General features: G+C 38.7%; 1 protein-coding gene across 1 annotated transcript; it reads right to left on the bottom strand.

Moving 5' to 3' along the window:
• Nucleotides 1-1,855: 1,855 nt before the first annotated feature.
• lpar1 (lysophosphatidic acid receptor 1) lies at nt 1,856-44,109 on the bottom strand. Its single transcript, XM_040053263.1, has 3 exons — nt 43,638-44,109; nt 19,311-20,066; nt 1,856-6,943 (listed from the first exon to the last, which is right to left on the bottom strand). Exons 2-3 carry the CDS (start codon nt 20,047-20,049, stop codon nt 6,621-6,623), a joined length of 1,062 nt encoding a protein of 353 aa, XP_039909197.1. The 5' UTR covers nt 20,050-20,066; nt 43,638-44,109; the 3' UTR covers nt 1,856-6,620.
• Between the last annotated feature and the right edge of the window lie 27,980 nt (nt 44,110-72,089).

Consider the following 72,089-nt stretch of genomic DNA (forward strand, 5'->3'; position numbering starts at 1 on the left):
TACAATACAGAGAGAATCGTACAATGGTATGTTAGTATGTTTTACTTCCGAATACATAATCATTACTCATTCTTTGTATTTTTATTTTTTAATCCTAATCACCTAGTCATCCTTAAACAGTTTTGTTAGTGAATTGAAATGTTTGTTTTATAAAATGCTAAACAGTCATTTGTGTCATTTGTGTGTGTGTATAACCACATCAAAAAAAACAGAAGCAAAGCATTTTGTTGCTCTTCTTTGGTGTGCTGTCCAAGGATGCAGATTAAAATTATTTCACAGGCAACTCTATCAGCCATAAAAATGCCTCTGCAAAAGATATGTACTCGTTAAACAACACTGGCACTTAATCCTGCAGGTTTATCTATTCTGTCAAAGGTCAACACTTTCAGGATGGTTTGGAACTCTTGAACAAGTATTCACAGGTCAAAGTTCACTGAAGTTGAAATCTATACAAAAGAGCCATGTGAATGTACTTCCTAATTTCCTTCCTATTTTCCTCCAAGAGTGAATCCATGATTGTGGTGTTTTGTTTCTTATCTGCAGCCGTTGCAGTCATTTCCTTGTCCTGTCTCCATCTTCTTTGTTTTGTTAGTGTTTTTGTTTTCAGTGTGCTGCAAAGCCATCAGCTGATCCTTACTGGGAGATAACACTTATTCACAGTAAATTAGTAAAATAGAATTATTTTTGTGGCCTCATGAAAAACAGATCTTCACGTCTGGCAGTCATATGTTATTATAGCTAAGAATCACTTCCTGTTTTGTCAAAACTCTGTGTTAGTGTAACAGAGGAAGCTGGTATTTTCTAAATGTTCTGGATGTGAGCTGTTCAGCAGATTTTTAATGTCTTGTTGACTTTTCCATCTTTCATAAATGTAGCTGGCAACATGATGCTCAACTCTATTCATTAAAGTCATTATCCAAACAGGCAGTAGGACATTTGACTAATGGGACTAATTTTTCACTCAGCAAACCATGGGAGGAACTATGGAAAGTGTCTATATTGACTTTGTGACTAAGATGTTACATCCCCCCTCACTCAACAACTGTACAGAGAACTTCCTGCGTGGCCACACTGGCCCTGATTGGCCTTTTCGGGCAGCAACAGGACGTGAACAGACGTATATCAGTCAACTGGAGGCTACCACTCCAAAGCTGTGGAACAATAAACATAACAGAGCAAATGCACTCTCACACACAGACACACACACAGAAGGGGAGACAATGTTGTTTTCCATGGAAACATCTCTTTGTTGTTGCAAGGACTGCTGCATACTTTATGTCACACATGACACAGACCCTGACCACTCTTACAGTGTAAGTAAACATACAGAAACACCATATTAGTGGTTCAGCTCCAGTTGTCTCTGCTTTGCACCTGTAACCACATGCACATGGTGCATTAATTGTGCTACACTGAAGATGCAAATTTGACCTCTTTTCCACCAACGCTGCACCAGTGCTGGTACAATGCTAGTTCTTTAATGATGTCTTTCTTTCAGAAGTTGTGGCAAATCATGCTGAACAGAATCTGTGGGCTACATCTGGTTAGTTTCTCATATATCATATCTTCTAGCCACTGAGGCAAATTGTTTTTTGGTGGAAAACACACAGAGATGGTTCTAGACTGGGAATTGGCATTGTGTCAATCGAATATTTTGTCACAAATTAAATAAATTGTTTTCCATATATTCACCAGATAATGACTAACTTTTGTATTCCAAAGTAATCAGCCTACAGACACCAAAGGCCAGTATAGACTAGACAGAGCATAAAGTAGTCATAAGAGTTTAATGGTAGTTCTACATCGTTATAACATTATTAAAAATGAGAAAACCTGTTCCATTTATCAATCAATCTATCAATCAGTCAATCGAATCTTTATTTTGAAAATATGAGTAATGATTGTAAATACATATAACAAAAATAAACATGAAATCACTGAAAGCCATCCTATTAATGAGGAAATAAAGAAAAGCAAAAGTAAAATGTTACCCCAAAAATATCTTGTTCAAAAAGCAGAAGGAGGAAGCATATGCTTATCAGTCCCTTCCCCTATTCAGCTCGTCCCAAATATATCTTTGATGATTATACAACCTAATGTATACGCATATGCTATAAATAAATGTGCCTGTCTAATACACATTTTACATTCCAAAATCATCTAAGATGACTTCAAGTTATGGCATCACATGTGTCTAATGAATTGTTGTCAATACTGCGGGTGGGTGGGCCTTCTTTCCTGTTTCACTGACAAAAGTTCAGCGTAAACCAACCCCAAACTGTCTGCCGAATATGAGCCAAGTCCAGAAACACTGCCTCAGGAGACTGTGTAAGGTTTGGGAACTTATTCATTCAGCATTTTCTCACTATGTAAAACAGTCGCACACAGACAGCATTGAGAAGAAATGTGTTCCTCCTCCAACAATAAATACACAGTCGCACAAAAATTTCTGGTAACAGTTAAGGCTGCCCAAATTATGTTAGCAGGCTCATTTTCCACAAACTATTTAATGGCCTGGGGAAAAAATGACAACAACAACAACAACAACAACAATAAAAGCCTGTGTCTTTCTGTGTTCCCCATTCTGTTTGGACAAAAGCACAAATATTGGCATGAAATCAAACAGAACAACCATGACAGAGTATTTGTTTTGTTTGTGTGTTTTTTACAGGTCCTTCATTTCATATAGATAACTTTCACACACTTCCACCTGGAGTCAGACTGATGTTTTTATTGTATCAACACCATGACTGTGGTTGGACATTTATTAATATTGGACTCTAAAGTACAGATAATATGGAAATCACATTGATTTTTTTCACCATTACTTAAAAATATAAAACATGTGGTGCATGTTTTGTTTGTTTCTTTGCTTGGAAACCTTCAACATCATTTTAATGTTATGTTTCACTTTGGAAAAACAAAATGTTCAGATCTACAGCTTTGTTATTTGTTTTGTTTTTTATTAAACACATCAGTTTTTTTGGTATTACAGAATGTTTCTGAACTGCATCACACAGTGTTTGTGTCAAGCAGCATCAGTTGAAGGCCACAGCAAACACAGCACACATCATTCAGACAAAATAAGAAGCAATCAGGGTAAAATGGCCATGACGTTATAATCTAAGGAGATAAAAGTCATCACACCATTTTGTGGGCAGTTTCAGGAGGCCTGTTGTTGACATCTGTAGCTCTCTCTCCCCCTCTCTCTCTCCATACATATAACTAAACACTGGCATAAAAGAGGGCAGGCATTGTATCCATACTGATACTTGCATTTCTACATTAGCTAACAACTTTTAATTTGGTAGGTTGTTAGCCACAAGCTGTGTTAGCTGCATGCTTTGACTTGACCTCTAGATGCCACTAAATCCTACACTGTCCTTCTGAAACATATGCAGGACTGATGTATTAGCAAGCTTGAAAAGTAACATAACACTGCTCATTTTTTTTTACTCTTCTCACTACTGCAGTGTTGTACAAGTGCATACAGACAGCACAGATGGGTGTGGTTGCGGCTAAACACTTCTGGGTATGATTGGACATGGTCTAAGCTTAAAACGTCCAACCAGAAGAGGGCGAATCACTGCTTTTCTGCTGTTAATTGACTTTTTATGGACAGGAACTGAAAAGCACTGCACTCATAGATATTTAATTTTGCATCACAAACAAGTTAATGTTGCTGTAATAGTGTTTATGGGAAGGTCATTATTTACACAGCAAAATCTCCAGTGTTAAATTAACACTCAGAGGTGTGGACCCATATAGACACTCTCTAGTGTTAATTTAACACTGGAGATTTTGCTGTGTAGGATCACAATACAAATGGCATTTAAAAAAAACATACAAACAACCCTACAGTACATCTGGACAGAGTATAACACAGTGAGATTTACAGACACAAAACATGTTTCCCTTTGGTGATTAACTTTGCATAATATATTTTATATATACATATTGTACACACGTACTTACAAAGGTACACAAAGACTGACACACTAGTAAACAAAGACACTGAATGTTTAGTTGGTTTGATATAATAACCTAAATTAATACTTAAAAGAAATGTTACAGTGAATTTCAAATATGGAGTGTTGGGTCCAGAGCCATATATTGACAAAATCTGGTCAAGATTTTTATGACATTAAAGTGTGAAAGCTGGACAAATTTAATACAACAAGTTTGCTATGGGGGATTGGTTCCTTAGAATATTTCTCTCATTTTGTCTCAAGTAGAAGTACTGCTAGAGATTAAAATAAGCACTGGCACAGGAAGGAAATGACTAATAAAAGTGATGACTAAGGTGCCCTAGGGCACAGTGCTTTATCTCACACATGCATCAAAAATGTATGCAAGTGTTGCAGAATGATGGTGAAATTTTATTTTTGTCTGTATATCACAACATAAATTGCTTGATTAATAGGCCAAACATCTGGGCAAAGATACCTGGTGACTTAATGTTAGCTCTGCAGCTGAAATTCCTGAAAAACATCTGGTTTCCTGGAAAACGTTTGACTGTACTTTTGGCAGTGATTCTCACTTTGCTGTCGGTTTTTGGGAGGTTTGTCTATGTATTTTGGCCAAAATGTGTTTTGATTTAAAACATTCAGTTTGCAATTTTTAACAATGTGCATCATAGCATTGCCATGCTGGATTTCAGCTGGCACAAAATTGCAAGTTAATGAGAGCACTTGTGGAAATATTACACCATTCGAACTGCACTGGCTCATAAGTGAGTCAGTTATAAAGGCACCCTAAGGCGGGAAGATAAGAATAGACTTTAATTTTTCATTGCTGTCATAAAAATCAAAATAAGCTACCAATAATACTTTAAATGTAAGCGTCAACTTTCTCTCTGACAGAGACACAAAATAAAACATGTTTTGGTTGGATATCTGCTTACTTCATATCACTGATACCTGTGTTACAGCAAGTAAAAATCTATGCTGGTCATTCAGATTTTGTTAAACAACTGCAGCATTTGCTAAGGCTTAATGCATTTCTGTGTCTGTGGGGTTTTAGTTCAAGAATTCTCTAAACAATTAATTCAAATTCTTTATTTTTTTTTTTTTAAAAAATGTGTATTTTCTAATGGAGGTGAAAAACACAAAAACTAAACTAAACTCAAGAGCACTGCTTTTGGCTAACTTTCACTGTGTACCACTGACAAATTACAAACTGCCTTAAAAGTGTACACCTTTGAAGAATTTGACACAACAAACTGCACAGTTTGCTGCTAATCAAGGTTATGTTGTGAGTCATTAGCCATCCCAACAGCATAGTCATAGCATTGTTGTGCCTAGAGCCCTGCCTGACACAGTGGCTAGCATGGCTACACCAGAAGTGAGGTAGGTAAATGCTCACGTATCATCGTTAGTTCATGAAAGCTGGTAAAAATAGAGTGGGAGAAGGGTTTTGAGTCAAAAGTTTTGATTTTCTTTTTTAATTTTAAGTTGTTCTGTTAAATAACCCATTCTCAAGGTACCACAAAGCAATTTGGTACTAACTCAGGCGATACTTTCACATTCACTTCCACAATTCCCCCTTTTCCCTCCCGAGGTCAGCATCAGGGGACCAAGGAAAACACTGAGAGGCAGTCTGCTCAGCACATTTGGTGTCATAATATGAAGTCTCTGAAAGTGCACCAAACATGACTCTCATCCTGCCTTCACATAACTGTCCTCCTCTTACTCTTTTCCCTGGAACAGCCTGCCTTTAAATCCTTAGAGGGAGTAAACAATCCAGGATTTGTAGCAAACACTGGATCCTTACTTTATTTAAACTGAATGGAAGAAAAAACCTGATTTAATGGATTCACAAGAGCGTGTTCATAAAAGAGGATAGGTAGAATAGAATGGAAAAAACAAACAAATCTGGTTGTACTTTGTAACTTACTTGTTGCTAAACAATAGATGACAATTCTACAGCAGAAAATGATAATGTTTGAGGTTATTAAAATACTGTGTTGAATTCATGGATGAAACAGTGTCACAGGGTTTTGGTAGATTGCAAAACATGGAAAACAAGTGAATATAGGCAGGATTTCACTTTGGATGACATCTTTTGAAATATATATAACATTGGTAACAATATCCTGCATTGAGCCTACACCACATCCATTTAAAGTTAAAGCTTCTGCCCGACAAACGGAGATGAAAATCAAAAACACTATGTTGTAAATCTGGGATCAGGTGAGTCAGCAACTAACAATAACATAAATGTAGGGTGTTAAGTTTGATACTTTTCATAATGATGGGGCTCTAGACGAGTAATAGTACAAACCTACCAGGCATAAAGTTAGGAAGATTGGATAAAGAGGATGGACTATACTGGCAATACTCTACTTCACAGATTTTAAATAGTTCATATCATCTTTACCTGTGACAACACATTTAACACAAATGGAAATTAACAAACAAAATAATAACAGCCTATCAGAGTTCTCTTCAGCTCTGTCTTCAGACAGCCTGAGTCTTTTCAGCTTTCATTCTAGTTGCCATATTCTTCTTGACATACACTCATTTACCTTCTCTCAGTCTGTATCTCCTGTAGAGAATAATCCCTTCAAGATGGATTCATATCCAAGACACTGGGCTTTTTCTTTTTTCTTTCCTTTTTTTTTATACCACCGAATGTTCATTGTGGTGGTGATGGTGGTGCATGGTGCTGCCAGTCAGCACCGTGTGATTGATGGAAGATGCAGATCGGTCAGATCCCTCTGCTGCCGTCCCATTCACATTCTCCTGCCTCTGGCAGCACAAGATCTGCCTGAAGGTTGCGCTCATCTCCTTGTCACGGTAGGAGTAGATGATGGGATTCATGGCAGAGTTGAACTCGGCGAGTAGCAGGAAGAACTTTTCGTAGGTCAAGACATTGCAGCTAGCGCAGAAAACATCAAGGAGGAGGATGACCAAACCAGGGGTCCAGCAAATGATGAACGCACCTAAAAAAACACAAACTGTACATATTAGTTGAGGTAATTGACACGCCCATCAGAAAACCGTAGCCTACTCCATCCTTTCATACACTGCGCTACATAAATGATAACTGGACTGGTACTGTTCTTAATTAATAATGCTTTTCTACTCAATCAGAGTATTCAAAGCACTCTTTTTTATATAAGCCTCATTCATTCATTAACACACATTCATATAAGTCCTTTCTTTCTCTTTCACTTTTACACTAAAATTCAAGCACTCACACTTTGATGCATCAGTGGATACTGGGGGTTCAGTATTTTGCCCAAGGGTACTTTGACATAAAGGTTGGGGGAGCTAGGGATTGAACCACCCACTAACTCCGGAGTAACAGCCACCTCATAATGGAATATAAACCTTAAAAGTAATCCACATCATAACTGTTTCTATTTTAAAATTGTCATAAGTATAATACTTACATACTTGGAGCTAACGTGTAATTTTGTGATATGTATGAAAGAAACCTTTTTGCCTTAGACTGAACAATTCAATACTATTTATTTTATTTACTCGTCTCTTCACATGAATCAAGCTGACTTCTTCCATTTTCTGGAAGTGGGCCACGTCAACTGAGTGTTTAGTTCCACAGATGATGACACTAAGATTCATCATATGATGACACCATGAATTTACAAAGTAATTTGTGTTTGTTTTAGGATTTTAAAATTGTAGCACATAGCAGTTTTTGATCTAAGTATGCAAGATTCATGTAAGTAACGGTCATGACTCATGAGCAACATTTGGGAACTGATTACTTGGTTTGGGCTTTTGCTAACTTACACTTGAATAATAATGAGTCAGTACAGGCAACTTGGAAATGGGTCCTTTTGGTGCTACGTTAGAATTCATCCTACCACCTCTCATAATTCTAACAAAACACTATCAATCCACTAACAATGCAACATCCTGTGTTTGAATCAGATAGATATTTCCTTTTCCAATCACAGGGCCAGGGACCCCATTAAATTTGACGCATTGATTGCTTTTAGACCACCACTGAGGTCATCACACATCTATTTCTGCTGTTATGGTGGCGATATCAACTACATTATTTCCAAGAGTTATAGGTGTTGCCACTTATGCAAACCCTAATCATTAGTGCTGGTATAGCAGAAGAAGCTTTTGTCACAAAGTCCTGTTTTGTTTTTTTTATACTGTCGTAACATCTCCCTCAGGGCTTCTATACTGATATCAATACAATGGTGGTAAAAACCAGCGCAGTCACACATTAGTTTCCCTCTACAAACTGGCAGCAGCAGTGGCTGAGCATGGAAGGTTACAAAAACTGAGAGGTGCGCAACCCTATGACACTGTTTATGTCGTACAGTGCCATTCGCGAAGTATAATAGTCCTCTAACACAGAAAATCTCTCTCACAAGCAAATGAGGCCCCAGCTCACTAGGAGGTTTGAACCAGATACCTCCTCAATGTGAGGCAACAGTGGTAGACACTGCACTATGGCGTTGTTTTAGTGCCTCTCTATAATGAGCACACGTAACCCTCACTGATAGCCTTCCTGTCCTTTTTCTCAAATGTTTTTTGTATATCTGTTGAAACAAATAACAATCACTCTACAACCACATTAGCATCACTTATGAAGCACACCACCATTAGTCAAGAAAACAAAGTACCAATATCTCTTTATGACCAAATGTAAGTAAAGAAAGGTTAATAAGGTCAAAAACCTCATTAAAAATTGATGAAAAATAACTTAGATTTAAGTGATTTGAATGACTGTGATAAATATTAAATATAAATAATAAATCAGCTATGCACTTTGTTCATTAAAGTGGACTCTTCCCCGAGTAGATGAAATATGTTAGCGCAGTGGAAAGGGTCACTGACATTACTCATGCATGTCAAGTGCTGCGAATTCAGTCATCAGACAATATTTGTCCTAACTATACGACAACTATAGGACTTTCCACTTGGTAAAACGAAGAGTCTTGATGAGAAATGAGCAGAGTTGACAGAGAGAGAGCGAGCGAGAGCAAAAGCGAGAGAGTATTGACAGGAAGGTCTGTTATCTGTTAGTGTTGTGCAGGCGGCAGCTGCAGCGGAGCTTGACCTCACTTCCTAACTATGCAAGCGGACTCTCCAGAGTTGGATAAATTTCTCAAGCAGTTCATTGCCCAGCAGAGAAACTATTTCAACTATTTGTCTCTCAGTGAAACATCTTACTCGGAGCAGGACCAGACTCAGCACAAAAAATGCTCAGAGGAAGCATTTAGAATTTCCAGTCTGAAAAACAAGAGAAAAAAAACCTTGACTCTAACATTATGACTGCGACTGTATTTTCTGTTTTTACTGTCTTACTGTGTCAGTGTTGATGTAAACATTTATTAGGCATCCAATCTATCTTAACCACAATCCACAATATGTTATTGTCGTAGTAGGGCAAAATCCATCAAAATAATAAATGAAAAAAATCTGATCACGTCCAGTGAAAAATATATAATAAAACACTATATGTGCATATATGTAAAGGAAATTTGTTTTATTTCCACTCAAAATGAAAAAGGAATGCCGTTTTGTGATTTTATGGCCTTCGAGGTTAACCCTCAAATTCTTTAATTTCCTCCCTGAATCCTAGAGTATATAATTACCTTCATTACTTATATTTATTGCAGAATTTCCTCTTTACCCCAAAAGAATATAGCTGGTTTACCATAGCCACAGTGTACAGTGTTACTACCATGCCAGGTTTACAAAGGGTAAACCAGAGTTTTGTTTATGGAAGCAACATGTGATTCTTTTTTCTTCTTTTTTTTTTTTTTGCCCTGTCACTACTTAAAAATGCCACATGGAGGGAAAAGAGGCCGGAGAATGGAAAGTCACTGGAAGAAGGTAAATAAACCCAGCTCTGAAGCAGGCCTGGAAAGTGTATGGAAACGTAGGAAAACTACTTTGGCACACTCATTGTCTTATAAAAATAAGTAAGTACATAGAAATGTGTTAAGATGTGTGTGGCTATTGCAATGACAAACTACTATTGCAACAGTTTCATAAATGACACATTTTCCTATTAGTTTGTTAATGGCTCATGTGTCACTAGAATGCAGTAAATAAACCTTTAAAGGAATCGTTTTGCTGTCAAACCTGATAAAGAGCTTTAGGGGAGACATTTTTAGTTTGTGGAATGATTCTCAAGATTTACGTAACTCAAAGCAATTGTTAGAAACAGCAGCGCACAATGGATTAACTGTGCCATTGCTCATGAACAACATATTAAAAATGTATTGCTTTGAGCGGGTTTATAAAGACCGATCTGCAATTTTACTTGTTCAACTGACTCTCAACACTAATATCTAATTAGCCAATCAAATGTCTTAAGGCATTTAGACATACAGACATGGTCAAGAGAACTAGCTAAACTTCAAACTGAGAAAGAAAGGTGATTTAAGAGAATTTGAACATGACATGGTTGCGGCCAGATGGGCCTGCACTCCCATAAATACAGTTTCTGAAATACTGGCCTGGTCTGAGTATTTATGAAATTGCTGCTCTACTGGGACTTTCCCACACAACCATCTTCAGGGTTTATAGGGAATGGTCTGAAAAAGAGAAAATACCCATGGAGTGTCAGTTCTCTGGGCAAAAATATTTCACTGATGGCAGAGGTCAGAAGAGAATGGCCAGACTGCTTCGAGCAAAATAATCACATATTAGAACCCAGGTATGCAGAAGAGCACCTCAGGATGCAAAACATGGCGAACTTAGAAGCCTGTCAACTAAGACGAGGAAACTGATGCTACAATTCACACACATTCACCAAAATTGAACACCAAAGGATTGGAAGAATGTTGCCTGGTCCAATGAGTATTGTTGAGGTTTAAATTTATCATCTCAAATGTTTATATGCTGATTACATTGCTTTATATAAGAAAGGCCTAACTCTGAGTACACTCTGTGCCAAAAGTCCTGACAGGAAACTGCATGCTTTTGCAGCTAGAATCAAGTGAAAGTGAAACCAATTAGGCTGTTCGATGCACACTAGAGAGCAAGTATATAAATACCTAGGCTTCCGTTTGTGCTTCAGACCTTGGGGTGTGTGTTGTGTGCAAAGGTCTCCATATCCAGGATATGTTAATTAAAGATCATTTTTAAAGTAAAAAGACTACTTTGAGCCTTGTCCTTTTGGCCGTAAAGAATCCGAAAGAACCGAATTTAATAGTATCAATTTCTGAAGGCATTTGGACAGTGAGGTCAGAATGTGGAGTAAACAACATCCATCTATGCGTAATGTCAACACTTCAGGCTGATGCTGGTGATATTATAATGTGGAGACTGTTTTCTTGGCACATTTTGGACCCAGTAGGACCAAATGGACATTATCTAAGCACCACAGCCTACCTCAGTATTCTTGCTGACCTTATCTATGCATTTGTGACCACAATATACAAATCTCCTGATGCCTGCTTCCAGCAAGATAACACACCATGTCACCAATCTCTCACTATCTCAAACTGGTTTCTTAAACATGACAGTTCGAATGGGCTCCACTATCACCAGACCCCAATCCAAAGGAGCACCATTTGGATGTGGTGGAATGGGAGATATGCTTCATGGATGTGAAGCTGACAAATAAGCAGCAACTGTGTGATGCTGTCACATGAATGTAGAACAAAATCTCTGAGGAATGCTTCAGTCGTCTTGTTGAATCTATGCCACCAATTAATTCGGTACTAAGGGGAAAAGGGAATCCACCCTCGTACGTCCTAGGTGAGCCTAATAAAGTACAGAGTTATGTATGAGAGGTTGTCTCTATACACTCTCTAACTATGCAGTTTCTCAGATTATCATTTAGTTACTTAAAAGAAATTTTGCATGATGCATTTGTATAAATGTTTACTTAGGACTATCCTATCCTATAGTATGAACTGCTAATATTAATATGTATTGCTTTATCCAAGTGTATGATACAGCAACAGTTTTTTAACCACCACCATGCTCTCTTTCTTATCTTAAGACTTTTCTTAATGCTCACATGGCAATGTAATGGCATGAATGGTAAGTATGGTACATGTTTTTTACTTTTCCATTATTTTCCACAACTTTTATCCTCTGTTTTTTTTCCTTACAGAAATAATCTTTTATTAGAAAAAGAACATGGGTCTATTGCCTAGGTAACGAATAGGTGGACCACAGATGCATTTCTTTATGCACCCATACCTATACTACATATTTATCACACGATTTCTATTTTACTCTGTGCAACCTTTGTCGTATTTATCAGAATCAGAATCAGAATCAGAAAGGGTTTTATTGCCAAATGTTGAGCAGGTTTACAACATTAGGAAATTGCTGCGGTGCTTCAGTGCAAACATGCTGTCATAAATTGCGCTTAAATAGACATGAAAAAATAAAAGTAAGAATAAGAATTAAAAGTGCTACGTAGAAAGATATATACATGAGTGCAGGTGGTGATCAGTGCCAAAACATGGAATGATGCAGTGAACACAGCGTAGGGTCATGTGTTAGTGGTGGGAACAGTCGTACGTTTATTGTTCATGTGTCTAACAGCAGAGGGGAAGAAACTGTTCTTATGGCGAGAGGTTCTGGTGTGAATGGACCGGAGCCTCCTGCCTGAGGGGAGCAGGTCAAACAGACTGTGTCCAGGGTAGGGTTATTTTAATCCTGATAGATAGAAGAAAAGGGGAAACTCAAACTACACTTTTTCATGTTTTTTTTTCTTTAAATAAGCCCTTTATTTAAAGACAACTTCTTGAAAAGCTATTTTTAAATTTTGAATGTAAACCTTGCTTGCTTTACTTGCAAAAAGAACATTTTATTATGAAAGTACCGTCCAGTTCATTGAAAATAAATAGGAAACACTAGTTCAACAATGGTGAATTGTAATTTCTTTCTTTTGCTTCACAGCCAGTTGTTGCCTGTTTACAGACAAGTGTTAGGCTATTTGTAAATATACTGCATTGAATTATAATCTATAAGGAACTTTAGCATATTGTGGACGTTTGTTTGAGGAAACTTTCTCTATCCAGACCTCCTTAAATTCTAATTAAGTATCCTTGGTCTATGGGAACAAAAATAAGGAAATAATAGAGGCCAGATTATGGCAGTGAACCCTGCACTCCCACAAAGACACATGCACGCAAAACACACATGCAGAACTGAGGGTAGATAAACACTCACATGTGCAGACACAAACACATGCAAACACTCACTTACTTAATTATACATGGCACAAAGACAGATGGGTTAAATATTTTGATGATGTTGAGAAAGCACTCACAAAACTTTATTCCGTCCTTGAATCTGTTGCCTCACACCAAACACTGTAATCATTATTATGTGATGACATTTAGGGGGCTTTGGTGTCATAGCACGTTATCTCTCTAAACATATTAGTAAGTGTGCGTCTGGTTCTTAATCTAGCATTTTATTTCAGCAACACTTTTGCTCTAAAAACTGGTCAGGTTTCTATTATTTTTCATTATTATGATGCTGGTCTTAGTCACACAATGAACAACCAAAGAACTGTAAAAATATAACATCTGTGATTATCTGTCTTCTTTTTCCCCCTCATTCTCCAACAGGCAGTAGGCTGCCTCTCTCTGAGTAAAGCTGGCAGGATGTTCTTGTTAATATGGAGTGCTTTTACCCTACTGTCACCAAGATTCATTCATGTTGTTTGTTTTTCTAATGCTATGCTTATTTGGGAAAGACTGGCGAGACTAATACGACTACATTAGCCAATCAGACAACTGTTAGGCTGGCTAGGTGAAAGTGAGTAAAGTGTTGGTTGATTTTTCAGTTACTTCGATTTCTTTACAATGGTCATAATGACTAAATTAGAAAAGAAGATGGCTACATTGTTAGATGTTAAAAGTGTTTACTTTTCAAGTGAGCACTTATGGGCTGATATTTTTTTACAGTAAGCCTGAAACACGCATACTTAAAACAAACTCTACCGCTAACGCCGCCCCTGCTACTTTTCTTTTCTTTTTTTTGTTCAAAAGCTAAACTCATAAGTACTCACAAGCTAGGAAGACTAAGCTAACACTAGAAAACAAAAGTTTTTGTGCAAACATTACAATTGAATGTTTGCATTACAATTTTATGTCTATGCTAGTTATCCAATATTCAACACCCAGTAAAATATTACATTCAAGAAACAGCTTCCTATTCTTCTGTCTTACATTTTCATTACTCAGTTATTTTGGAAGGCTCATTATGCCAGCTTAGGTTTCCACTAATGTGAATTCTCTGTGGCTCTTAAAAACACCCCAAATTGAATTATTGCTTTCATCTTCTGGGAGTCTCACTCATTTTCCTACCATTAATCTATTTGTATCTTTTTTATTGCTCTCCTCAGTTTCTTTTCCTTTTTTAAAATCTATTGTTTTTCAAAAATCTCTCTATGAATTTTAAAATCTTGAGTTTATCCTTCCTTTGTGTCTTGGTTTTTTGGGATTTGTTTTCATTGCACGTCTCTTTCTGATCGTGGTCATGTTTTCCTTTCTGCAACCTGTATTCTTGTCAGCCATCCCCTGCTTCATCTTTTACTTGTATCTCACATTCTGTCTCAACTGTCTCTCTAACCCAATCATTATCTGTGGTCATGACCATGATCCCTATATATATTTCTAAAAGGGCCCATTAGTTTCCCGTTTGTCCACAGAAGGATTTCTTTTCCCATTCCCCTCTTACCCACATCAGTGCTTCCACACAGAAGATTAGATTAAAGTTCACATTCAATAGCTGAGAGTCCACAGCACAGAGTCCACAAAGATGCTTGTGGTGTACACAGTGATGGAGTCTTGTAGTGGTTTCACAGTGAGCTAATGGTTAGAGAAACCAGCTTTTTACCGGAAACACAGTGAGTTCTTTGAAATAATGGCGTTTATCTGTTTATCTGCAGAGATGTTTGCTTGGCAGCAGTGACTCATGTGTATGCACTGAGACTTTTTTTAAAATCTGTTATTTTTTAATAAACTTGGAATAAAAAAGAAAATCAAACATCAACATCAAAAGGTCTACTTAGGTTCTCTCAGCTGCTTGATAAGAAGGCAACTGGGCTTATTTTGATTTGTGAAGATGGTTAGCCTCTCGTCATTTAGTTCTAAAACAACTGATGTACCTTTTAACCTTGTAACTGAAGATGCAGACACCCTAACAAATGCAGCATGAAAATCTTTTTCAAATTTTGTGGGATCAGATGTTTTTTGGAGACATATTGTAACTTGTATTATAGAAACACATACAGAAGACAACAGACATCAAGGCGGGAATGAAACGAAGGTCCCGGTTTGAAATGAGCAGCAGGTTTTGTGTTTAAGATGTATATGTTTTAACAAAAAAGGAAATAAATAAAAAATAATTTGAAAGAATAAGAAAACTATATTATTTTGAACACAATCTAAAAGCAATTTATAACACCTTGTATATTTGACTGTTTAACTCTAAGTCAAGTCTGTCATATTGGATATATGAGTTTTTGTGAGTTTCTGAGACTTCTAAATACTCGGTGTGACTTTTTTTTTACCAGAAAAAGTCCAAATAAAATCTACAATTCACTTTTGAGGAATGCACTGAAAAAGAAAATGCCTTATGTAGCAAATATTATACAAATTTAAAGGGCCTCAAATGTAAAAGGGTTAAGCAGTGTTTAAAGTTTGCCTGAAAGTAACAACCCATGCTGCTGAAATCACATTTGTAAGGCATAGATCCTGCCATAGGGAGCGATTACAAAGACTGTATTGTCTACAATTATTTCTTGCATTAAGTGATGTACACAGATGCACACAAACTCAAACACACAGAAAACAGGTGACACTGTGAGATGCATGCCAGTTGTGTTTCCATGCTGACAGTAGATTGGAGTGTTTGGCTTGCGGTTTTTACAGATTGGTTCTGCTCAGCCAGAAAATACACCAGCATTATAGCAGAAAATTACAGAAACGTCTGTGTATGAGTAGGGCACATTTGTTAGTGTGTAATCATTCATTTCTGTCCTTCCTTTGAAATCTAGATACTGAAATAAGTCTTCGGGGTAAATACTGACTGCTTATACACTGTAATTTGGAGACAAGTACCAGTCTGTGATATGGCATCTGCATTTGTTTGGGCATGGTATTGCTTGGCACTCCATGCTGTCTGACGATGTGACCTCATACAACACCATAAGCTTTAAGATAATCAAATCATTCACAGAACACTCCAGCATTTGCCAACAACTGACACACACACACACACACACACACACACACACACACACACACACACACACACACACACATGCACTACTGATGCACTACAGTTTTTCATGATGAGTGCCAGTTCACTGAATTTGGTTGTTTTGTAAGTGTAAACACTTGGTACTTGTCTAACTGGGAAAAAGACAATCTGATTGCAAATCAAAAAAAGTAATCACAGAGAAAAACGGGTTGCATCATTTGTTTAGAACTTCTTATGTGGGCTTTTTTCTAATGCTGTTCAATCAAACTGATAATGGAAGTTTGTTTATTTTAATCTACAGTAACTGGTACTGAGACTCTTTTCTTAGACTTTCACTTATCCGGATAGCATGAGGGGGAGGTGGGTTGCAAAGAGGTTTGGAAATGTAGAGCAATTATATGCACTGTGAAATAGCTTAGAGAGTTTTCCCTTATGGTAGATTCCCATTTGGATGCATGGAAGTATATTGGCTGCGCTAGATGATGTCAGCTGGTATTTGTTAGGATTGCTCCTGAGCTTCACTTCTTGCTCAGCCTAAACATATTGCTGATTTGAGATTTTTGTGTGGTACTAAATTTTGAAGAATTGGGCTTTAAAAATTGGTTGCTGCGACTAAAAACAACTGGAATTTTACATGTTCTTTCCTGGAGATGGAAAAATCCTTTATAGTCATTTTTTTTGGCACATACTGATATCCGTATCAGCGGAAGCTAAAAAACAAATTTGTTTTTATTTGTTTTTTTGTTTAATGAAAAGTAAGAGAAGTCCAAAGGCTTTCAGTGCATGTACAATGAAACAGGCAAGCAATACAAGGGAGAGACTTAGTTTGGGGCATGGAATTGAGTGTTCTTGATAGTGCTTCAAAATGACCTCATTTAGACTAAACCAAAACAGATCACACCCTCACTCAAAAGACTTACTTTCTCAGTAACATGTCGGCTTGAGTAGAGAAGAACAAATGTGGCTTGTTCTAAAAATTTTAAAACAATATTTCAAATCAATGCTATTGATTTACTGATTAAACTGAAAAGAAACTGTAAAAACATAAAGCTATTTTTCTATTTTTGGTAAAGAACAGTCATCTCTAGTCCGAAATACATGAAGCTAAATGACTGTAACTTTGTTTCTTAATGTTAATTCCTGAATCCTAATGCTTACTATTGTTATATGATTATAAAACCTGTGTTTTCTACCTAGATTTATAGAGTGAATCTTTTGCAAATAGCTATGCAACCTTGCATTAACATCATTAAAGTTCATATGAAGTCAGTTATTAGAATGTTCTTACATCCACTTGGCTTTTCATTTTTTCCTGTATTCCTGAATAGAAAAAAGCAGCTGTAGGATAGTTGTAACGACACCAGAGAATTGACATTTTTTATTTATCCATTAGACAATAGATAAAGACAGCAATAATGCTGGTTTCTATTGTTAAAAAAAAGTTTTTTATTTTTTTTAGTTGTATATTCACTACTGATATTTTACTGCAAAAAATGTGCTTACGCATGTAATATAATTTATAGCAATGGAAGAATCAGACAAAGCAGATTAAGGGTTTTTTGTTTTGTTTTGACTTTTTTTTTTTTTAGTCCTACTTCCTCCTAGAAAAATCACATTATCTGCAAATGAAAACTATGATAGTTAGATTTAATTCATACCATGGTATATAGCTTCCACCCTATGGCCATTAGGAAACATACACCAAAGCTGGCAGATTAATTTCAGAACTGTTTACCTCATACGTTACCAAAGAGGTAAAGAAATAAACAAAACATCTCTACACAGCAGATGTTCATTCTCTGCCTCTTTAGCCCACTATAGGCTCCAGATCATAGTCTCCTGTCCACTACTTTGAGTTAGGTTTGGAGTAAAGACAACAACAGGATGAGATAGCAGAGCACATAGGAGAGAGATCACTTGCAATCCTGTGGTATGTTTTGTCTAGGATGCAACACATCCTGCTTCCAGGCACTAAGAAGCCTTTTCCCCCACAATTTTTAACATACTATAAACATAACTGAGCTGGTCTGCTAATTTGTTCTAGTTTTAAATGAAAAAAGAAGAAGAAGAAGGAGTAGAGTCTGATTATTACAGAGTCCTGCAAAGTGTGAAACATATCTCTGCTTAATGCTCGAACATAAAACTGTCAAGACTGCACACGCAGCTTGGGTGATAGGTTAAACAGGCCGAGTTTCATCTGCAGCGTATAAACAAACACCAAAAAAGTTGACCACACTGCAACACTACAGTAAAAAAAACCCAAAATCTGCTGCTGTTCATTGCAACTGTGTTTTTAGTTTTAGTTTGGAAAGCTGGACTGAGGCCAGCTGTATCTGTGAGAACTGTAATCTGTTTTTTTTATGCACAGCCTATATACCTCAGACATCCGTTAGTGTTCTTTATAGGTGAAAATGAAAGTACAGCTGGAGAGTAATTGAGGGTATTTCACAATTCTTACCAAGAAAACAGGACATGCTAGCACTAGATTTCTAAATTTCTTCAGAACTATAAAAGATGGGATGTGGGATTAATCTAAATTCCTCATTTTCTGTTGGTAGTACAGATGCTGTTGTTTACAGACTACCAGAAAAGTTCTTTTGTTTTGTGCACAATTGTAGTGAAGTGTAAAGCCTTAAAGGCACTTGCATGGACATGGGCCTTGGTACTTGGTATATGCATCTTCTAAAAGAGACATAATTTACTATACTTTAAATCAACAAAACCACATTATTCAAACCACTATGTTTATATATTTTTGCTTGCATATATTTAATTATTTTCATACTCATTTGGCTATTTGCAATCATAAATTTAAAGGTGACTTCATAACTAAAAATCTGAGCATTTTAATAATGATCATGGGGAGCACCACTGACCAATATGATTTACTATATATGAGGTCTGCAGTAGTGCTAGGAGGACATTGTGCTTGGATTCAGTGTTGAATGTAACAGCCTCATAGTTAAACTGATTAACACATGCATCGTTTTGCTGCTGCTGGCGACTTCAAATGTTGGGTCATTGCTACAAAGACAAATACATATATAGGCAGTGGCATCCTGCTAGAAAGTCTAGGTTAGTGACTATCAAGAGATCAACAGCTACAGTACATAGACTGAAAGTGAATGCTCTTACCCAACACAATGACCACAGTCTTCAGAAGAGACATCATGGTATCTCGGTTGCGTCGTGGTCCAGAGCTGTGCCGTGACATCCTCATGGTTCTCTGCCTCACATACACAAAGATGTGGGCATATAGTGTCACCATGACAACAAAAGTCACAAGATTAAACACTGCCCAGAAGACCAAGTAAGAGTTGCTGTAGAGAGGTGCCATGTTGGAGCAAGACTTAATGCTACAGATACAGTTCCAACCTACGCTGGGTATCGCCCCCATGACTATGGACATAGTCCAGATAATGACAATCACAACCACCACGCGCCGGTTGCTCATGCGTGTGTGTAACTGCATGCGGAACACAGTGATGTGGCGTTCAATGGCGATGGCAAGCAGGTTGGCTACAGATGCAGTAAGGCTGGTGTCAATCAAGCCCTGACGCAGCAGCCATGTCGAAACAGTCAGACGCTTTGTGTTTGGTCCCGTGTTGAACATCAAGTAGAAGTACGCCAATCCAGCAAAGAAGTCAGCAGCTGCCAGGTTGGCCATCAGGTAGTAAATGGGGAAGTGGAATCTCCTGTTGACGTAGATGGCGATCATTACCAGAAGGTTGGCGAGCATGATGAAAATGCACACAGTGATGCCAAGGCCCATCACCAACCGGCTGTAGGTGTCCCAGTCGTTAGCAAGAGGCTTGTCGCTGCGGTTGTAGAAAAAGGTGATGCTCTCATTATAGTAGCATTGTTCCTCATCCATGGTTGTAGTGGTGTTTACTAAAATGAGAAAAGACATGGAATACATAAAATTTTCATAGAACACAGTCTTTTGATGTATATTTGAATACCGTAGATTTAATTTCAAAAGGGAGGTTTATTTTTCAGATCCATGGAACTGAGACAACATGCACCACCTCAAATCAAAATCTGCATTATGAAGTCAGTGCTGTTTAACTTTTTTATTGTTTCCTTTACTTGATCACCTCGTGTAAATCACACCTGTGATGTTAAATCATCACAGAAGGAGCATTAAACTAAACAAAGAAACACTTCCACTAAATGTTCAAAAGCATATGTGAGTATTTCAGCTTATCTGATTATCTGATTGCAGTGCTGTGTGAGTGAAACGTGAATCCTTTTCTCAGATTTTATCTTGACAGGCTGATACTTACAGAGGTTTTGCTAGAAATTGTTACAAAACAGTAGATGCAGTGTGATCAAAACGCCTTTGTGTGCTTTAAATGTGAGAATCTGGGCCTATTCATTACAATTTTGATGTGAAGCAATCTAGTATACTAATCTATATCATAAGCATGCTCCATGTTAGTTGTCATCTATAGCAGTCACTATTATCTCATAGAAAACATACACTGTCCAATATACAACCATGTGTAAAATGAAGCCTGTGTTGCCTACAAGTCACAGAAGTTTACAAGTTTACAGAAACATTACACAAAGGTGCTGCGTTTTTTGTGCCTGCAGGCTTGCCTTTTTTTTCATCTGGTTGAGGTTTACTAGTATTTATGCTTAAAAGATGCATGAGGAGGAGACTGAGTGAATGTGTGTGTGAATGGGTGGATGACTGAATGTAGTGCAAAGCGCTTTGGGGTCCTTAGGGACTAAGTATAGCACTATACAAATACAGGCCATTTACCATTTTACCAATTACTGAGAAAATAAGTAGAAACAACAGCATCATCTCTCTCTCTTTCTCTCTCTCTCGCACACGCACACACACACACACACACACACACACACACACACACACACACACACACACACACACACACAAACACTACTCACATGAGTATATGTGTTTGTAATAAAGCTCACACGGATGCTGGCTAGTGTCTCTCATGCACCTAAGACCGGAAACAGGACCTCAGGGCATGAGTAGTCTGTTTGTGTGTGTGTCCTAGAGATACAGACACAAGGAGTACTGGAGAAAAATGAGGGGACAATGACTGAAAGAACAAGTATTGGAAGTTTTGGGTCAAAGGCCGGTGTTTTCTTTTTTGTCTTTCTTTTAAATTTTCTTTTCTTTATCTTCTTCTGTAATCATCCAAATTATCTGAAACCCTTCATGAAAGTGCAAACATGAAGAAGCTCCCCCCCTCCTTAGCTAACTTGCAATTTTGGGAGAAAAAAAATTATTACAACCTTCACCTCTAAAATAGTCACATGAACAATCAAAAATCATCCTGGGAAATGAAGCAATGTTGAAAGCATTGAAAACTTAAGCTTGCCAAAGCTATTTGTTCAAATTCTGCAACTCAACTTGGTAATTTGCTTTTCTGAATGTTATATAATGGAGAGCGAAAACGTTCAGGTCTCACGAATAATTTTCTCAAGACTGTGCAATTGTTCCATAGTGACTCATGCGTTAAAGTATAAGTTTGGTATAAACAGCAGAATGACGGCAGCAAAATGAGCAGTGTGTGATATACCTACATTGCTTAGTTGTGTATTAGACGTTGCAGTGCACCAATGGCAACTTAAAGCTGTTTGCTTAAAGTTGAAACCAGTTAAAGAAAATGCTTTTCTGGATATTTAGATTTCATTTTATTTATTTATCTTTATTTTCTTAAAGACCAATAAAGAACTCCAGCTGCAGCCATATTTGCCTGAAGCACCAGTAAAATGTTATTTTGTTTACTAAAATAGCAGTGGTACATTGTATTAGCAGTATTGGATTATAGCTAGTACTGGACTGTTCCAGGCCTACGGGATGTATCTGCTTCTTAATTTCCAAACACTAACCAGACAGCGTTGGAAAGTAGGGCCTCCTTTTTCAGACATGCTTATTTACCAATGTTTTGTTTTGCTTTTTTAAATGGTTTTGTCTATGTGTAAGCAACGATCATTCCCTGTGTTAATACAGCTCATTTAATACACTCGTGGAGAGACTTATGAAACTCTTTGGCAACTGATTAACTATGGAACCCTTGGACCTTGGTTCACAACTGTTTTCACTACATTAACCACCAATATGTAAACTCACTAGGTCCTTTGAGATTGTCTTCCACTGTTATGCTGATGATCTACAATTATTTACACCAATTTCTGGAGGAAATTGATATGCCTGTTAATTTTGGTGAAAAGATGGTTTTAAATCTTAACTATTACTGAACTAAAACATGGATGGACAGAAAGCATTTATTTATTTATTGTTTAAGAAAACCCTTTTTGTTCATTCAAATAGCTTTCTTTCACCTGAGAAGTTTTGCTAAAATCAGACGTATTTTGTCGTTCAAATATCATGAGGTTCTATTTTATGCCTTTGTGGCATCTAGTTTGGATTATTGTATTGTTTTACTATTAGGATACCCAAAGAAGAGGTATGTTAGAGGTCTGAACGTGGTTTAGAATGCAGCAGCTTGCATTCTTACTGGTTCATCTAAATATGATCATTATACTTCTGCGCTTTGCCTCTCTTAATTGGCTTCCTATTTATGCAAGAGCAGACTTTATATCTGCATAACATTCTTCTTGAAAGTCGAAAAAGCCAGAAAAAACAGGATTTGTTTTGCCCCTTAGCAAGGTAGAGCCATTCATTCATGATTACTATAGTGCAGTGCTTGTTTGCTGCAGCGCAGTCATGGACAGAGCCTGGTCAGTGCACTACATATGGCTTATTTAGGGAGTTCCAAATACACAACAATGACAGTATAGATTACAAGTTTTCCAGTTTTACTACTCTTTACATTCACTGCTGCCAGCTTGGATTAAGTTGTAGTTAGCTCTGTTAGCTCTGGTCTGTGCTTTCTAAAGGACTATGATGGAAAGCACTCTTTAAATAAATATATTGTCTCCTCCTTGTCTGAGCTCGCCACAATATTATTTTTAATAAAGAGGGTTTTTTAATTAACCTGCATAGTTCTTCCATACAAAAATTAAAATATAAAAATTTTAAAATAAATAATATAAGGAAATCATTCAAAGACCAACATTTTAAAAGGACTGACAACAGAAGATGACTTGCAGAGGTATATAGTATACTGAGTCCAGCGAGCAAATCATTTTCAGTGTAGTAATGTGCAGTGTCCAGCCCTGTAAGGAAACTGCATTGTTTATGTTTTTTTAAACCAGGATTCATTTAACCCTCTGGGGTCCACGGATGTGCCAGGGCATCAAAATCACATGACCAATTTAAGACGACACAGCAACAAGATGCAGTCTCCAGCTTGGGTCGAAAGTGCAGACTTCAAACTATATACCAGTTTTTAAATTATGTTGATAGGCCATGTAAAACCGGAGTTATGATTAAAAAAAAAAAAATACACGCAACGTTATTTTCTGAGTGTTTGCTTTTTTGGGGGGGACTGGCACAAATAATTTCTGTGGCATCTTATTTGATGCAGCACACCTGATTGTTCTGTAAATAGTTTTAAATGGTTATATAAAAAACACCTGAGGCATTTGCTGCTTTTTTAGGTAAATAGTACCATATAACTTTGTTGTTTGCAAAACTTGTGCATAATTTTTTAAAAATGTACAATTTGCATTTCAAGTTTTGAAAATGATTCGTTAAACATATTTGTGGTTCTTACAGTAAGATATATAACTTTTTTCTACTCTGAAGTTTTTTGTCTGAATTTAGATCAATTGTGCTAATACACTATGTCAAAATGAAACCATAACTCCAAATTCAGATATGTGAGGTTGTGCTGAAAAGAATGATACAAAACAAGGCAAGATAAACAGTTTTAAAAGGTGAAATGTAGAGGTCAAATCAAAAGTAGTCAAAAACGGCCAATTTTACCCTGGACCCCAGAGGGTTAAATAGAAAGCTGTATGGCCTCATTGCAAAAGAGTGTTATTAGGACATGTGACAATAAAGAAAACATCTGTTTTTGAAGCAAACTGCTAAATTTGCAATACTCCCCCCTTTCCTGTTTGTAATGGGTGTGTTATTTCCTTTTGGTGTCTGTGGAAGTTTTTTGGGTTTTTTTCTTAAAGAAGTGACAGTATCATTCCTGCATCTAATTATTAAGATTTTAATCATTGCTCATGTAAGGCAGTCAGTCAGCAATAAGAAGAGGCATTATGAGGAACAACTAAATGACAGCAACAACACTCATTTAAAAGAAAGTCACAGGGATCGAGTCTCCATTTACAATGACCACAGCGGATGCCCATGTCGTCGTCTGCAGTTTATGGCCATTAAATGTCTGGAGGGAGCAATCAACAGGGCATTAGATGCCTGAGACAAGTCATTATCAAAAGAAAGTGGAGGAAGTGTCAGTGACCTCTCACTTTCATCAGACCTTCGGAGCCTGTGGAAGGAGATCCTGTCATTGTGTATGTATCTGCATACAACAGTTGATAGCTGAATATTGTACAAGACTGTGTAAGAAAAAGGACATAGAATGAGGGGAATTTCGTTTTTTGTTCCTGAACAACACAAAGAACAGTGCAGTGACTTATTTTTCAAGAATTTAAATGTGTTTGAGAGGAAGAGAGGAACGTTTGGGAAGTGTGTAGAAGAGAACAAAATGCTCACTGTGCCCAAGTGTGTGTCGACACACTCTTCATGCTTGTTAGTAATGTGTGATAAAGTCTGGCTGTGCGGAGTGAGAGACTCAGTGTGTGTTTTGTGTGTGTAAGTGTCTAACAGGCTATGAAAGGACCACCCTGGAATCCATAGATGTGAGGTCATTACTCAAGGATCAACAGCAAGGCTACATCCGTATATTGTCAATGTACGCCTAACTGACACATGCATAGGGGCTAGTGTTGTTCTTCACCATTACTTATTCACGCTACAACAAAGTGCTAAATTGACAATAAATGATGCAGCCTTGCAGGGTGAGATAATTTTTCACCTTTGAAAAATTGAGCTACTAATGCTCAATCACAAAACTACACGGTTCCTAGAATATGCATTCAGTACCACATACAATGGATGCTATAGCTTGAAATGAGGTAAACAAAGGACCATAGATTTTTTTTATTACTATTAAAAGATTTATGGAAATCTTCAACACTTTGCTTTAGGTTAGCTGTAATAGAAACGGGCTCATGGCATTTAAATCTGTTAACACACTTTATGGTATTAGTAGAAAAGCACTGAATCAGGACTGCTATGTCAGCATGTGCTACATAGTAAATTGTTTATCCAGCCCATTCTCATTGCAAGGACATTAAATCTGTCATTTTCTCCAAATTACACACAGGGCGTCTTTTCACACGAGTGGCTGTGGACCAGGTTTAGGTAATAGTCACGCAGATCTGTTACATCTGTCAGATACACTAGGCAAATGCCATATTTCAATGTGTTGACTTAATGCTGTGAGCTCAAACCACAATCTTTTACTAAATCTAAGTAGCTTTTAGTGTCTGAAGTGAAAAAAGTGAGTTCAAATCAAACAAATCAGCAAGTGAAAACCAAGCAAAACAAAGTTCAAAAAGTCAAAGCTTCCATACAGGAATCAAACCAGTTTCCTGGCAGACACATCAAGCGCTCGGCCTCTGCTTTTGCTTTTGAACTACACTATGCATGAGGACTATAAAGAAGTAATTCTTGGGTGTTGATTTTCTTTAACAGTTTGTGCTAACACGGCTCTTTTCTGTCAAGATAAAAGAGAAGATTTTGTCAATTTAGCGATTTTTCTACTGGCCTTTTATATTTACATTTGCAGGAAAATGTAAATTAAATGAAGGTTGTTATCAGGTTGTTACCATTGTTACCAAAAAAAATACATAAAGTCATTTGCACTTTGCACTTCATGTTTAGATGCAATCCTCCATATCTGAGCTCCTCAATACTTGTTATTTTAGTGTCTAGTCTAGCTTGTTGCAAACAGCTGGCTGTGTCAAATTCTTTCCTTTGACTTTAATAAAAAACTTCACATAGCACGCACAGAAAAAAGCGTCCACTTACAAAATTCTAAGTTTAATAACAGCAGACTGGTCAGGATCTGATTCTAAATATTGCTGATTTGTGCTGTCTTCACCTGTGACACACAGATTTGAGATTTATACAGCAGAATAATAATGCAGTCCTAATGCTAAACTCCATCTGAGCTGCATCATCTGAAGAACTTACTCATTTTCTAAAGTAAGAATTTTTTCTTGTATCAGAAAATGGAAATTTTACATGTCCTCTTCAACCACACCTGGTTCACTCTGATATTTTCTGAGAGAAATACTTGCCTGAAACCTATGCATATATCAGCTTGTCAAATAACAAATATGCAAAAATCATCTTGTTTCTCATCCTTTTACTACCCATTTGTTTGTGTTATACTTGGTTTATTGCGCTGATCATTATTGAACTGAAGTGGCTGCGAGTTCATAGATGAGCATATTATGATTGGATTATCTGAAGAGCTATCCACTGTAAGTTGAGTTCTTATGCATCACTGCCTCATGCTCATCAGCTGAGCAAATTTGATACTTTGTTTTGTTGTTGGTTTTTTTTTTTTTTTTTTTTTTTGCTTTGTTGTTGTTGTTTTTAATTGGCTCCAAAACAAATGTTGCTTGTGAATGTATTTTGCACTTTTTTAACCACTGTTCTGACAAGTGCCGAGATAAACCAACTTCAGTCACTGCCAGACAAGAAGTCCACTAAACACTTAACAGTAGAGTCTGTTCCCACTCTATGGAAAATGCATCATCCAGCCTTCTGGCTGCTGTTATTGAAATGCACCCCTGAGAGAAATACCTTTAAGAAAATCACCCTCAGATATGATGTTATTCTTACAAAGAACAAGAATTTAGTCTGTTTTAACTAATATTTATTTAGACACACGTTGAGACCAATCACTGATCTGGGATTCCATGCTAAACAACATATAGCCCTCATGGAACTCATGAAAGAGAAGAAAAATTTTATGTATCATACATTGTTTAACCCATAGTGATCTATAACTCACATGTGCATTAAAGGCTGTATATGAAGTATTGTAGTCTACAAATTGTCTCTTTCTTGAATGAGTCTCATTGATGTAGCATTTCACCGGGAAACTTTTCTTTTTATGGAAAAAATGATACATCTTCTAGCTTTGGAGTTCAGACAGAAATATGACCATTTGAAGCTTGTTTATATGTGAGGTCACACACTGAAAAAAAAAAAGCTAATATTCCAAACACGATCCCTGCAGTTTGTCAGTGTTGTACTCCAGAGTGAGCTCCTGGCTCTGAGGTTTTTAACTTTGAGAAAAAGAATTATTTTCATAAAAAGTCACGAAACATGTAAGAATGATTACAGAGAAGCATAAATTATCAGAAAGAAAAGGAAGTCATTTAGTGCACAGCTGGGGTGAAATCATGATTAAAAAAAAATGTCTAACTATTTTTGGTACATAAAATGAATCCTGTGGAGCATTTTTCAAATTGTACTTTGATGTGAATGATTTATGAGACAGGAAACATATGAAAGTGATAAAAAAAAAAAAAAAAGTCTTCTTTGAAAGCTTGCAAGGGGTTCATGAGCTAAGGCTCTTCTCTATTTGTTTATTTAATGCACACCTCACAGTAGTAAGTGAACACCTTCCCTCTTTTCCAGTTTCTAACATTAACAATGTCAGCTATTAAAATATTATATATACTTGCAATATAAAGAGACTTCACTTAGTCTGAGTGAGTTGCTGTTGACCCTTACTTTGCACCTACTCTACTGCTAAGCTAACTAGCTGTTTTCCACAGAGTTTGTAGGTTGCATTTTATAAACTACTGTTACGTTCCCCCCGAAGGGGTCTAGGCATGCGAGTGAGGGGGCCAGTAACAAATGAGTCCAGAAACAGAATGAAAAGGAAAACAGACAGAGTTGTTCTGTATTAATATAGTTTTTATTACAAATGATATAGGTTTATTACAAATGACATTAACTTAAAGAGCCGGCAACACCGTTTTACCAATAATGCCAAAGAAACAAAGGAAACACTCGCAGCAACAAAAGACAAGAAGACTACTAAACAAAAAAGGGAGGCACTTCCCACACTTCCTACCCTACTCCTCACCACGGGGAGACACTCTCAGGGCCCACAAGCCCATCTACTCACTAGTCAGAAAGAGGCTGTCTGTCCAAAACCTAGCACAAAAACCGTGTAGAGCCACAGAGGGAAAAAACCACCCTGCTCACAGCTCATCCCCAGTTTAAATAGCCTCAGAGGTGATTGCTGACTGGAGTCAGGTGGCAAACGAGGCTAATCAAAAGCAGCTGTGTCCTGGGGAGAGAGGAGAGTGAGAGAGACAGGGGGGTAGGAGTGGCAAGAGAGGAGGAGGCGGGGAGAGCGGGCAAACACTCCACCCACACACTCCCACAGCCTCACAGGATGTAACATTCCCCCCCTCCCTTACATTAAAGCTCTACCAAAACAACAACAACACCTTATCGCGAGCTGCGTGAGAGTGCATCAGCCACTATATTGTCAGTACCTTTCTTGTGTATGATCACCAGATTATAATCCTGGGCCAGGAGTGCCCAGCGCATCAGTCGCTGGTTGTGGTTGTACATCCGGTTCAGAAAAACGAGGGGATTGTGATCTGTGAAGACTGTCACCGGGGAAGTGCTGGAGCCCACATACACTTCGAAATGCTGCAGAGCTAGAAGCAGAGCTAAGGCTTCCTTCTCTATGGTAGAGTAGTTCAGCTGATGGTGTTTGAACTTCGCAGAGAAATAACAGACCGGATGGCGCACACACCCTCCTCATCATCCTGCAGTAGAACTGCTCCGGCTCCGGTGGCACTGGCATCGACCTCTAGCATAAAGGGTCGAGAGAAGTTAGGAGCCGCCAACACAGGGGTGCTACACAGGAGAGATTTTGCCGACTCAAAGGCATGCTGGCACTCAACTGACCATTCAAAAGGCACCTTTGGGCTACACAGTTTGGTTAGCGGAGTCACGACCACAGAAAAGTTCTTACAGAAACACCGGTAATATCCGGTCATACCTAGGAACCGCCTTAGTTCCCGTCTGGTGGTTGGACTCTGGTAGTCCAGGATTGCAGCAATCTTCGCCTCCACTAGGCGGACCTGTCCAAACCCCACCTGCTTACCTAGGTAAGTGACGGTTGCCTTACCAAACTCACACTTAGCAAGATTGAGGGTCAACGAGGCCTCGGCTAGCCGCTGAAACACTGTCCTCAGAAGGGACATATGATCTGCCCACGTGTCTGTGTATAGCACTACATCATCTAGATACACATTGCACTGGGGCACATCTCCCAACACCAACTGCATCAGACGTTGAAAGGTAGCTGGGGCATTTTTCATGCCAAAGGCCATTACTGTGTATTGCATGAAGTGGTCAGGGGTGACAAATGTAGAAATATCTGAAGCTCTGGAAGTGAGAGGCACCTGCCAGTAGCCTTTAAGGAGATCAAGTTTGGTGATGAATTTGGCAGGGCCGATGCTGTTGATGCAGTCTTCCATACGAGGAAGCGGAAAAGAGTCAGAGACCGTTACAGCGTTTACCTTCCGATAATCTGTGCAGAAACGGGGTGTGCCATCAGACTTAGGCATTAGTAGACATGGGGAGCTCCAGGGGCTACAACTAGGTTGTGCCAAGCCGTTTTCTACTAAGTACTCAACTTCCTTTTTCATCACCTCACTTTTGGCGATGGGGCAACGGTATGCATGCTGCTTGATTGGGGCTGCGTCCCCAACATCAATGTCATGCTCACAAACGTTGGTACGCGAGGGTACGTCACTAAAGAGAGATGGGTAGGAGTGCAACAAGTCAAGTACATCTTTACACTGGGACGGAGGAAGGTGAGACAGGTTGGCCTCAGCCTTAGCTAAAAAAAAAACAGAATTTGACAACCTGCCCACATTGCTGTCCCTCAGAAAGGGTACCCAGATCATCATCACCCTTAACTTCTACACTTGGCAGGGTAACAGGGACTGAACCAGGGACAGCTGTCCCAGCAGTGTCTGATGATTCTGTCATGCTGGTGTCTCTGGTATGGTATGGTTTCAACATGTTAACATGGCATAGGCGAGTCTTCCTTCTGCGTTCTGGGGTGTTGAGAATATAGTTTGTGTCAGACACTTTTTTCACTATCGCATAGGGGCCTGAGAAACGAGCCATGAGGGCAGAAGTAGGCACGGGCAACAACACAAGAACTTTGTCCCCAGGCTGGAACTGTCTTTCCACTGCTTTTTGATCAAATCATTTTTTCATGTTTGCCTGGGATACACAGAGAGCCTCTTTTGCTAACAAAGTAGCCCGTTGCCACCTGTCCTTGCATGTTTTTACAAACTCCACCACATTAGTTTTAGGCACACAACCGCTGAGAAAACTCTCCTTCAGCACCTTTAGTGGACCCCGCACATCATGTCCAAACACCAGGGTAGCTGGGCTGAACCCCAAAGACTCCTGCTTCGCATCACGTATAGCGAACAATATAAAAGGGACCCCTTCATCCCAGCTTTTTCCTGTGTCATGGCAATATTTACTCAACATTGCTTTGAGAGTTTGATGCCACCGCTCAAGTGCACCTTGTGACTCTCGGTGATAAGCACTAGACACAGAATGAGAAACTTCAAAGGACTGTAAAGTCCGTTTAAAATCCCTGGACATGAAATTGGTATCCTGATCTGTCTGCACAGTTTTCGGGAGGCCAAAGGTGGTAAAGAATTTGACTAGTGCTTTGGTAATGCTTGCTGTAGTGATTCTCCGCAGCGGAATTGCCTCGGGGAATCGAGTGGACACACACATTATGGTTAACAAGAACTGATTCCCTGCCCGCGTCTTTGGTAAGGGGCCAACACAGTCTACCAGGATATGCTCAAATGGTTCACCGACAGCAGGGATAGGACGTAGAGGGGCAGGGGGCACCGCCTGGTTCGGTTTACCCACAAGCTGGCAAGTGTGACAGGTGTTACAAAACTGCACTACATCTGCTTTCATTACCGGCCAAAAGAAATGCTGCAGTATACGGTCATACGTTTTAGTGACACCCAAATGACCTGACCATGCATGATCATGTGCTAACTGTAGCACATGCCGCTGCAGACTTGTTGGAACCACCATCTGCCGCACTGCGCTCTAGTCTTCTCCAGGCCTTGGGGTCCACTTGCGCATCAATAAACCTTCCCAAACGAAAAATGTCTGCTTCTTGCTCCCCTCACCACCCTTATCCTGAGCTGCAGCGGTAAAACACTTAACTAATGAAGGGTCTTCTTTCTGAGCCTTCACAAGTGCTTCCCAGGTGAGCGGAAAAGGAGCTCCAGACTCAGGAGCTGGCTCAACCACACTTTGAGCCGACTCTAAGGCTCCATTATCTCCCTCATCAGTACAGGGCATCACATCCTTCTCTAGAATAGATCCAATCACTGATTCTGACAAATCAACCCCCCCACCTTGTTGCTGGGCACGTGAACGAGTCAGAACGCTCACCGTGAACACATCCGGGTGCTGCTGGCTGAGGGCATCTAACACAGGCTCCATAACAGGATTGATGGTCACCTCAGGGGTAGGATAAACTTTCCCACCCGCGATATCATTTCCCATTATAAAATCCACCCCATTAATTGGGAAAGAAGGCCGCACACCCACTGAGAAGGAACCACTCACCAGCTCACTCTGTACCCAAATACGATGGAGGGGAGCAGGCACAAAACTCATCCCAACACCTCTTACGATGATGCTAGAGTCACAGTCAGACTTCTCATTAAATTCAAGCACACTAGCTAGTATGAGGGACTGAACCACCAGTATCACGCAGAATGGTCACTTCACGCTTATCCTCGGTCTTACCAGAAAGCGAAACTGTCCCCTTAAAAATGAAGGGCTTAAAACACTCATCCGGGGTCTCAGGGGAGGGGGGCCTACTGACAGGAGGCATGGTTTTAATCAGCCCGACCCCTTTTGGTTTACGTGAAGTAGAGACTGTTTCAGTTTATAAGCTTCACAATCTGCGATCAAGTGGCCAGACTTAAAACAGAAAAAACACTTTCGGTCTGCCTTGGGACGAAACCCAAGTACCTCACTCTTTGGGTGCGGTGCAACTGGCACCTTGCTAGCCTTCACTGGGGCATCGCGCCGGTCATACCTACTGACACTGGTTTTATGGACGAGCGCGAACTCATCAGCCAGCGTCGCAGCCTGCTGCAGCGAGGAAGCCTTCTGTTCATTAATATATACTGCAATGCGCTCAGCAATGCAGTTCTTAAATTCCTCTATGAGCATTAGTTCCCGGATCGAAGCCAGGTCAGTGGCTTTGCAGGCACACCACCGATCGAAAAGAACACCTTTTCCCCCTGGCGAAATCAAGATAAGACTGACCCTGTCCCCTTTTCAACCCCCGGAAACGCTGCCTATAGGCTTCTGGGACCAGCTCATAAGCCAGCAGGATAGCAATTTTCAGCTTGTCATAGTCCAAGCTGTCCTCAGCTGACAATGAGGAACAAACTTCTTGAGCCTTACCTGCCAGCTTACATTGGAGCAAAATGGCCCACGAATCCCGTGGCCAGTGCAAGGCCGTGGCTATTCGTTCAAACGACTCGAAGTAGCTGTCGACCTCAGTGTCACGGAACACCGGAACCAGACGACTATTTTTCCCTACATCAAACGGTGTGTCTGCCTGACGAATGGAGGCAGTCGGAGGAAGAGAAGCCTGCCGGAGTTCCAGCTGTCGCAACTTAACAGCTGTCTCCGCCTCCACCTTTTTCAATTCGACCTCCCTGGCTCTGGCAAGCTCTGCGTCTAAACGCCTAAGCTCCAACTCCTTCTTTAGCTGGAACTCCCTCTCACGATCCTCCTTTTCCAACTGGAGACGAGCCAGGCGTACACGGAGCTTAGCATCCTGCTTCGAGCCTACACTTGATTCAATGGAGAGAGGTTCGAAGCGAGGCAATGTCATGGCTTTGTCCTCAGGCAGCCCCTGAGCAACAGGTGTAGACACCAATGGACCTACAGCTTGAGCTGGCACCTGCGGAACAGGCTGAGATGCTACACCATGCTCAAGTGGACTGGCAGACACTGGCAAGGCCACTATCCCTTTCTCCACCAAGCCAGACACGAGCAGCTTTCAGCTCAGCCTTACGCAGAGCTGTGGAGACAGAAATGCTATAAAATGATGCCACCTCATGCAAATCCCTCTTCCTACAGGCGCCCAGTTGGACAAGCGAGGAGTTTTCCTTAAACACGGCAATATCAAAGGTAGCCATTAAATCTAAAACAAAAACTACCTGAGGCTAACAATAACGACAAAGAAGCACCACCTCCAAAACTCAGGTGGGAAATGTGTGGCCGCAGGTTAACCAATAAATAAAAATACCACCGACCCTCTCCCCAGACCTACCTACTAAAATTTCAGCCTAGTTAGCTTCTGGAGTGTACCAAGCTCGAGGCAACTTTAAAGGCTAAGCATCAAGTGCACAAAGCACCGACAAGCCTACCCCCGACAGGGAACTAATCCCCACCCGGGATTACTCCGAAAATAATAAAGGCAAATTAAAAAATGAGTGCCTGAAGGAGGAGCTTACGCTCAGCTAGACACTCCCCTTTGCTAACTGGAGAGAGAGCACAGCAGATACCATACAACTAAACAGGCCACCGGCAAACAACTCACTAAAACTCAATTGCTGTTCCTTCCATTCAGATCCCGGACGAGCCCCCACATTGTTACGCTCCCCCCGAAGGGGTCTAGGCATGCAAGTGAGGGGACCAGTAACAAATGAGTCCAGAAAGAGAATGAAAAGGAAAACAGACAGAGTTGTTCTGTATTAATATAGTTTTATTACAAATGATATAGGTTTATTACAAATGACATTAACTTAAAGAGCCGGCAACGCCGTTTTACCAATAATGCCAAAGAAACAAAGGAAACACTCGCAGCAACAAAAGACAAGACTACTAAACAAAAAAGGGAGGCACTTCCCACACTTCCTACCCTACTCCTCACCACGGGGAGACACTCTCAGGGCCCACAAGCCCATCTACTCACTAGTCAGAAAGCGGCTGTCGCTCCAAAACCTAGCTCCAAAACCTAGCTCCAAAACCTAGCTCCAAAACCTAGCTCCAAAACCTAGCTCCAAAACCTAGCTCCAAAACCTAGCTCCAAAACCTAGCTCCAAAACCGTGTAGAGCCACAGAGGGAAAAAATCACCCTGCTCACAGCTCATCCCCAGTTTAAATAGCCTCAGAGGTGATTGCTGACTGGAGTCAGGTGGCAAACGAGGCTAATCAAAAGCAGCTGTGTCCTGGGGAGAGAGGAGAGTGAGAGAGACAGAGGGGGTAGGAGTGGCAAGAGAGGAGGAGGCGGGGAGAGCGGGCAAACACCCCACCCACACACTCCCACAGCCTCACAGGATGTAACAACTACATATTGATCAAAAATGACTAAAATGGAGGAATTTTATTTCATACTATGTATCATGGTATATGGCATGAATCACTATGCAAGGCTACCCATATGTTTGGAAATGTACTTCAAATGGGTTCAAAAAGTATTTTTTTTCTACATTTCAATGCATTTTAGATTATCTATAGGAAATATTTGGTTGCAGCTTGATTATTGGGAATTTTAAATGTGTGTTTAATCCATGTTCAACTCAAACATGAAACTGAAACCAAAAAGTCTCATAACTTCCCACGGTTCTTCCATCCCTCACCTCCAAATCTCTTTCCTTTTCTCTTTCCACCTCTGTGTCCCCCTCTCCTATTTGCCCTTGTGCTCATCTTCTGCAATCTTTTTCTTCTCAGATTTCCTCTCCTGTTGCCTGCTTCTTTTCCTCCAGCTCCCTCCTCCCATCTTTGCCAACTCTCCACACAATGTGACCATTGTTTCCATCTCTCCCACCCCAGAAAGCAGAGACGCTGGGCTTCTACAAGCTAGCATGCACACAAACACTCAGCCACATAGGCTTTCATTCTCTAACTTTATCTTTATCATTACAAACCACACACACACGCACACACTTGCACATACACTCAAACAGTTGCTGCGTACCGACAGAACTCGGAACAAGGATTGGATTGAGAGCCTGTGTTGAGTCATGAGTGACTGCAGGCGTGACCGGCTGATTCACAGCTCATCAGACGATGATACCCTTCGAACCACTTCCATCACAGCACACATGGCCCCAAATGGTCATTATACTGGAATAGAATAGAATAGAATAGAATAGAATAGAATAGAATAGAATAGAATACTACACCTTTGTAGGACTATTAGTGTAATCAAGCACCACAATTGCATAAATAAACAAGAATGCAATTCAGTAGTGAAATACATAACCAACATTGTTGGCTTGCTTTAATTGTTGCTTTGTTTATCTCAAAAAGAGCTCTCTGGTAGTGATATGAATGCATTTAGAAAATGTAGGAGCTTCAAACATACACAATATTCTTTAGTGACAAAAACCACACTAAACAGTGATAGGCTAAATAAATCGAGTATACTATACATAATATTGAACAGAATTTTCTACCAAAACATTATGGCAGTAAAATAAATAAACAAATAGTGCATTTTAAAAGATGAAAAATCATATTTCAGGCATTTCAAGGAGCAGCGTTTCATCACACCACCAACAGAAGCACATTGGGAACGGTTACTCCTGGATGCACTGACAAAATAATGTTTCATTTCACAAGGAGAAGGAGTTAACTTCTAAATTACATAGAGAGAGGCGGCTCGGTTTCACAGTGGCTTTCGGTTTTTCCAAAGCCACTGACAGCAATTTGTTATTTCTAAATAATGGGCAGAATCATAAATAACATATAAAAGCTGTTTTAATTTGGCTATAAATTCTCACAGGGATCATAGCTTTGGAAAGTCTAGTGACAACCAAAATCCAACTCATTAGTTATTATCTATGTGGTGGCATATAATGCAGCTTTTCATTTTGGAACTGTCATGTAACTCAGATTATTAGCTTTAAGATCTTTCTCATCTGTCCCACATGTTTAGGTAGAGCAAATCTTTATGCTAGAAGGCATAAAAAGGGGAATCTGCTATTAAAAATCCTCCTTCTTACAGTGGTTTAAGATATATTTTTAAAAAGAAACTGTGAAAGAAAGAAAAAGATGCTTAAAATAGATGAATAATTGATGGACGGTTGTATGAATGCATTTAAAACAGTCTAAGAACCATTTATAACAAGTGGTTTTATTATAATAACTGAAGTATTTAACAATGACTGGATTACATTTTTTTTTACCTAAACAGTCACTACCATATGTATCAGTTTGTTTTTATTTTTGTTTTGTTTTTTTCTGGATTTTATTAACGGGCATGTTCTCTAATGAAATTGCACTATTAGAGCCAGATTCCACAAATTACATCACCGGAGCTCAGATGCAATATGGGATTGCGTCAGTGTGGTCTGCAGAGATTTCAGGGTTTGACTCAAAAGTGTTCTTCAAATTCATCACTTTAATGACCTGGCCTGTCAAAACCATTAATGCACTGCACTGAATAAAAACAAATGTGTGCATGTGGTCATAATTTGAAATGATAATTAATTTGTGTATATATCTAGACTTACATATGCATAAATGTATGTATATGTCTGTATCTTCATCTGTGTATGCTCATTGGATACCTTTTTTATTGGATACCAGATCCCATTTTGTCTTCCAAGCTGCCTTAATCCTTCATGGCTGAGATTCAACAAGGTCCTGGAAACATTCCTCAGAGATTTTGGTCCATAGTACCATGATAGCATCACACAACTGGTACAGATTTTTCAGCTGCACATCCATAATGGGAATATCCCATTCCACCACATCACAAAAGTGCTCTGTTGGATTGAGATCCAGTGACTGTGGAAACCATTTGAGTACAGTAAACTCATTGTCATGTTCAAGAAACTCGTTTGAAATGATTTGAGCTTTGTGGCATGGAGTGTTATCCTACTGGAAGATTGGTAAACCATGGTCATAAAAGGCTTTAAGAGAAAAGTCTGGCCCTACCATCGAAATGATCCAGGGGAAATTAAGACTTATCACACTAGGTAACATTTTTACAATCGTCTATTGTCCAATTTTGGTAAGCCTTATTTGAATTGGAGGCCTGGTTCCTATTATAAGCACACAGGATGGACATTTGGTATGGTACCTTTAAGGTTTGATGTGTTGTGCATTCAGAAATGAGTATCTTCATATCTCAGTTGTAACAAAGGGTTATTGGAGTTTCTGTTCATTTCCTATCAACTCAGTCATCTACCACACACTGGATATATTCTTTTACTTGGGTCATTTTCTGTAAACAGTAGAAACGGTTGTGCGGGAAAATCCCAGTAAATCAGCAATTTCGGAAATGTTCAGACCAACTCAAGTGACACCAACAACCACATTCATTGCGGGGCGATCGTGGCTCAAGAGTTGGGAGTTTGGCTTGTAATCGGAAGGTTGCTGGTTCGAGCCCCGGCTTGGGCAAGACACTTCACCCATTGCCTACTGGTGGTGGTCAGAGGGCCCGGTGGCGCCAGTGTCCGGCAGCCTCGCCTCTGTCAGTGCGCCCCAGGGTGGCTGTGACTACAATGTAGCTTACCGTGAATGTGTGTGTGAATTGGTGGATACAGGCCATTTACCAGTCAAAGTCACTTCATTGACCTTTCTTCCCAATTTTGATGCTCACTTTAGCAGGTTATCTTGACTATTTCAGCATGTTTGATTTGCTGCCATCTATTTGGCTGATTAGATACTTCCAGTAACACTATGAGTAATGTGGGAGTCATTTCAATCAAAATATGTCCTTTGAAATACAATGAAACATTAAGTTTTTGTACAAAGTATCAGTATCGGATCAGTATCGTCGATACCACCCTGAATTTTACTTGGTATCAGATCGGAAAGGAAATCAGTGGTATCGCACATCACTACCAGGAACAAAAAAGACAGGTAATATTTCTCATATGTTAGCTTCTCTTCATTGGCTCCCTGTTAAATTCAAAATTCAATTTAAACTCCTTCTGATTACATACAAAGTCTTGAATAAGCAGGGCTCCTCATATTCTAAAGACCTCATTGCATTGTTTTAAAAGAGCATTTCACTCTTCGACTGCATTGAATTATACTACTTTAAAATGCTATGTAACATCTGAAAAAAGGGTTAGTGTCATTGTTTCACTTCAAAAAGAGCGTGGTGAAGTACAGAACCAAATAATCATACTAATACAGAACCCCAGAAAGAGTCATGATTTGTGCTGGGTTGAAAAATTATTTCCTCATTATGGTGTTTCTTAGTTCCTCTTTCTTTCATGCATGACAGACACCTTTCAGATGATTTTAACCGTCTTCTGCCTCAAAGCCACACATGATCTGTTACAAGGAAGTTAATGAGTGGTCATTAGAGAAATAAGTGGTAAGTGCAGGATCTATGTCTTGAACCATGTTAGCATTAGAGCCACTGAATGTGTTTATCTCTAACTGATGTGGTCCAGTGTCTGGCAGCACGAGCCTACAGTACTGCACCATTGTGGGTTGAGCTCCTGACAATGTAAACATCACATGGATGAACACTTGGCTTTTGGTCACACTGACCATTATCCTTTTAAGCCCTTAAAGCCTGCCTCTCAATAAAGAAGAACTTGTAAGTAAAGTGGTAACATAATATGACTGTTCCATATTTTGGAGAGCCAAAACATGTACTGTATGCATCCAAAACACTTTGCAGTAAATACACATCTACCCTTTGTGCAAGTGATTGTGTATTCTAACCTAATTCATGTAATCTTTCTGGGTAAATATTGGGTCCATTTTCTTTTCTGTTAGCACTAGCTAAACTGTGGAATGAAAAAACAATACCTTACATGATGACAGCATAATAATATGTACACACTGATAGTTGTGAGCAGTTTGTGTATAGATTTACCAAACTGTGCAAATCTGCTTTCTTTAAATATTTATGAATGTTTCCAGCATGCCATGACGTTATCTGAAGTTCGTTTGGAATATACAGTAACTACATTAACATCAAATATATTTACTTCCCAAAACAACATTCATTGTGTATCACTGTAGCCATGCAACCACAGTAGTGTTAATCTGACAGCTGTCAGTTTCCTGTCAAAACCACAATTTCTTTTTTCCATTTATCTAAGGTAAAAAAATGAATTGTAAAGGTAGAAGATGGCAACAAACCTCCCTGTGGATAAACAGAAGAAATGGCTACATACATTGAGAAAAACAAATGACTGCTTCCAAATAAGTAGTTATGAGCAAATTCTATCAAAGTCTATCTATTAAAAGCCAAAGGTAATGTTTTCAGAAGATGAGGTATACAGCTATAATTACTTGATCCCAGAACCAAGAACAAGCTGAAGTTTGAGAGATATTTTCAGATATTGTTTATGTTATTGACAGTAACTGATAATAAAATATATCACAACTACTGTATTCATTTTAGATTTAAGGTCCTTATTGCATCATTTTTTTAAATTTTGATTAATTAACTTCACAGTAATGTTCAAAGACTGTGCAGACACTGAGGAGCATAATATCTGTAATTCATGTTAATAAGAATGCATGTGTATGTAAGTAAAAGTCAAGATAACTTCAGAGAGAGTATCAGTGATTCTAAAACCATTTATAACTATTTGTTCTATCTTGTGTATATTTTTTATAGCTGTGAACAGGTCAAAGCCTATTTTGAATTACTTCCCTGTTTAAATGGCCCTTGAAGAAATTTCTTTTCTGCAGCAACTGCTCACACATTCATGCAGGTTGCTGCATTAATGTGGAAACAATCTGGACCTATGGAGTAAGAATGGGTGGAATGCAGTTCCTTAGAATAGGGGGAGGCAAAATCAGGGTTCCAGTAATCACAACACAGATGTTTCAAGAACCCAGGCTTTTGATGGATGTCAAAGCTCATGACGGGAAACATAAAGCAGTCATCTTCAGGGGGAGACAGTAAGTCTTTGCAATGGGAGTTCTGTTTAGTTTGATAAAAGAGGTCAGAAGTCAAAAGAATCAACTTCTCTGGAATGACTTTCAGATGAGTATGTTTCTGTAACCCCATCAAATCTATCAACAACAACTTTAAGGGCTAAGAACCGGAGGTGCTTCTCTGAGCCTCTTTGCTTTACCCATATTTTAAGTGCACTTGACTGTGAATAAAAATGTTTGTGGCCTATATATATCTAAATCTATATATAGACAAAGTATCATTCAACAAAAGCACTCAAACACTGTCACTTTAAATCATCATCAACTGTTTTTTAATACAATGGCATCATAAGTCTTTTACACTTATCTGTTTTTTTTCCTGCTTGTTGTATGACACTATCATCTCTCACTTTCTCTTTTCCCGAGTTATGTCTTAATTTTTACAACACTCTACAGTAGCTGTGTAAGTTGTAAAATGTTGCACTAAATTAATTTGGTTTGTGTGTCACAGAGTGCTGCAGCTACTTGAAAATGTTATTTTTGTTACCATAAGATGATGCTAAATGAAAAAAAGCAGATTTATACAGTTGTTGTTTTTTAAATAAGTACTTGAGAATGACTTAAATAAGCTATATCGAGAGTGAACAAATTGACCTAGTTCAGTAAATAAGAACTATGTGGCTCACTACACTACTGAAGAATTTCCCAGAAAAGAAATGTCCAAAAAATGTGAGATTTTGTATATATGACAATAATCGAACCACTGTGCTTGTGGGATTGATCTCCTGTTTCTTAGTTTTTTTATGATCAGATTAAAATCTAACTTATCCACACTATCCATCAAATAAGTAAATAAAACTAAATCGATATTCAACAAACTATTAAAGAGAAATCTTTCATTCTGGTGTCTTAAGGCTGTAAGAAATGTCGAGAATGTCGAATCCATGATTAAAGTCGCTTCAAAGGCTACGTCCACACTAGCCCGGTTGGATTTGAAAACGGCGTTTTCGTCTGAAAACGCTCCGCGTCCACACTAGCGTTTTCAGTCGTTTTCACAGAGTTATGCGTCCACATCGAAAACGCTTACGTTCTAGTCCTGCGCATGCGCAAATGCGAGTGAGAATTAAAGAATTTGAAGAAAAGCTATCTGGAGCATGTACAAACTGATATTAATCTTTTTTAGGGCTGTCAAAATTGAGAGCAATCAAAACAACTGCTGTACAATGCCCTCCGCTATCTTTGTTTAATTGGTCACATGACTGCATCACATGACTAAAACGCATCATCGTTTAAGAAAGTCTGCGTTTTCGAGTGTCCACACTGTGAAGGGACAGCTCCGTTTTGAAATGTATTCGTTTTCGAGAGCGTTTTCAAAACGCTGCGTTTTCCTTGGGGAAAATGCCGTCTCAGTGTGGACGGGAGGCCAAAACGAAGAGAAAACTATGCGTTTTCAAACAAAAACGCATTAGTGTGGATGTAGCCAAAGTCATTTGAAATCTCTCTTCAGGAGTGCTAATGGTCCTATCACTCGCTTTAGCATCAAAGACCCCCTGAGACCTGTGACAGCGGGTGGTAGGTAAGCAGTGGTCTCACTCTCTCTTGTGAATACACAAATAAACACACCCACTCAGACACAGAGACACCATTTGAGTCCCAAATTAGTGTTAATCAGGAAACATCAAAAGGGAGTGACAGCATGTATCAAGCACCGTTTTTCCCTTACAGCAGACCTTCTCAATCAGTTCAAATTTACTTTGATGACACAGAAACCCTGCGGTCTTATCACATATCTTGGGTGCATGTGGAAACTTTGATAAAAATAAAAGGAAGGTCATGAACTTAATAAACTGTTCTGGTCAAGTTTCAAGGTTTTTTGGTGGGTGTATAACATTCTTCAAAACAATAATAATACTTTAGAAGGAATAGGCATATAATGAGCAAACTGCCAATAACAGGAACTAAAAGGAGCCAGTAAAACGCATCACATCAGCAACACAGCTGTGAAGTCTTTTGTCACTTTCCAAGCAAGAACACAGCCAACTGTGTTTATTTGAATGCATGACCCAGGCTAAGGTAACAGAAATCCATCCCTGAGGTCTGTGGAGATTGATGACAAACCAGATGTGTGTGGCTCAAAAGAGCTCTTTCAGGAAACATAAAAGTACTCAGTTATGCCTTTTTATCTCTTGTATAGATGTGAAATGGTTCATCTTCAAATGGAAATTTGCCATGGGGAGTTTTGACTAAGAAAACTCAAGTAAGGACAGAACTCAATGGCTTTATTTCACCCTATATCATCAAGAACATCTTAACTCAGCTTAATTGTTGGGCAAGTTAAAGTTTGAGCAAACCTGTTCTAAATTAAGTCCCACGGGTCTCAAGGGAGATTCAGATTTTTCCATTAAGAGTGTTTCACAGTGCCAATAACAGAAACAGAGCTTTTAAGACGTGCTTTTGTCCGATAACAGTCAGCAAGGTCCCCACAAGAGCTGTTTCATGTATATTTATCTCCAGTTTGTTATGCATGACTTATTATGACTAACAGACAAACAACACAGCATCTGATCAGAACCTGTCAGATGAAAAAAAAAAAAAAAAAACCCAAGCATTCCATCCCAGTTGGTCTTAAGATGTTGGAATTATTGCTCCTTTTGACTTTTAGACTACAAGTTGGACCTCTGAGCTATCCATCTCTGCCATAACAGGTGAAGCCTGTGTACCCTAAATTCATACAGTTAAACTTAACTATCTTGTGTTCGATAAATAACTAAATCACTTTGTTTCCCGAAGGTGTTACTAAAGTCTGCTAAAATTGTAACAGTTACGGTTGATTTTTAGGGCTTGAGTAGGGTGGATTGACGCCTGCCGGCAGAAGACAGAGTCAAGGCGTTTTCTTTGGAAATACGCCAGCACTACAAGAAATGCTTCAACATGCTGCTGGTGGTTTGGTCATCTGTAATACTCACACTGACAGCACAAGTGTTTTCTCTTGAATAACCGATGCTGGTTAGAATGAGTTTAGATTTGATTTGGGGGAGGAAGACTCAGAGATTCGATAAAGAAATCTAAAATAAGATCATAAGAACACATTCTCTATAACGAGATCAGCGTGGAAAATCTAAACAGATGTCAGCCTTTATAAACTCCTACACCCAACGCCCATTTATTTTTTTCCTCTCACTCCCATTTACAAGTGTTGTTCCAATCCCAGAGTTTGATAAAGAGCCCAGTTCTGGCGCAACAAGTCCTTCATTCCAGCCGCGTCCCTGTTCTCACATCCTCTATAGACGCACAACTGCGCGTCTCCCGTTGAAATAACGGTGCGCTGAGGGGCTCCGGGCATCTGCTAATACCATCAAAGCCTTTATCTGAACTGACTGCTCTATCGCCACGTCTACGTGGCAGGTATACTTTTGATTATGAAAAGATGCCCACTCTTAGGCATATGTGCATAGTGAGACAGCGGTCCACATAAACCTATACATGTACCCCCTCTATGTAACAAATGTTAAATTGTGGGGAAATCTCTCAACAGTGAGGGTAAGATATCAAATACTTACAGTGTCCTGCATGCAGTGAGAGCAGTGGGTAGGTGGTTTAGCTTACTCCCTGACTGGTTCCTGGATGTCCAACTCAAGTTTGATCCGGAGTGTCTAAAATTCCTCCAACAGACAACTCATACAGACTTTGCCTGCGCAACTCTGAAGTCAACGCCGCAGCGGTGTAATATAAGATTTAAAATCCAACATGCAGCCAGGTAACCCTTTCATTTTATGTCCGTGCAGGGAAAAAAAGCGAAAGATCGGTCAAATTTTCCCACCGCTATGTCCCGATTTTGTTTGTTTTTTGGCTTTGTTGCTTTTTGGCTGTTTTTTTTTTTTTCAAAAATGCAAGTTGTTTTAATTTCCCCCCAGATGTCGAAGCCTTTGCGCTCTCTGCTTCGTCTCCGTGCCTCTCTGTGCTGGCGCGGCTCTCTCCTTCTCTCTCTCTCTCTCCCCCTCTCTGTCTCTCTGGCCGACAGACTGCCACACAGACTGCACAGGACGGGACCTTTGTCCGCATGTGACGTCACTCACACGCACAAGCCGACACGCTGATAGAAATGCCATATCTTTTATCAAGACAGGACGTTTACAAACAGACTACATGCACATTGCAATTTTATTTAGAGAACAGGGTGACACACAGTTACAGCTAAAACCTGCAAACATGGTGATGGCTGCACACTGAAATACAGTGCACAGAATACACAAGCAGCTTTAATACAGCTGAGTGCGTCACATAGCACTGTCTGCTCCATTCCCACAGCTTAGACTAAGTAGTTTCTTGAAATGTCCCTCTATAATCCAAGTGCAAACAATATATACCCACAGGTACCATAACCGGAGATTTTTCTTTGTGTCTTGATCTCGACAGATCAAAGTGAATTTTATATTTTGCAAACTAACACCTAGTTAAAAATAAAAAAGCTCTCTTTCGCCAGTATGCTCTCACAAGTTGTTCCTCTTTAGTGAGCCAGAAAGCTAAACAAGTAGAGTGAATATTCATTAGCTGGTGAAAAGAAGTATGTCTATTTGTCTGAATTGCCTGTGAATAACTGCATTTCATTTGAAATAGGGCTTCATGAGTTATACTAGAAAATCAACAAGTTGTTCAGTTTGCACTGCATGCATAGTGGTGTATTGGCCTTGACCCCCTTATGCTATGAAAGTCATTTCTATAAACAGATTCTGTATATGAATCTGTAGGTGGGCTGTTTGGTACCAGCAGTTGTGTGGCTTTACTTGTAGGCCAAGTAAACATGTCTATGGGAAAAGAGGGATTGCACATGCTATTGCTTGAAGATTTTTTTTTTTTTTTTTGACTGGCAGATGGAAAAGGAAGTGTATGTCTGTCAGCTAAAGTGAAGATTTTTACTTCGGGCTGAAATCTATGCCTCAGATACATTGCATCTGCAAGCCCCTCTCATACCCTACAACGTAGTCATGACCTGGCGTGCACTCTTCTGGAAAAGTAGCTACACATTCTAGCAATGCAATCATAGTGCCAATACAAGGAATCACAAAGGTCAGCAAACTTACACAGGGATAATACCAAAACTATCAGAACAGATGTGAGGAAATGTACAAAGAAGTAGAATAATGTGTGAGAGAAATATGTCTGTCTTTGAAAGCCACAGTCCTCTACAAAGTCTTGGTATTTTCTAAATTGGTTGGCATTTCATGTAAAACACGACACAGCTACAAGCTAGTTAGCACATAATGTACCACATACAACCATAAAGGATGGTAATCATGCAGACCACCTATGTAGGTTATGTGACTTCCTTGCAGAAGTCTAAATCAGGCATAAGGCCAGAATTGCTTGCCTCCAGGGGCTACATTAGCATGTAGCTAATAGGTTACAAGATCACACCTATTGCAGCTCATCGAGGGGTTTAAGTACTGCTTCTGATGACTAAGGCTACGTCCATCGTTTTCTCTTCGTTTTGGCCTCCCGTCCAAGGTCCCGTTCCTCAAGGAAAAACGCAGCGTTTTTAAAACGCTCTCGAAAACGCATACATTTCAAAACGGAGCTGTCCCGTTGCAGTGTGGACACTCAAAAACGCAGACTTTCTAAAACGATGATGCATTTTAGTCATGTGATGCAGTCATGTGACCAATTAAACAAAGATGGCGGAGTGCATTGTACAGCAGTTGTTTTGTTTGCTCTCAATTTTGACAGCCCTAAAAAAGATTAATATCAGTTTGTACATGCTCCAGATAGCTTTTCTTCAAATTCTTTAATTCTCACTTGCATTTGCGCATGCGCAGGACTGGAACGTAAGCGTTTTGGGCCGTTTCAATGTGGACGCACAACTCTGTGAAAATGACTGAGAACGCTAGTGTGGACGCGGAGCGTTTTCAGACGAAAACACCGTTTTCAAATCTATCCGTGCTAGTGTGGACATAGCTTAAGAGTCACACTTCTGACACACTCACCAAAGCCTGATGCACAGTTTCACACCATTTAATAAAACACAGTGAACACGCCCATGTTGCTATAAACTGAATGTGATCCTGCAGTTTTGGAATTTTGGGAAGAACCAAAACCACAGGGAAAAGAAGGTGTCTAATTTGATATATCAAATCTGGAAAAATGTGTTATGTTTTTTCTAAAAGGTGTGGCATCCTAACTCAATAAAGCCTGAGTCTGCCCTTAAATTTAGTGCATGTGAAACTTTATTAACAATAAGTGCTGTTATTTTCTCACTTAAGCTATCATGTAAAAATGCTAGCTTATAGAAAAATGTAAATGTCCTCCTACCAAAGACATTTCTTGTAGTATTCCTTGTCAAGAATTGTTCTTTATTCCTGCATACCTAATTGGAAACACATTTTTTTTTCCCGGTAACTTCTTAAGAAAGAGACAGGAAGGGAGGGGTGGGGTGATGCAGAGAGAGAGAAAGGTTTGAGACCGAGTGACTCAAAGACATATTGTATTCCTTGCCAATTAACCCTCCACATAGAAATATTTCCTTCTGTCTGCCTGTGCGTGTGTCCAAGTGAAGTTAAACCTTCTCATCTGAAGTTCCATGACTTTGAAAAAGTGTTTGGCAGCGACAGTTATGTCTGCCAGCTTCACGCCATCTGTGAACACTTAGCGAGGTGTTTGCAGTAAACCAACCATCGAGGCTGAGGAATGAAATCAAGCGTTAAAGTTACACACATTGAACTATAAGTCATTGTCTCATTTGTTTCATTTAGTTAAATATGTCAATTACATTTAATAATATGTAGCAGAAATTTCCAAGCAAAGCAAAATAATGCAGCTTTTATTTTTTCACAAGTTGTGCTGGTAGCAACACTCAGAGATTACACAGAGCAAAACTGAAAGCAGACTACAGGCCAGATTAACCATAGCTGGAGAATTTGTCGAAAAATCAGAAATAACAATTAAAAATTAAACTTTCCTGTTGTTGCTCTTCTAATCTCATGTGGTGGAATATTTCACTATCAAGCACATATCTTGCAGTACCTAATGACAGCATCTGTGAGACAGTAGCTACTTTTAGCTGCCCCTGTGCCACAAGGGGTTGCCACACCAGATAGCTCTGAACACATGCCCAAAGGGGATTTGTACGGTGGTCCTGAGAGGTCAAATTTACTGCAACTTAAGAAAACACCAGCAAATAGAAAAAATGCTAAGTAAAGCACAATAGAAATATAGGGTGTATCACAAAGAATCACCCAATTTCAAAGTGTAATTCTGTAGCTGTTCACTGGTAAACGTGCCCTTAGAAAGGGGTGATTCATGAGTTTCACACTGTTAGAAAGACAGGAGTCGTGAGTTTCACGTGGTTGCTGGTAGCTACCATAACATCACCAGAGGATGCAGTAACTCCAGACAAAAGTAAGGGATGAGGCAAAAGCTTAAAAAAATCACAAAACAAAACTGAAGTGTTTTTGTGGCAATAATAATTCGATGGAACAAGCTAACTGTAATAGCAAACATGTTCTTACAGTATACGAACACACGTTACCCTGCATCTTTTTCTCCCTCACAACACTGAGGAATCCTCCACTTGTTTTACGTTTCAGTGCAGTTCTTAGCATTTTTTAGTTACTGTAACTTCCATAACTTTATGTAGGGAAACTTGTTAATGTGACCCCAGAAACACATTTTGTTTTGTGAGATGCTTCTGTTAAATTTCTATTATGTTTTCTTTAATTCCATTGTGTGTGTTTTAATTTATTTATTATTGCTGTTGTGTTTTATGTGCTTTTGCAGTGTTTTTCTATTTGCTTATTCTTCAGTCACTGTGTTTTTGACCTCTCAGGGCAAACTTAGATTTATATCTCCAGCTGGAGTCAAACCAGTGACCTTTTGCTTGAGTCAGTGTGTGCACCACTGCGCTGCTATAGACACCATCTATGACACAGTACGTGTTGAAAAAGAATAAGAAACTCGTATGATTGTCCTCCAGTCAGCGAGAGCGTTTTCTAACATGGCTGTGCCCGCTTTACAATTTGTAAAGGTTTTGTTAAACACAAAAACTACTACTTCAAGGTTAACAAAATAAAACACCTAAGAATTTCAGAATTTGTTCTAGTGTTCAAAGTGTAGTCAAATACACTCACCAACCACTTCAGTCGGTATATGTTTAACTACTCGATAGCAGAAATATCTAATCAGACAATCATATGGCAGCAACCAAGTGCATTTAAGCATTTAGACATGGTACAGACAATAGGATATCAAATCATCTCAAACTAAGGTCTCTGCTTCGTCTCTCTGCGTCATCACATCTCAAAGAAACAGAGCACCTTTGAGATGTTTTGGAATGGGAGATTCATGTAATGGATGCACTGCAAATCTGCAGCAGTTGTGTGGCGCTATCAAGCCAACATTGACCAAAATCTCAGAGGAATCTTTTTTGGCACAGTGGGTATCAAAGCTCTCTGGAGTGAATTCGTCACCTGTCCTTTTGACCTTCCTGAAAAGCTGATTCCAACATTAAGGAAATCTGAGAATGTATCACATTTTTCAACATTCAGGATGAGCTCAGCATTATTTATCAAGATTCTCTGCCACTATAGTTGTTTGTTCTCATATTCCATCTATGTAATCTGGCCCATATATATACCATACCTATACCATAATAAAGTGAAGAAAAGAAAGAAAAGAAAGATCCAAATAAGAAAATACTCATAATTATGTTTCCAAGATATGAAAGGCAGTAATGTGATGTATTTTAAGCAGCAGTTCCTGGCACACTTAGGGGTGAAAGAGGAATGAACTACAATGAACCTAGTGATGGGGGAAATCCGTTTGCTTTGAGTGATTTGTCAAAACTGTTGCATAACCTCTCTGCTACATTTGTGCTCTTGTTGTAACAGAAGACCCTCTATTTCACACGAGTTTAACAGACCAAATTTAAACTATGGTGTCCCACAATGGAAAGCAAATATCTGCAAGTTGGCCAAAGGAGAATCCCACCTACTGTACACAGTGAAGTCTCACGTCTACATGGCTGCAAGCAAATGAATGCCTGTTTGTAGCCTATATATGCTCCTTATATGAGACTCAGTATTCCCTTTAAGCAATGCTCAAAGCTTGGATTCTTTATTCTCCAGCTACAACCATCAAGTATTTTCAGTCAAGTCAAAAAGACGTTATGTGAGGATAAAGAGCCAATAGTTCATATCTTGTCACGCAGTCTATAAAATATCTATATGGAGAAAATTATTGTCGAGATCTGCAGGATCTGAGCCCACTGTTTTGTCAATGTCTGGACTGGGCTGTGTCTTAAAAGTATTTCTCACAGTTGTGTATGTTTGGGTCATATGTTTTAGTATATGTGCATTAATCCAACCTAGAAACACCCAAATATTAAAACAACAACAACTTAACACATACAGTATGTATCAGAAAACTCATAAGCCTGACCATAAGACTTGTTTTTATGTGCGACACCCACAGACCCATCTGGTAGCCTTTACTGAAATGTTTTTTTGTAAATAGAACCAACATAATTGCAGGAATTCAAGAGAAGAGCAGATGTTACAAAGTACCTTATGTCTGAAGTCACTAGAAGCATGGACAAAGTGGTGTAAGTCACATATTGGGAGAAATAGGCACATCACTTACTCTTCATGATGTCTTCTTACTGCCAAAAGAGCACACATGAATTTTTACTTACTATGGAGTTACGCACTTTTGGGCCCTGTGAAGTGGGGAAAAAATGGAGATAAAACATGAGTCAAAATAGCTGGCATATGCTTCCAGGTAGGTCAGTCCAGAAAAAAACAGTTTTTAACTGCTGTTGAAGAGTTATTAAGGATGTTTCAAAAGAACTGCATTATGATAATGGGATTAAAGGAAACATCGAAAGTTCAACATCCCTGAAGTGGAGCAAACTTAAGCTAAACTCAGTATATTTCAATATGTACGGTTTGACTTTGCACTTTAGCCTTCCAGCAGGTAGGACTAAAAATTTAATTGTAGTGTATGCTTCATTATGTAGTCACTCAGTCAGGGCTTAACCACAAGACAGAGAATGCAGAGGAGGCACAAATAGTGCCAGATGGCAGTACCCTTCATGTTTTTGTGGATTTCAACCGTTTTACAAGATATCCAGTCACAGCAGACTTGTATCTCCAAATAAATCTCAAACTTTATAGTTTTTTCTGATATAGATGTTTTTTTAATGTTGTTATACTGTATCATCAATATTCAGTTCATTGGATTCCAAATGTTGTACTAAGAACATAATAAAAATCAAGCTTACATGCACACACAAAAAACCACATATGAGAGATTATACATACAGCTCTCACTTTGGGTTAAAAACCAAAGAGTAAAATGGGTTTTAAGATGCAATTTTAAAATTTGGAGGCTAAGGGCAAGCCTAGCATGTAAGTGCGACTCATTTTACAGTTTAATGGCTATGATTCTCTTTTTTTGTCTTCAGGGTAGGAAGAAGTAACAGGTCAGTGAACCAAGTGACCTTGAAGAGACATAAGGTGTTAAGAGGTCAGCAAGCCTCATTAAGAGATTAAAAAACATACAATAAAATAGTAAAATTCAATCCTAAAACAAACAAGAAGCCAATGAAGGGAGGCCAAAACAGGCATGTAGCAGCATTTTAGATCTATTGTATGTATGAGACAGAGGCCTGATTTACACTAACATAAATGACATAGTCGTGATATGTATAACCTGCTTGACATTTTTAGACAATGAATAGTTCTTGACCTTAAAAATAAGTATTAATAGTAAAAGACATATTTTAAAACACTTTGTTTATCCTATTTTAAAACAACTTTAACTTTCATTTTCATGTCAGGGTTGATTACAATGGTCTGAACATACTGAAAGGTCCAAGGGTGCTCAGGTGTAATTTTGGGGGCAGTAGTTTTACTGTCATCTAAGTTTTAAAATTTTAAGTCTGTTCAAGCTTCGTTGTCACTGAAACAACCCAACAACATTTTTAAGGAGCGACCATCATTCCTTTTAAATGGCAGGTAAATTTGGGAATCATCAGCATAAAAGTGGAAAGACATGGTATATTTTTTTTCAAAATGGATCTTAGAAGGAGTAAGTAATGTAGAAAATAACTGACCCCAGAAATGAACATTGGGGAATTCCACATGGGAGCAAAACTTAGAGGGAACTAAAGCCACTGAAACTGACCTTCAAACATCTATTTGACAAATGTGACCTAAAGCTGTAGCTTTAATCACCGCACAGTCCCCTGGGCAAGAAAAGAGGATACCATGGTCAGCTGTTTCAAGACAGCTGTAAAATGTAAAAGCATTAGAATAGCTAGTCAAATAGTCAGATCTAACAACTGTCATTTTTGGTTTTGGTCCAACATGTAATTTATATGCTTTTGGTTCTAAGACCTCAGTTTATTCTAGCAATGCAACCACCATGTCTATATTAAAAGTAGTGTGGGTGTGTAGGAACACTTTCATCGAGACAAAATCTACTGCAAGAATGAACCACAGACACTCTAGATACTCAAAGGATTCATCTTAAAGATTTTTGTGATCATATGGAACATTTTCACTCACATTATAAACATCTACTGCACCAACTGGAAGCAAATGTTGCACAAATGGTCATAGGTTCTCTGTGTTAAACACATTTGAAGATCAAATTAAACCGTTTTACCCAAATTTTGATATCAACAATTGCATTTTATAGTGCTAATATGAAAATGTTAGCATGCTACCATGGTGAATTAATTTGTTGAATACGACAAATACTACACCTTTTGTCTGCTAATACTGAGGCATTAAGTTGAAAAAAATTGCTGTACCAATGTGCAGACTAACAAAGCTGTGAGTTTATTTTTTAAATGTGCCAAATATAAATAACTATATATATATTTATATATATATATACAATGCCATGCCAAGTATTCGCTCCTTCTTGATTTCTTATGTTTTTCCATATTTCTCACACTTAAGTATTTCAGATCATCAAACAAATTTTAATTAGTGCTGTCAGCGTTAATCTCGTTAAAATGACTTTCATGCCATAACCGCATTATCGCGGCAAATCTCCGTTAGCGAGTTAATGCGGATCGCCTCATGCATGCGGCTGCATGGCATCAACGTGTTAGTGTGGTTAGCTCGTTAACGCGTTAGAGCCGTCCAGCCCCACACACGCTGACAGCACTAATTTTAATATTAGATAAAGAACAAAAATAATAAATTCCATCAATTAACAGAAAAAGTTCCAAGCCTACCTGGCCCTATGTGAAGAGCAGGATTCATGGTTCCATCGACTACACCAAGTTATTCTGAAGCAGCGAAGGAGCCCCAAACCATCACACTACTATAACAATGCTTAACTGTTGGAATGATGTTCTTTTTATGAAAGGCTTTGTTAGTTTTACACCAGATCTAACAGAGGTCACACTGTTCAAAATGTTCAGGCTTTGTCTCGTCGATCCACAGAGTACTTTCCTCAAATTCTTGGGGATCATCAAGATGTTTGTTGGCAAATGTGAGATGAGCCTTTGTGTCGTTTGTGGTCAGCAGTCGTTTTTAACTTGAAACTTTCCCATTGATGCCTTTCTGCCCAGTTTCTTTCTTATTGTTGAATCATGAACACCAATCTTAACTGAGGCGAATCACACCTGCAGTTCATTAGATGCTGTTCTGTGTACTTTTGTGACCTCCTGTTTGACTCGTCCATGCACTCTTGGAGTAATTTTGGTAGGTTGTCCACTCCTGGAAAGGTCGACCACTTTTCAACTTTCTTCTCCATTTGTGGATAATAGCATTGTGGTTTACTGTAATCTCAAAGATTACAGTAAACAGATACAAATGGCTTTGTAACCCTTTCCAAACTGATAGATTTTAATGACTTTGTTTGTCAACTGTTGCTTTAGATTGTGCCACAATCTGTTGCTTTTTGAGATCCTAGTATACCTTATTTATCACAGTTCTTCCCCATCAGCAAGTAAAAAAATCATTGTTTAAAAATTGCATTTTGTATTTAATCAGGTCATCTCTGTCTAACGTTAAACACACGTGCATATTTGTCACATTTAAGTGCAACAAATCTGTAACAATATAAGAAATAAAGAAAGGAGCAAATACTTTTTTCATGGCATTGTGTATACATAAATTAACAGTCAGTTAGTATTTTACATCACTGGAGTAGCAGTGCAGTATTTGCTTAATCCAAAAACTGTGGTAACTCTTAGTGGTATATTGACTCGCATGCCTTTATAGGTCACACAACCGATCCCTCTCCACTTGACATTTAGCTGTTGTTTCAGCTGTTGATAAGGGAGTCTTGACATTTTGAATTTGCATTATTAAGACAAAGGCACTCTCATTACGCACAAACTGCATTAATAACCATATAAATTCCAACTCTTAATACAAATGAGACATGGATGCTGACAGTGAGAGAGTTCAGTCAGAAAGAATTAAGAGGCTTTCACATGTGCCAGCCAAAGGAACGACAAGGAGGCCCAGGGTTTCAACGGGGAGTTGAGTTTCAGCTTTGGAGCCTGACTCAGAGGGCACAGGGGTGAGGTAGGGTAAAACAGGGGAAATGGAAGGAAAGAAGTAGAGAGTAAACAGCCCATGGCAGGGACACGAATGATGTCACAATGTAAACAAAAAGTAGGGGAAAAGTGGATTGAATAAAAGATGATTTATGAGCTATTGCTGATATACAGCAGACACAAATACTGAAAAGTGGATGTACGAGAAATGGCGTACAATAAGTGCACGAGTATACGGCTACTGTCATCAACATCTCTGATGTGGTGTGTGACTTCAAATCCAAAGGAAGGTTATTGAGCAAGCCAGTTTCTGCAATACTTAATTGTTTGGCATCAAGAAACAAAACTTTTGATTTACAGCTATTGACATAGAGAACTTTCTGTCTATTGGGTGGAGGCCTTGGCACTTGAGTGATGAAAACTCTTAAAAAAAGAAAAGAAAAGAAAAAGAAAATATGCAAAATAAGTAAAATAAATTTCCATTTATCAGATTTGGAACTACTTGTAAATATATTCTGTCAAATGGCACTGTTTTCTTCTCCGTCCTTTCCTGTTATAGTTTTTTTTTTCCAGTGACTCAGCTATTTTATTGTTGTGGTAATTACATATGATGCACATGATGACTGTGAGACTATCTGTGAAACAGTGTTAGCGTGCGTCCTCACATCTATGGCTCATCTCTTTGATATTGTCAAAGTAGAAAGGAGCTATTACATGGAGATAACAGATTAGACACGGTGACTTCCTTCATTTCAGGTGGTGAGACATCGTAATGGCTTCTTTCCGTTGATGACTGTGTTAGTGATGAAGTGTTTCTTTTGTAATGGACTCTTGTTTACAGTTTGTCTTGCAGTTACTGGGTCCTAGAGCACATTGTGTTTTTGCCAATGACAGGCAGTCACTGTAAAAAAAACCAAAAAGAACATTTAAACGCAGTGAAATTTGATTTCAAGAAGAAGTTTGAACACAAAAACATGGGCGTTAACAAACTTGCGATAAGGTCAGTGATTTCAGCAATATGGCGATAGATCAAAGAGATTAACATTTTATATCTCACAGTTTCCACAACTCATACTAATGGTATTGCTGTCACTGCAACATGCCCGCAGTGGTCTTATGTGTTATTAGCAGATAAAACAGCTCTCAAGTTCTCTTCGAGTTTCATGTGTAACCCCTTGTGTTTATATCACACACACTTGCCTGTTATGAGACAGCGGTTTGTTACTGAGTCAGTGAAGTCATTGAGGTCTAGAGTTTGTAGTGGTTCAAACTCTGACCATGGCACCCGGGTCACTGCACTACTCTCTGTGTGTGTGCACTAGTGTGTGTTAGATAAAAACATGTCCCTTGGAATGCAGATGAATTTGAAGATGCTTCCCTGTTCCTTTTCCCACTCCACCATCAGCAATTTTTCAATTGACTAAGCAAGGCTTGGTTGAGGGGGGTGGGCATAAAAAGAACAAGCATACTACAGTGCAAACAAACAATCTTGATGTGGATCACCTTTTTATCAGGAGAAATCATTAGGTATCTCTTATTTATGTTTAGACTTAAGTGGAATGCCAAACAGGATAAGTATAATACATGTAATTGTTGCAGCAACTCTTTTAAAAGCCATCCATGGCTTGTGATGCTAATCGCACCACAACAGTTGCTGCATTTGTACTATTGTATACTTTCTAATTCAAAGCAGCTCTTGAGCTACGCTAGGATGCTAACACTGCCCTGATCAGAGCAGTGCAGCATGGAAAAGTCATTACAGCTGACAGAGGGACCTTTTATTTGGAGAACTAAGCACAGGTTCACATCAGGAACCAATTACCTTCAACTGCCTTAACCAGAAACCAGCTGAAGAACCCCCACCTCTACCGTCTTCTGTGTCCATCCCCCATTTCTCCCTCTATTTTTTTCCCTGGCACCTTAATTTTCACCTAAACCCTCCTTTTCCTTCCCGTCTCTCTTTCTATCTGCCCTCAGTAGTTTCTCCTCCACCCTTTCCTGCAGCTGCACATACTTTTTTCTCATAGTTTTCACACTTTTTCTAAAAACAAAACTTCTCACCACCTCATTTCTCTCATAACCTTTCCTTGCCTTGCTTCTTGGTTCTTTCTGCACTTCACTTAGACCATGTTTGTATTTCTAATCCCCTTCTATGTTCTTATCTCTTTGTTCCCTGCTACTCTGCACCCCTTGCCATCCGCCGAGCTCCCACATTTTCCGTTTTTCTGCTTTGTAACCTTTCTCACAACAGCAACAAAAAATGTGGGATTAGAAATCAGCAGATCAAACTTTCATTAGTAAACTTTGGTGTGGATTCAGATGCAAAGTTTGTTACAATACAGTGATGTGAAAAATTAAGCATATATCCAATATTGATTCCTTTTGTTTTGTAGCTATATTATATTAAACTTTGGTGAGGTCTTCAGTCTAATTTTAACATAAGTCAAAGGGAGCCAAAATAAACATAAAACACAGGTTTTTAAATGATGATTGCATATATTCAAGCAAAAAGGTTGCCCCATATCCAAATCACCAATGTCAAAATGTAAATGCAGTCACCTCCCCCAACCTAATAGCTGCTATGTTAAGCTGCAGCAGCTTTAACCAATTGTTTCAACTACCTGCAGATCAATGTCTGACATCACTGGGTTGGAATTTTTGTATGTTGGTATCCTTTAGTGTTTTTGTTCTACGTCTGATGTTATTTTCTTTTTCCTTTCATCCTTCCACAAAACATTTTCCCAAAAGGTCTTCCAAGTAATCAAGGTGGGCTGATGCAAGGAATCTTGGACGTGGTATTTTAGTTTTCTCTTTTTGGGGAAAATGTCTCCCACTGTGGATCCAGAGTATTCAAAATAGACTGTAAAACATTTCACCACATGTCATCTGGAATTTCTTTTGGTTCTTCCAAAGTGTATGGCGCAGCATTGTGGGCAAAAGTAATACTACTGAGAAGTCAAGGCTGTATCCTTGCTGAAACCAGCTACCAATTTAACCAATGAGAAGCTGGCAGTGCCATAAAAGGGGGCCACTAGTAAGACCTTTTAGGCACTGATATATGAGGGCTGGTTACAGTCAGGCTCCGGTATGTTGAGCCTAGCTGCAGCCACTTGTTAATACTGCATAGAAGCTTATCATACAGACCCAGTTAGCAATGTTTAACACTTCTATATATACTGTTATCATTTAAAACCTGTGTTTTTGGGGTTTTTATGTGTTTTGCTTTTGCTAGATTTTAAAAATTCTGTCATAGAATTTACGAGGGTACACAAAAATATGGACTGGGACTTGCTGTCTTATATGTGACCATTATTATATTCAGCTTTTTATTTTATTCTTAGGTTATGTCCACATGAACAAAAGTTTTTTTTTTTTCACTTTCATTTTGAAAAACATTTTCGTCTACATAAAAACACAAAGATGAAGTCAAGCACTTGTTACGTGTGTGGCAGTATAATCTTATGCATACTAAAATTTTGGCTAATTAAAAAGCATAAAAACAAAATCATAGTGAAGCGTCTGACTTCAACAAAGGAAATAAGGTTTCCTTGTCCACATGCAAGTCAGAACATTTCAGAAAATCTTCACCCTGGAAGTTTTTATCAGTGAGCAGCTCAAAACACATAGGAAAAAAACAAATGTTTACCAAAATACTTGTGTACGTGTTGTTCACGGCCTTACTTTCATTTTCACCTGTTTGGTTAAGTACAGGCGCACAGACAACTTTGTTATATAAAGGAAAAGTTTATGGTTTGGTTTAAAATGTCACTGTTAAAGTTAACCACATGGCAATAAGTACAGTCATCAGGGTAGTTCAATTAAAGAGCTTAAGAAGTAATCTTTCGAGGGTGAAAAGATGCCAGTTAATGTTGATTTTGAATTTTTTGTTTGCTAAGGTATATGTATTTATACTCAGTTGGTGTAAATGATAGAATTTCATTTGAAAACAGTAAGCAACAGTGTAATCTGATGATTACTGGCACAGATGTACATGGGATTTTTGTTCAGATTCCACCTGCCTGTGAAACTAAATTAGTCAGTGATTTGATTAAATCTAAGTTTTCATCTTAAAATCACAGCCTTCATACTGGAACATATTGACTGTCTACCCACAGGTATGCATGTGGTCAGTGTTTGAGTAACATGGAATACACTGAGAAGTGCCATGTCTGTGGTTAAAAGTCTAGTGGTGTGGTACCATGTAAGCATACCACTCAGAGACATGGTTGCGGTAACCCTCACACACTGTACACTCTATCCCTCTCTGTCTCTGTTTAGCTTTCTCTCCCCCTTTGTCTTTTCCTCTCAGGGACTCTACTTTTCCATCCCCTCTCTTCCTTTTTATCTCATGCTGTCATTCTGTTTCCTCTCTTTTTCTTCTCTTATTCCCTGTGACTGATTATATCTGCACATTGTAAATGCAGTTTAAAGATGCCCGTCATATACAGCATCCAATATAGTGATTTACTCACAGATGCTTGTAATACAGTTGTAACTTTCTTTCATATCTGATTATCTAAACAATCCATAACACACAATACAATTCTTTGCAGTATTTGATCTATTACAAAAAGCTTTATAACCAGCATGCAGTATAATATGGGTAGCCTCACTACCTACATTATACTGCCTGCTTTGTTCTTACTACTTTATGCATTTTATTGTTACGTTCTTAGTCTAGGTGTGTATTGAACGCAACAAGAAATTGGCCCACTCACGCACCACCCAAGCAAGAACACAAACAGTAGTATCTTTTAAAGTGCTAAGCAGCCATTTATTTGCTTCAGCAGTGAGCAGTGCCAAAAATAACAAGCAAAACTCCCTAATGGTCCCTATGCTTTCCTACACAAATGAAAAACCAACCAAAAGACAATTCACTTACCTAACTTCCTAAATGAAAAACAGGAGAAAACTTAATCAACAAAAATGGCTTTTCACGCCTACTAGGCTGCTGCAGTGAAGAATATATACAAGGTGAACAAAATACACAGTTGCTACTTTACAAATCTATTTACAGCTATTTACAAAATTAAGATACTAACATCAGTCACACACACGGTTATACTTGCAAATCAATGGGCAAAGACGCTCTATGAAACAACGACTCAAAAACACACGCTCTTTGTTGGATGGTGGAGGCTAGTAGAGAGGGGGCCAGGTGGTTGTCATCTGGTAGTTAAATACTGGAGGTGATCAACCAATTATCCAATCCGAGGACAGGAAGAGACTCCACCCAGCTACTCAGCAGGCACGCCCAGGTGTCCACCTCCTAAGAGAGAAAGGGGCCAAAACCCACAGCCATCCTCTGGTGGGAGGAGTCACACATAACAGACACTGACAACATTGGATCATAACATATATAATTAAAATGAACAATAACAACAAGTAGAACTTTGGTTTTGATCAAAAGTTAAGCCACAGTTGTGCTAGTTTTAAGTTTACATGTTACCAGTGTTGGTCAAGTTATTTGAAAAAAGTAATCAGTAACTAATTACTGATTACTGCCCGAAAAAGTAATCCCATTACTTTACTGATTACTTATTTTCAAAAGTAATTAGCTACTTAGTTACTTTTTAAAAACATGATTTACAACCTGAATAGGTGATAAAGCGATAGATCTTTCAGCCCAATGCTACTTTTTCTGCATAATCCATCATACAAAATGTAATCAAATGGAAACGTATCTTTTTAAAACTTTAAACTTTACATCTTTTAACTTTATGCATCAAGCAAAAATTAAATTATATGCAACATTCTCTGACTGGAAGAAATTTGTTTAACATTTAAACCTATTTTCTGCACATTCCAGCACATAAAATAAAATATTTTTTTGTGTTTACACTCACTCTTTCAAATAGATGCAAGTAAAACACAGCAGAAAATAAATAAAATCAAAGACTAGCGGTCCTGTTGCTCTATTTTCACCTGTAAAGCAGGAGTGGGGTAGGCGGAGGTTTGCCCTGGTGCAGGTGTGCCGCAGCGGTCAGTTGAAGAATCCGCGAGTTTCTCTGTGAATTTCCCATTACGTCGTAGCGCACTCGGTGCTTGCTTGGAAGTTTAGGGGTTTTTTTTCACTGTAAAAAGAAGTTCTCTTCCCATGCAGTGAACAGCGGACACTAGGGCTGCCACGATTAGTCGACTAGTCACGATTACATCGACTATCAAAATCGTCGACGACTGATTTAATAGTCGATGCATCGTTTGAAGCTTCGTAAGATCACAAAAGACGCAGGAATAAGTAGTAGGATTTAAGAGTGTAATAACGGACTGAAACAGAAGATGGCAGCACTGCATGTACAAGGATGCCAGCTGCGTTAAACCCCGAAGAAGAAGTAGCTCTGTCCCAGAATTCATAGCGACCCAGCTCAGTTTCCAACAATGGCGGCAGCTAGTTAGTTTTAATATTACTCTTATTATTTTTTCTGGGTCACAAAATAAATGTTTAACATATTTTCAGGCGAGAATGTAGCTGTGTAAACCTCAAATATCTGCTCAGTTTATCAAGACACCACATATTTTCAAAAGCGCTCTGTTTTTGGAGACGTCTGTTACCCACTAGCTCGATAGCTAGCCGGAGGCAAGGCTCACTAGAGCCCGTGAGAACACCGGACTCCCAGAAAATTGTTTTCAAACCCACCGCCGTCTTTCGTTACTCAGGTTAAACATATATAAGTCACTTAGATAACTTAAAAATGTTATTGTTTGGCCTTTTTTAGTATTTTATTTGTTCCTGAGTAAATCGGTTTGGCTGAGATTAAAGTTATAGTTTTTACACAGCTGAATAAACGTCAAGCAGACAGCTGATTATCAGAAGTGTGAGATGCTGGAGAATATACTCCGGTGTCCCGTTATATTTTATATAGCAAGGAGTTTATTAAACTTCACCAAAACAATCTACAAATTTCATTAAAATTTAATAAACTATCATCTTGTCTTTATTTTTAGTTAGCACATACCTTAAACACTTAAAGTGATAGTTATAATGATAGTTATATAAGAGCAGATGTATGCTGGTGCAATAATCTATACGTTTTACGTCCTATGGATGCATGATCTGATTAGTCGACTAATCGCAAAAATAATCGGTGACTAGTCGACTATCAAAATAATCGTTTGTGGCAGCCCTAGCGGATACTAATGTTTTGGCACTTTTTATGGAATCAAACTCAAAGTAAGGTCAGTACCTCCATGCTTTAAACGCTGCATGCTTATACTCTCTCCCGCACGATATATTATCCATTATTGATCTGCACACAGCTGTTGTCACGAACGTCGCACTCACTTACGTCATTGTCATGCGACATTCTCGCAAAAAATCACGGTTTTAGTAACGCAGTAATGCAGCGTGCTTACGTGAAAGTAACGGTAATCTAATTACCGTTTTTGCAATAGTAATCCCTTACATTACTCATTACTTGGAAAAAAAAGTAGATTCAGATTATAGTAACGCGTTACTTGTAATGCGTTACTGCCCATCTCTGCATGTTACTACACGTATCTCTACCCTACTATCTCTAAAGACCAAACTCTTGGTCATGTTCCCCAGGTAGCTGCTAAATTTGTCAGCATAACCTCTGATCCCTAGAAACAAGGGATCTACGTACAGGCTGTAAAACCAAAGCAATTAGTTGAAATGTGATTGAATTTTAGTAATAGAGCTAAGGTTGATTGTAGAATCAGACTTTACTCCTTCCACATTACACCTAGTTCTCTGATCCCTTGTTAATGAAAAATTGCACATACGGCAGCTTCAGTGATGTTTTTATTTTATTTATGAAAATATTGACATAGTCTCACACACTCTCTCTCACACACTCTGTACACTGACCTCCTCATACAAGAAGCAGGTAACAGACATGCACACTCTCCCCTGTAGGGTAACTCACACACTCAGACATTCTTGGGGAAAGCGCTATTTGTTTTAATGGCCAAAGGGGGGATGTGGATCTACCACCCATTGTGGCACAATGCTGACTGTTGCGGTTCTCAGGCATTGTGTGATGAAAATCAGCCCCTAAAACTTCACATTAGAGACAATCAACCCTAAAAATGCCATGTTGACGCCTCAGCAACAGCTTGAGATCAGCAATGGTCTGCACAAGTTTGTCCAAAGAAAATCCCAGGTCAGTACTTTATATATTGGACAAACAATATTAAGCCAAATAAGAACAATCAACATTCTGTAATGTGGGCTCTCTATATGGTGCAATAATCATTCATGTACACACACATAAATTATTATTAAGCACACTAAATTCTAGTCCAAATTAAACAGTTTTAGTCTGCCAAACCCGCAGCTAAAAAATGAATATATAAAGCATCGCTTAGTCCAGGGAGAACCCTGGGAGGTGTTCTTGTACTGGCAGATTGGCGTCAGCTGTTAGCGGAATCCTTTATGACTGGCTCGTTTACAGTTGTGTAGTTATTATGTTCCAGTCATTTAAAGCCCTTGACATTATAACCTGACAGATATCAATGTCCCTTCTATTAAAACAACAAAATAACTTCATGATCTACCTTCTGTTTCTCCACTTGCATATAGTGATAATGTACATGAGGGAAAAGATTGATTGGATGAATACAGAGGATAGAGATGGAAGTTACAAAAATAAACTTACTCAGGGCTTGGCTGGGAACTCCCTGTTTATTCTATGGCAAATTCAATGAAAGACTGACATTTACTTCTGCTGTTACTCAACTTTTTCCACCCCACCTCTGCCAAAAGCTCCTCTTTATTAAATTCCAGCCAGCTTGACACTCTGTAGTATAGTTACAGTAAGTTAAGTATATGTTACTTATACTTCTTTTGGGACATTTCTTACAGTTTAAATTCAACTTTCATGATTCCTTGTATCTCCTCCTCTGTTGTGGCTGTGTACACGTATGCATGTGTTTCCCCTGAAAAATGGTTAGTGTGATTTATAGGGAAGTTGCAGACTGTGGAGAGACTCTGGTTTCAGCTTTGAAGTTACAGCAACCACAGGACCTTTGGCTAACACACACACACAAGGACCTGTGGATTAAACACACACTCCCAGTTGCTATGCCAGAATCCTAGAAGAAGAAAGTGTCAGCATGGGAGAGATGTGATGGCCAAAGAGAATGAGAGAGAGAAAGATGGCTATATAAAGAGCCTAAAAAAAACTATATAAAAAAAAAAAAAAAAGGTGGGATAGGGGAAAAGAGGGGGGGGATGGTCCCTACGCATGGAGGTATAAGAACCCCTTGTTTCTTTCAACAAAGTCACATTTCAGCTCTGTGTAGTTCAGTCTCTTTAGTTTGGTCTAGCTTGTCACCAGTTCCCAGGCGCTCCATATCTTTCACGCTTCAGCGAGAGAAAATCCTCACTGTAACTGTCATACTGTAGGTAACTGTTTTACATATGAAAAATAATTATATGAAAATTACACAGCACTTTGCAAAATATAGAATTTATGAAATAAGATATTAAACAAGTAATTTGATTACATAGAAATTAAATATAGAATTGAAATCTGTAAAATTCATGAAATTACTCAACTAATATAAAGAGCCTCAGACATTATATCAAGTTTTAAATACTGCCCAGTTTTTCATGTTAAATACTAAATAATAGGTGTATATTGTAGCTCTTAGTGTAAAAGTGAAACAGTACAATAAGAAATATCCATTTTAAAATAACACTAAGCTGTCGCTTTAAAAGCTGATGAAGTAATCAATGCTACACATTCTTGGTGTGAAAAATACTTGCGTTGAGATTTGGAGGTTTTCTTAAGATATGACTGATGCATGTGAGACTGGACATTTGTATCTGTGTGTGGCATTTTGTTGTGGCATGCTAAGAATGTGTAAGAACACACACACACAAGCTGTTGTGCTTTTACATCAAAGTGGTGACATGTTGCACTCCACTTCAATAAGAGGTCAATCCTAGCAGATCACCCACCATCAAAGCAAAGTGTCATTCATGTTTGTGTGTGTGACACTGAAAGAGACTGAAGGAGAGTGATAGAGAGGGCATGTGTTTCTGTTTCACAAGGTCAAATAGCCTGCTAGCTCTATCTGTCAGTGAGTTCACTAACACACTTTGAGGCAAGTCAACGACCTTACCTGCTGAGTTAGCAATGTTTGAACATATAGACTTTAGGAACTAGCCCATACTAAAGCTGGCTTTATGGTTGAGCGGACATCATCCACTTCCAGAGATGCGCGTCTTGGAGGACTCCACGGCAGCGCATCTCACATAGGTCAAAACCCCTCTCCCCTCTCTGTCCAGACAGACACATTTGCGGGACTATAAATCCTGCGTAAGCCAGTGGACACCTGTAAGTGTTGATGTCTGATAGCATACTATGGAGACTTGTGCAAAAATGTTCTTTAAAAAACAACAAAACATATCTTCCCAATGATGAATTGCAGTTTGTTGGCCTGGACCATTCAGGTGATCAGTAATGATCTTAAAATATCAATTGTAGCCGCCCATGAATCTTTGGATGGCAACTTAAGCTCCATCATTCTACAGGGAGAAAAATTATATTATATACAAGTAACATACAAAACAGTTGCCAGTCTTCCCAGAAGTGGAAATAGACCAAAGTGGAGATGTTTTACTATAATGAAACAAACACAGCATATAAGCACAAAGACCTCATACCAGCTGTCTGGCAGTGGAATGGGGACATGATGATGGGGCCACAGGAACTGAGCACATTGCAGTCACTGAGTCTGTATACCAAAGTATTGTAGAGTCATAAAGCAAGACGGTGATGTCAGGCACAGCAGCGAATCTGCAACAGTATGGCTTTCAGCAAGAAAAAAACTCAAGCTGTTGCAGTAGTTCAATCAAAGACCTGAACTCAACCGGATATGGTGTGGGGACCTTAAAAGAATTGTGCATAAACAAATGTCTGCAAACCTTTAAAAACTGAAGTAATGTTATAAAGTATGAGCCAAAAATACTCCACAATGTGAGAAACTGACAGAGTAACACAGAATACAATTACAAGGTAACATTTTTATTAAAATTGTTCTATAAGCACGGTGGCGTTGATTAGCACTGTTGCCTCACAGCAAGAAGGTCCTGAGTTCAGTTCCATTATCAGGCAGGGGTCTTTCTGTGTGGAGTCTGCATGTTCTCCTCGTGTTTGCGTGGGTTCTCTCTGGGTACTCCACTTCCTCCAGCAGTCCAAAGACAGGTAGTTAGTGGGGTTAGGTTAATTGGTCATTCTAAATTGCCCATAGGTGTGAATGTGGGTGCAAATGGTCGTCTGTCTCTCTATGTTAGCCATGCGACACACTGGCCACCTGTCCAGGGTGTACCCTGCCTCTCGCCCTATGATAGCTGGGATAGGCTCCGACTCCACATCACACTAACAACGATGAGCAGAAGAGACTGCATAGATGTTCTATAAAGCTGCTGAACCAATAGCTGGTCTCTGTCTGTTTTTCACACACTGTTTCTGCATTTTGGGTTAGTTTTAATCAAATAAATAATTAAATGGTGTAATATGTCATGTGCTGTTCATCTGAGGTGGTATTTACATAATTTTAGAACGGAGTAAGAAGCTGATTATTTTTCATTATGTCATCATATGTATGATTTTTCAAGTGACTAAAAATACAAATTATTTCAGTAACCTTTTGTTAAGGAAGCACCTTCGAAGTGGCTGTTCAGTCAGCTGTGGTTGTTCCTCACAGTCTAACAATTGGGAAATACCTACCTTGACTAAGAAATGCTCACTTCTGCTCTGCAAAGAATGTTATATTTTTTGGCAACATTCCTAACATGTAAGCACTATATTTCACTGAATTTCACATAAATCACTCATGACACGTAATGACAGCGCTTTGTCAAATTTTTTTTTTTTTTGCATTTTTTGACCTTATTGAATAGTGAAAAGGAAGAGACACGAAATGCAGGAGAAAGAGAGCGACAGGAAAGGGCTGCAGCTTGGACTCACACCCAGGCTGCTACCCTTCACCCATGTGGCATGTGATTGCTCGCCCTCTCACTGAGCTAAACTGGAACCAACTTTGTCAGATATTGAAAAAAATGGTCTGCTGAACCAAGTAATGACAATCATTACAATGTTTCCATACCACATGGACACTTTTCACTCTCTATATTAAAATAGCAAGCCTGTGGGCCAACATTAATAGGTCCAATAAAGCTACTTTAGAATTAGGCTCGGTCTTCAGTTTAAGATCCATGCAAGTTAATTCCATGTGTTCCATGTGTTGATGTATCCTATTTTGACAAAAAGCACATTAACCACAGAAATGTAAGACATGCCTTTTTCGATTGCAATTTCCTGGAAGTCAGCTCTAGTTTTTATTAAAGACAATTGAAATGTAGTGGCTGATTTAGTTTGAAATGACTGAAAAAAAACCCATTGCCGTTTTAGAAATGCAGGTGTTTTCTAAAAAGCAACACTGGAGCCTTTATAGGAAAGGTAATTTGAATGGCATCGATTAAAAAAAAAACTGTCCAGTACTAGCTGGAAATGAGCAATTGTGGTTTGGTAAGTCCTCTTCCATGTTCCTCTCCTGTGATATCATGCCTTTCGTAAGCTACTTCATCTTATTGCAATAAAAAAGAACTGTGCAGTTGAATGCAAAACGGGTGAAAACATACTGAGTCAGTTAGTAATAAAATGATTAGTCAGTTTATATCACTTGAAGAGCTGTACAAGGATGCCAGCATTTCTCTGGCTTGCATCTTGTTCTGCATAAGTGTTTTTGTTTCAAGTCTTTGGTCTTTGTGGGAAAATTCATAGTAGAAAAGAAAAGAAAAAGCACATTAAAATTTATACTGCTCAGGTACTTTTTCCATCACCATGGGGGACTTCCAAGGGACTAATCCTTGAGAGGATTGCTCAATCAAAACCAGCTGAACATGAATATTTGTTCCAGAGCTGCCTAATTCTAATCATTCAGTCATCCCAAAAGTTGGTTTACTTGAAAAAGTTATGATTTTAGGTCAGCAATGCTCAGTGTTTGACCTTGGTGTCTATTTTACACAATTCTTGCTGTACAGAAAGGTATTTATGCATCACAAATGTAATTATTTACAGAGGAAACTCCTTGTTTACTGCCCTACTTTCTTTGTTTGGACTGTGAATGTTTGTTTATCCATTGGTTTGTATGTATGTACAGAGCTTCATTACAATGACATTTTGTTTCAGAATTAAAAAAAAAAAAACATGCCCACAAGAACCAGTTTAACAACAACATTACTGAATAACTCAGTAAAAGGAAGTACTGGTGTTCATTTGTATTGTGTGAGATTACGCTCATATTATCGACTTGTAAACTTTGTTCATTTTGTTCAAAATTTTAGTATTTTGTTAAGCAACTCAAATTCTCATGAAAAAATCCACAGGTAGTAAAAAAAGAAAACAAAGAGCTAGCGCTGAATGAGATGTGTTCTGCTCTCAGAAAGAAAGCTGAGTCACGTTCAGAGATCCTATGAAAACATATATTCTGGCCAAGGCAAACAAAGCAGAGCCTTTTAGGGAGAAAGGGACATAAAATAAAATGAATTTATTTTTTGTACCCCTCAAATAATTCACTTGTATCACTGTGAATTAAAAGTGAAGAAAACCATTCAACAGAAAGTATTATAGCTGTGTGTGACACAAAAACAGGTTGTGGCTGGAAAGGGGGAAACAGAGAGAAAGAGAGACTGGTGTGCATGACCCCGAACACTATTTTAGCTAGAAATTTCTTGATTTGATGTTTATTGATATTAAGAGAGAATTCTGGAGTGATTCAAGGAGGCGGCTTGTGGACAGCTATCAGCTATCAGACTGCAAGATTACCATTTCAATTAACTGGAAACTCACACATGCAACAGTTTTCCTACAAATAGAATTTAAATAGGATAGTCAAAGGAGAAAAAACGCCAAAAATTTTACCCTTGTATCCCAAAGGCTAGTATTAATAATACCAGCAGTCCTTTAGTCTCCTGTAGTTTCTATTTACCCAGGTCTTTGTCTCTATAACAGGAGTAAATTATTGGTCCCATAGAAGTTTCTGGCACTCTTTGTTTTTATCACTTTCATCACTGGTTCAGTCTGAGGTCAGGGGGAAAAACACAGCGTGTTCCTTTCTCCCACAGTCATCCTTTGCTGGTTTTCTCTCCAAGTCTCTGCTTGTAGATCAAAAAATAAAACTTTTTTTTTAAACTCTAATAGTCTCCCTCTACAAATTTTACAAAATGTCAACAACAATATGTTTTCTCTTTCATAGTTTTATTACTATCTGTTGACCAAAAGTAATATCTTGCAGCCAAATTATGTGACATGATACCTTGAAGTGAACTACATGTGTGTCTTAGCTCTCAGGAGATAGATAGACATAGACAAAGAGAAGAGGAACTACATTTACCAAATGGGACATCTTCGCAAGTAACAACACCACATTCAGGAGCCAGAGGTTGCTCTTGGCATGCAGGGTCTCAATGGTGCTATTATGTCTGAAAAGAATAATAATGATAGAATCCTACATTTCAGTAACGACTAACAAATCCCATGGACAGATATAGTAATTGTGACCTCATATAGTTCTTATTCCTGATAATGTAGGAGCAACTATAACTGGGGCGCTGCTTGTATACAGCAAATATTGTATTTGAACCAGACAGTCCCGCGTCTTTCCTAAAGTCTCCACTGTACAGTCCAATCAGATCACTAGACCAGTAACTAACTATGTCAGACTGTATGGGTGTTGCCATCCGTTAAATCTTTACAGAGGATACAGCTGTGGTTCCTTGCTCAAAGTCTCACTGGGACCTTCTTCTGTCCTCGCTCTGAGAAGCATTTGAAGGATTGCGACATCCCCGATGGCAGCAGACCTTGATCAGTTTCCAGGTCAGGAGCTTGAGGACAAGAGGGTCGAGGACAGGAAGAAGTATAATTAACTGCACAAGTATAATTTCTCCCTCCTCCCTTCCTCTCCTCTGTTTCATTTTCCACGTGCCCACTCTCACTCACAGTTTGTCTTTCCCAGAGAGAACTCCACTATCTGTCTGAATCACCAGTATGACAAGGTACAACTACGGTATTATCCAGTATCAGTATCATAGGTTATGATGGAGTAACTGCAGGTCTTGATAAGTTCGATTTCACAAAATTAACATTGTGCACATCTTTCTTTTTCATTATTGTTAGCCTATCAGTTACTCTATGTATTTCTTTTCTTTCTTCTCTCTTTCATCTTGCTATTCCTGTTTAGCATGTATTGTTACTCTTCCTGTATTAGTTAATAATTTGCCATTCTGACTGATTACTTTTTTAATAACCAAACATAGTGGTTTCCTTTTGTAACAAATACAGCACTAGCCAACACTTCCATTTTCTTTGCAATAACAGACCAACATGTAAGAAATAAAAATAAAAATGACTTAACCCTTTTCTGTAGGTGGGACACACAACACTGGAAGATTCAGTTAAATTGATTTAGTTCCCTGCTCCCAATTGCAGTATCATGTGTGGGACACAGAGACACTTGAAAAGTGAGTTGTGTATGAGGTAGACTCCAGAGTGGAAAACCAGGGTTTTGGAAACACGATTTCCTGTGGAAACAGTGATGTAATGTGTCTTTCACAGTTTCATATGCATCACACACGCACACACATACACACACACAGGCATTGTCTGTGTAAATCGGCTTCTTGTTGCAGTCACTCTGTTAATGTCATTAACATGGCTGTTTTTGTCAACTGAGCTGTATACTGCACTGGTTTATGGTGGGATTTTGGACTTTACTACAGTGGTTATGGAAGAAAGTTTGTCAGCACAATTCATTTGAGACTGATAAAACACAGGAGCAAATTCTCACAAATCTTATAAATTTGTTATGTGCCTTTTTGGTGAAATACCACAAAGTTATTATTCTTTTCTTAATTGTCTTAATTAGGGTTTATTTTAAAATCTATTGGTTAATTGCGCCTTAATTGCGTGTCATAAGGTGTGTATTAAAGGTGAGAGGACCCAAATGCAGCATGTGTGAGACAATGGCAATTTTATTTATATACCACATTTCTTTACATGTAAATTCAATGTGCTTAACATGAGATACAAACATAAAAACCTATGTAGGTGTACAATGCCTTAAGGCAATTGAAGTAACAAAATAGACAAAAACTACAACATACATACACACACGCACAAACACAGGATTAAATGCAACTCTGTGAAAATTAACAAATAAGTTTTGAGTCTGTTGTTTCAATTAACCTCAGGTCACCAGGCAGCTTGTTCCAAAGAACAGGATCACAGTAACTAAAAGCATCATCAGCTCACTTAGATCAAATTCTGGGAATAGTTGGAAGGTCTGCACCTGATGACCTGAGAGGTCTAATCAGGTTATAGACACTGAACAACTCAGACATGCACTGGGGGTCCAAACCGGTGAAAGCTTTATGAACTAACAGAAGGATTTTAAAGGTAATTGAGAACTAGGAGCCAATAAAATGACTCCAGTACTGGGATAATATGTTTGAGTTTCCGTGTATGTTGGTTAAAGTTGTCCTGACTTGCTCACTGTGTTTCAGAGAAAGGGATGATAAATGTGAACAAATATTTCAGTCTCGTCTCTGTTCATTTCTGAGAAGTTTCAAGAGATCCAGCAGTTAATGTAATCAATGCAGCTCACTAGTTTATAAATAGGGGTTAGGTCATTGGAGGAAAATAATAGACACAGCTGTGGATCATCTGGATGGTAGGATTTATTGTGATGTAAAACATCCAAAGGTTAAACAGCTGGGGGGAGGGGGGGCTAGGAATCTACAAAACCTTGAGTGAAACTTAAATAGAAGAAGAATAAATGCTAGGGTGTGTAAATAATCTCAAAATCTCTAAAAATAATCAAGAAAAACACAAAACAAGGAACCACAAGCAAACGAAATAGAAACCAGCTGTAGGCAAGAATTAAAAAAAAAACAACAACAACTAAACAAAACATATAAAAATCTCCAAAAACCACTCGAATCCCAGGGACAGGGGATTGTTTTAACAAGCTTGATGGTACTAGCCACCCACAGTCTGTCAAGGCTTTCCACACCTGGAGAAAATGATGTTGAGAGTTATTAGACTAGGATACAAGATGAGGTGTCAGATGCCAACAAAAAAGCATTAAAATAATCAAGAATTGATGAGAACACAAGTTAATATAGCTATCAAAGTGGGTTGTCAGAAAAGCATGAAGGAGGATCTATGTGGGGGTTTACTAATAAATACAAAATCAGAAGCTCACAGACGATATAAAATGCTGGCAGGTTGACTAGTTGGCTGGCAAAGAAAATGAAGGCAGCAGAGATTTAAAAAAAAAATTGGCAAGAGTTCAGAGCAAGAACAGAAAAAGTATGGCTGGAATTCTAAATTCTCAGCTGGAGTGGATCTGGAGTGCTCTTGTAATGTTAATGAGGGAAAAGGTGAGTTGACTGGGTGACTGGAAGAAATGAGGCAGGTGAGTGTATCACCTGGGAGAATCTGGTGGGTTCAAAAGGAGATGCAAGGGAAACAAAAAAAGAGTCAGGAGTTAGCAAACTCCAGTTGCTAATGGTTCAGACAGGCACAGAACAACAGCTGTGTGTTACAGTTCCCCTTTCATTTTGATGGGTACAATTTTAAAGAGCCCCATGACGTAAGGGAAAACACACTGACCACTTCACATGCACAACAGACCCATACCACACATATGCCATCAGTGATGATGATGGGTGCAACGTTAGACATGTCAAACTGGAGGCCCAGGAATCTAGTGACAATGCCTAAAACACCGTAAGCAGTGTTACAAAAGTAACTGGACTGAAATGTTTTGACTATGTTCTAAGCCAAGAAGGTGAACTCAGTCAAATAGGTATGCTGTCTCCGAGACAGAGTTGGAAAGCAACTCTAGTGAAAACTAATGCAGACACACACAATTGCGTTTTAGTATATAATGATAGTACTGGATAATTGTGCACATTAACCCTTTAAAACCAGTCAGTTTTAAACCCCTGTAGAACTGCAACCACGTAAGGTAGCGCAATAATTTTTTTTGCATATGAAACCGGAGGAGTTGTACTTACATCTTATGCCATTAGCTTGCCCTAGGTCACGGTTTGCTTCCACATATAGCTTTGCAAAAATTGCATAAAAAGCACTTGAAGCAACAAAAACATAATATTCCAGAAACACGCTTTGTCGATCTGATCAGCTGTTTGTAACACTTCATAAGTTGTCAGCACGAACTATCGCATGTCCGCCATTACCTGCCCGAAACCGTAAGTGACGTCATTTTCGCGGAAAATGTAGTTTTTTACCTTTGGGGCTTTATAAGCCTATACTGGTGTTTTTAAAAGTCATGTTTGACTTTATGCTTTTCTGTATAGTTTCTGGGATGCTTAGAACTCAAATTGCACTGCTGGAAATAGTTTATTTTGATGCACATGCTGTTTTTTGTTGTTTGTTTGTTTTTGTTTTTTGCAAATTTGCATTATTATATTTATTTTCATTTTTCCTGAAGGATATAAAAA

Source organism: Simochromis diagramma, unplaced genomic scaffold (assembly GCF_900408965.1).
Source record: "Simochromis diagramma unplaced genomic scaffold, fSimDia1.1 OVJJ01000596.1, whole genome shotgun sequence".
NCBI lineage: Eukaryota > Metazoa > Chordata > Actinopteri > Cichliformes > Cichlidae > Simochromis > Simochromis diagramma.

Excerpts from the sequence above, each read along its gene's own strand:
- lpar1 (XM_040053263.1), bottom strand. The coding sequence starts at position 20,049 with ATGGATGAGGAACAATGCTACTATAATGAGAGCATCACCTTTTTCTAC. Across the intron at positions 6,944-19,310 it reads GACTGTGGTCATTGTGTTGG|GTGCGTTCATCATTTGCTGG; the intron begins GTAAGAGCATTC and ends GTGTTTTTTTAG.